Source organism: Corylus avellana, chromosome 10 (genome assembly GCF_965113065.1).
Source record: "Corylus avellana chromosome 10, dhCorAvel1.hap1.2, whole genome shotgun sequence".
Lineage (NCBI taxonomy): Eukaryota > Viridiplantae > Streptophyta > Magnoliopsida > Fagales > Betulaceae > Corylus > Corylus avellana.
In genome coordinates, this window is record NC_142499.1 from 15,356,153 (window position 1) to 15,417,100 (window position 60,948).

A 60,948-nucleotide genomic window follows, 5' to 3' on the forward strand; every position below is an offset into this window, starting at 1 on the left:
AAAGGGAAAGGAAAAGGTTAATACTGTTTTGAAGCCTAGACCCTCTATTCCCCTTGATTCCTTTCATTCCCATCCTGCTAATCTCCCCCAAATGCATTCTCAATTTGCCAAGTCAGAATCTTCTGCCTTTTGCCAATATAAACCTGGGCCTATGGCTCTGCTGACGGAACCTAGTTCCCATCCTGTCAATAACCCTTTTCCCTGGGTTACTCTTCCCTTTTCTCAATATCTGTTTTCTTCAGAAGATCTTTCTCAAACCCCTGAGCAATTGGCTCGTTCTTATTTTCCTTGTCATTTTCATATATATATATATATATATATATATATATATATATATATATATATATATATATATATATATTGTTTTAAATATTTGATTTTTATCTTCATTTTTTTTTTCTTTTGCATATATGGTAGGTATAGTACTAACAGATGGATTCATTGAATGATTTAATATGTGTGTTTACGACTTTTGAATAATGTATAAACTTTTTGGTTGTCTATTGTATGCATAAAATGCAAGAACATATTGTTTGATTTGGCGAGGCGGATTTAGATAACCTTAGTACTTTTTCATTAATTGTTTTCAAATCATTTAGTTCAGTTTATGTTTTTGTACGACAAAAATACGAAATTTGGAACTAGGTTAAGATAAAATTGGTTTAAATTAGAAAATTAATTTTTGCAAACACGACTCCCTGTGGATTTGACCTCGCACTTGCACACACACTTTACTGTACATGACTTGTGCGCTTGCGAGTACAATTAAATTCGTACATCACAAAGTTGTCCATGCTGGATTCTATTGGCCGAACATGAGTCGGGACTCAGTCATGACGGTCAAAAATTGCGACAAGTGCCAGCGCTTTGCCAACATTTCCAAACAACCCCCTGAGGAGTTAAGCTCAATTTCCTCACCCTAGCCCTTCTCGCAATGGGGGGTGAATATAGTGGGACTGTTACCTCGCGGAAAGGGGGGTGTTCGGTTCACAGTTGGGAACTGTGGATTACTTCACTAAATGGGTAGAAATGGAGGCCCTAGTGAACATCACAGCAAAAAGTATAGAACGGTTCCTATGGAAGCATGTTATTTGCCGTTATGGCATTCCACATGCATTCATCACGGACAATAGAAACCAATTTGACTGCAATTCATTTCGAGAATGGTGTGCCAAGCTCCACATAAGAAACTACTTCTCATCTCTGGGGCATCCCAAGGTAAACTGGCAAGTAGAAATCACCAACGAGATAGTCTTCAAAATTTTGAAGAAAAAGCTTGGTGATCGCAATGGAGATTGGGCCAAAGATCTTCAAGAAGTCCTATGGGCATACCGAACTACTTGAAGGATTCCAACCGAGGAAACTCTGTATAAGTTAGCCTTCGGAACCAAGGCAGTCACTCTAGTCGAGGTGGGATCGGGAAGTTACCGAGTAGAGACCTTTCGGCCTAAGACCAATGATGAAGGCCTCCAACTACATCTTGCTTTACTATAGGAGAAATGGGATCAGGCCAAAGTCACCATGTCAGAATACCAGGAAAGAGTGGCTCGGTATTTCAACAAGAGGGTCAAGCACCAAAGCTTCAAAGTAGGAGATCTGGTTTTGCGAAAAGTTATTATCGCTACCATAGATCCAGCTGAAGCGAAGCTAGCTCCCAATTGGGAAGGACCCTATAAGGTGATCGAGTGCCAAAGAATGGGAGCATATCATCTCGAAGATTCTGAGGGAAAAACACTCCCCAGGCCATGGAATGTCAAACACCTTAGAAGGTATTTTGTCTGAATCATTGTAATTTTGGTAAGAAGATGCATTTTTACTTTGTAATTTTCATTTCAATAAATAAAAGAATCTCCTGAAGTTACAGTAACTTTCAAAGCCTTATGTATTTACAGCCAAAGAGGCTATATAAACAAAAAATCCGCCTCGGGAAATACAGTTGAAGAGGCTTTCCCAAGGACGTTTGCGAGACACAGCCGAAGAGGCGCTCTCCAAACGCAGCCTGACTAAGAATTAAAAAGCCTCCACGCAGGATAATTCTAAGGCTGGACCCTTAGTGAAATGCAGCCGAGGCAATCTCTCGAGAATAACTCGGTGAGGCATACCCAAGGCACTTTCCTAAGGAAATGTTCGAAAAATACAACGCCAAAGCGCTTTTCATACTTAACCCGTTGCGGACATAAAAGCCTCCAAGTAGGAATGTTCAAGGGTTAAACCTGTCTCGAACATAAAAGCCTCCATGCAGGAATGTTTAGTGGTTAGACAAACTCGGAGAAAGCCTAGAACGAAAACTCCTTAGGGAGAAAGTTCCTAGGTACTCTTAGAGGTCAAGCACTTGGCCAAAAGCACTCTGCCATGCAATCACAAGTAATTTTTAAATTATTTTCTAAAGATTGCTAAAAAAAGGGTAAGCCTTGGGAGCTCTAGGGCTCTCCAAGTGTCTATACTTGCCCAAAGAAGTTAGGTTCTTGGTTTAGGCAATCAAAACCGACTATCTTTCTTATAAACATTAAACTTATGTTATTTTCTGAAATTGCAAGTGGAGAGCAGGTTGTACAAACAATCTTTTAGGGGTGTCAACCCGGTCCGGTTTCCCGGTTTTTGGCCTAAAACCGGAACCGGAACCGGGGTACCCCGGTTCTCAATTTTGAGAAACCGGAACCGGAACCGGGACCCCGGTTAACCGGGGTCCCGGTTACCGGCCGGTTCCGGTATTACCCGGTCCGGTAACCGGTTTTTTTAAAAAATTGATTTTTGGGCTTATTTTAGGTATTAGGCCTAAAATAAGCCAATTTTTTTTTCATAAGTTGGCCTATTTTTTAAAAAATCTATTAGTTTCTTTGTCTAAATTAAAGGGGCTTTGTTGTGATTATTCCAAATAATTAAAAAATAAACCTTAAAAAGTCCAAAAATCCTAAAAAATCATTATTTTTGCCTATTTGGGCCTTAGAAATAAAAATTTAATTTTTTAAAATACCCTAAACCTAAACCTAAGTGTAAAAAATATTAATATATATAATATATATATTAATATATAAATATAATAATATATAAATATTATTAAATAAAATGAAAACCCGGTTCCGGTATTCCCGGTAAAAACCGGGTACCAAAAACCGGTACCGGAACCGGGGTACCCGGTTTTTAGATTTTTCAAACCGGAACCGGAACCGGGACCCCGGTTTCCCGGTTTCCGGTTTCCCGGTTTCCCGGTTTTCCGGTTCCGGTTCCGGTTCCCCGGTAATTTTTGACACCCCTACAATCTTTCATTGCAAAGAAAGGAAGTAACAAACAGTTTAACAAAAGAAATTCTTTTCATTAAGAGTTTAAAAACAATTGCAAGAGGCAAATATACAAGTTTTTACAAATTATCCCCCTTGGGGTTAGCAGCATCAGTCTCTGGCTTAACAGGAGTGGTCTCGGCACCATCTTGGCCTTTGGAGGCTTTAGCACTACTCGAAGATCCAACTTCCGAGTCGCCGAATGGCTTGTAGTCAAACTCGCCAATCCCCATAGCATCGGGCATTTGCTTTTGTCCTAGTCCGACAAGCTATTCCATAGCCTCGTCATAACATGGAATGTCTTCAGAATTTATAGCGTTAAGGTCCACGGTACGAGCGGGGTCGTTGGTCCAAGTTCTAAATGTCTCAAAGCCGATGATGATCTTATCTAACCAAGCATTATCCCGAGTCTACGAGGTGAAAGATAGTTGATTGAGGTAATTCTCAGCTCGGTTCTCGGCATCCTGGAGTTGAGCTTTGCTTTCACTGAGTTTCCCTCTGAAGAACTTGAGCCTCTCTTCGGCTACTGTCCAACTCGTCAGTGCTTCTTCGGTTTTAGCTTCCTAACTTGCTACTTCAGCTTGAGCTTCTTTTAACTGCACCAAGACCTCAGCATGCTTCTCTCCCAGCTTGCTCAGATCCTCCTTGACGATAGAGCAATCTTCTTGAAGTCACTTGTTATCGCCTCGGAGAGTCTACAACTCGGAAGCTAGCTCTGAGATCTTGGAGTCGGCCTCAGCAATAGTCGTAGTAGCCTCGGTAACTTCAGCTTGCATCATTGATTGCTGCTAACCCGCGAGAAGGAGTTCTTTGTCTTGCTGAGCCACGATATCTTTAAGTCTGGCGTTCTCAGCCTCGGACTCAACAAGTCTTTCAAACTCTTAGCTTTTGAAACCAAGTCCTTGTAGAATTTCCTAAAGTGACAGTATAGAACTATCGACTTCATAATAATCTACAAGAAATTCAACATTAGTCAGAATCAAATTAAAATCATAAAAGTCAAATGAAAGGGAGGTACTTACGACGAGTTGGTTGAAGTTCATCCTCTCCGCCATGCCTTGGGTATAATGATCATGTTCACCGGCCAAACACTCTTGGGGAATCAATTCCACCAAGGCTTGGAACGGGTTCCCCAGCAGCTTGCCCCCAAAGTCCGAGAGAGGCTTGCCAATAGTCTAGTCTACTTCGGAAGGCCTCACCAACGAGCCACTTGAAGAAGCGGCATTGGCTTCGGGGCCCTCAGTTTGACGATTACCTTCAAGAGTTGGAGTCTGTACGATAGTTTGAGACCTCGCACCCTCCTCAGCAGCTGCAGACTTCACCCGGACATTATTGCATTCCATGCCCACAGAGCTCTCTAACTCCGACTCTTGGGCTATATCATCCAAGATATGCTGGATGTTTAGGCCTAAGTCCACATGAATGGCAGTTGTCGGAGCAACACCAGTTAGGTTAATAAGTGGAGCTACTGCTAGAGGCTTTGCAGCGACAGGCTTGCCATTGAGGAGGGCCTTGTACGCCTCAACCGGGCACACAATTGGCCCTGGACCTGCCTTCCTTTTGGCAGCCAGTAGTTGGGCAAAGCTGGGCTTTCCCTTGTCAGCATGAGCCTCGGGCCCAAGTTGTTCGGCCACCTTCCTCCTCTTTAATTGGGGAACCTCAGGCTCTTTAGGCCCGTCCATCAGCCTTAAAACTTTTTGTGCCTGAGGCTCGCCTACCTTTCCCATGCCTTTGTCTACAACAAGTTTTCGAGGGGTGGCATTACCTGTATTAGCCGCCGGCGGGATCGGAGTAACAGACACCGGACTCCTTATGGCTACGGGTGGCTGGCCTCTTCCTGGATCTGCCAACGCCACCCTTTAAGGGGTATTTTAGGAAACGAGCCAGTTTGGATGAAGAAACTAGCTTCTTATAGTACATAGCTGACTTGTGTGTTTGAGCCCCAAGCCAGGATTTTGTTTACCCTCTCTATCTCTTCTTCAGATAGAATGGGTTCTTTATTAGCGTTCGTTGAAGGAACGCTTGTCTCTTGAGGCACTCTCGGCCCTTCCACTCTTTCTGAGGATGCAAACTCCCATCCTCCAATCGCAAAGAAGGATTTCTTCTTCCATTGTTTATTATTGGTGAAAGTCTTCTCCAGCTGAATAAACCTCCCTCGGCGAGATTGGAAATTGAAAAGAGCATCGCTCCTAGGGTTTTTCGGGAGTCTGTACACCCACAAGAATTCTCGAACCGTGAGCAGGTGTTCAACCCCAAGAACTGTTGGCCAAAGGAAGACGCAAGCGGAAATCACCCTCTAGGCATTGGGCATGATCTGATGGGGAGCCAAATTTAGTTGGCTTAGTAACTCCCGAACGACCTTTAGGAAGGGTAGCTTGAGGCCTACTCGGAACATGGCCTCGTATAGGCAAACTTCATGATTGTTGGCGCTTACCACTGCACCTTTCTTCTCGTCATCAATCTTCTCGTCATCAAACCGAAGTTTCATCGACTTCGGGATATAGCAATCTAGCCTGACCCGCCTCTCATTGGCCTTTGACAACTCCGATTTCCACAAGGTTGGGTAAGTGTTACCCAAACCATCAGAATCCGACCCATTGGTGTTGGCCATGAGGTAGATGAACTCAGGGTATAGCGATCGAGGAATGCAGGGGTGGTCACTGTAAATCAATTGATGGACGACAGACAGACGAAACTGATCTACTGCTGGTTCGATAATTGGAAGCAAAAGATCCAAGTATCTGAGTACAGGATTGTTGGGATGAACGAATTGCTCACAAGAAGGAAGTCGATGATTCCGATCAATCGAGGTTCTGAAAAACACTACTCTCAAAAAGTAGTATTGAGAAAAGTGGTTAGGGGGGAAGCAAGCCAGAGTAGTGAAAATGAAGTGGCAGAGCTCTCAAGCAACGAAAATGGAATTTCGGAAGAAAGAACTTTGCAAGGAAAATGGGAAACATGGTAAAGTAAAGGAGAAACCCTCGTTATATACTATACAGAAGGAGATGGTTGGGTATACAAAAAGGGTGGCACACGAAACCCTAGATAAACCTTGGGAACACGCGCATTAACTATCCTCAAATGATGCACCTCACCAAACCAGGCAGAAATGGACGAGTGGCCACCGAGAGTACAACTGCATCAGTAACGACACGTGGCACTATACTCAACCGCACAAACCGAAGCGAACTGAGTCTCGAGAATATGAACCGCCTCGTAAATTTTTGGAGGGAAAATTCCTGCCAAAAAAATTTTAAAATTTCAAGTTTTCCACCTCCACAGTCAAGGAAATATTTGAAAGGGAGTCGGGCATTTATAATGCAGTCTATTAGATGTGGTTTATTATTAAATTGGTTTAAGCAAATGTTTTTAATCACATGCTAGTTCTGTAGTCTCAGATGAAATAGTTGAAACTTGTTTAATATATTTGCGTTGAGAGAGGCTGCCTTAGGATCTCCCATAGTAACAGTGCAACAGAAACTTGAATTTTTTTTTTGTTTTATTAGTACACGAAATATTAAAGGCGTAACTTAAATATACAGGAATACAGGAGAAACACAAAACACTTAGCTAGAAAGAGATAATAAGTTAAGAAAATCATCTATACTAAGCACATTAGAATCAAAAGCAATTATCTTCTTACTTATCATTTATTTCCTTTCATTAGATGGAAACTTTTTAACAATATCTAGAAATATCCACTGGACAGAAAATCTTCTTATGGGAACAGGCTCCATTATGTAAACACCAGAGATTTTCACTAGATTGAGAGCAATTAGGAGATGGTTTTACTATTAGCATCATCCTAGAAAATTGTAGCATGTTTGCATCGAAATTGAGAATTTGGAGTCGAATCGCATTGCATAAACAGGAAATGCACCAAGTTCAAGGGCTTCCACTCTTTTAGAGGCATTTCCCAACAAATACAGATATCAAGGCAATGGTCAAATTGTTTTCCATTTTCAAATTGAATATATCAAAGGGGTGATTCTATTCCTGATTCGATACTCGAGTTCTTGCAGGGAAAAAATATGACAAACACATCCAAGAAACCAACCAATGCTAAAAAAAAAAAAAAAGAGTAATACTAAATGAACAGATTTTTTTTTTCAAATTGAATTAAAGGAAATTCATCTAACTTAATTTAAAAAAATACCATATATATATATGTATATATATATATATATTTGCAGGTGAGAATGACATGCTTTTTAAATAACTTTGTCGGTTAAATGACATCCTCCCTTTTTGTATTTTTGTATTTTTTTTTTTTGCCCTTTCAAATTTGACTTACTAAATTTTGACCCAAATGTATTTTTCTCTCTCAATTGTTTCTTATTCGTCCTCCCCTTTTTCTTCTAGGATGCAAATGAGAAATCCCGGTGTCCCAAGCGACACAAGTGCCTTCTACAAGTTGCACGCTCTTCTCCTCAAGACCGGCCTTCACGATGACCCGCTCTATCTCCGACGCCTCCTGCTTTCTTGCGCCACCGCCGCCCCTCACAGCTTATCTCACGCACGCTCCCTCTTTGCCCACATTCCCTCTCCAGACATCTTCGCCTACAACACTCTCATCAGAGCCCATGCCCACTTCTCTCCTTCCCATGCCCTTTCGCTCTTCTCTCAGATGCGCTTGGCCGGCGTCTCCCCCGACGCCTTCACTTTCCCATTCCTTCTCAAGGCCAGCGCTCGTCTCCACCTGGGTCAGGGCCTTCACTCGCTCATCATTAAGCTTGCGTTAGATTCTGACATTTACGTTCAGAACTCGTTGATAAGCTTCTACGGCCGCTGTGGTTCTATTCAGCTTGCGTCTAAGCTGTTCCAAGAAATGCTCCAAAGGGACTTGGTCTCGTGGTCTTCCATGATTGCTTGCTATGCGAACAACGGTTTCGGGTTTCAAGCCTTGGACCTGTTTCGGCAAATGCAGCTCTCCGTCTCGGAGGATATAAAATTCGATGAGATTACTATGCTCAGCGTAGTATCCGCGGTTTCGAGCTTAGGGGCGTTGGAATTGGGTCAGTGGGTTTATACTTTCATCCGCAGAAGCGGTCTGGAGCTTTCTGTTTCACTAGGTACTGCGCTTGTCGATATGTATTCGAGATGTGGGTCCATCGACGAATCGATTCGAGTGTTTGATGAAATGCCTGTAAGAAACCTATTGACATGGACGGCGTTGATTGATGGGCTTGCAGTACATGGCCGTAGCAGAGAAGCTCTGAGGGTCTTCTACGAGATGGAGAAATCCGGCTTCTTCCCGGATCATATCACCATTACTGGGGTCTTAGTTGCTTGCAGCCATGGCGGTCTTGTTGAAGAGGGTTGGCAAGTTTTTGAAAGCATAAGAAAAAAGTACGACATGGAACCACTGCTTGAGCATTATGGTTGCATGGTTGATCTCCTCGGCCGGGCAGGCTTGCTCTACGAGGCCTATAACTTTCTCGAAAGAATGCCAATGAAGCCAAATTCAGTGATTTGGAGAACTCTGCTTGGAGCCTGTGTAAACAACAACCATCTAGAGCTGGCAGAGAAAGTGAAGCAGAGGATCAATGAGCTCGACCCTTATCATGATGGTGATTATGTGCTCTTATCAAACGCGTATGGCGTAGCTGGTAGATGGGTTGAGAAGGAAGGAGTGAGGAATTTGATGAGGGAAAAGAGAATCAGCAAAAATCCAGGCTACAGTATAATCAACATTGACCAAGTGATTCACCAGTTTGTTTCTGGAGACAGTTCTCATCCCCAATCCGAGGAGATTAAGACATTCTTAATTTCAACAATCAACAGTTTAAGGCTTCGAGGTTATACTCCCTATACAAGTAATGTATTGCATGATATTGAAGAAGAGGATAAGGAGCATAGTGTTGGTTATCACAGTGAGAAAATGGCCGTTGCTTTTGCACTCCTTAGATACAAGGATAGCAGGACGATAAGGGTCATGAAGAATCTTCGAATTTGTCATGACTGTCATAGTTTCATGAAACATGTTTCAGATAAATTTGATAGAGAAATCATCATCCGGGATCGAAACCGGTTCCATCATTTTGTTAACGGATCATGTTCTTGTAGGGATTATTGGTGAAGGATGATTATCTTTCGTATTTTTTTTATTAATTTGAGTCAAGGCTCGATCCAAGACCTTTGGCTTTTTTATATATATAACAGTTCTATGTATTCATCCGTTATAAACTGTTCAATAAGATCTTCATGTAGTTTGCTTTCACATTATTGCCCTTTTAAAATATTATATTTTTGTTAAAGGACACAAATTTCTTTCAATCTATTTCAATAAGTGACAAGTATCATTCAAAATCTTTGGGTTTCTAAAAAATTAATGTTTAGATTCATAAGTTAGTAAAATGACAATAAATGACTCTTAAAATTATTTAACAAAAAAAATATGTGAGAGGTGAAACTTGTCACCTATTGAAGTAGGTTGAAGGAAATTACTTCTAAACTGGTTTGGAGAAAATTTTTGTCCTTTGTTATAGTAGAATATGGGTAGCTCTGTTTGTTAAAATTTTTGTAATATGTTTTTTCTTCTCAAAACAAAACAAGAATATTAATGAGAAATGATTGGTATTAATAATTTGTCTATATATATATATATATATATATTCCATATTCTGTTATAAATTTAATAGATTAACTATTTGTATGGTCCACCATTGACTTATGTGAGGTCCACATAAGTCCACAAATCTAATTGTTGATTTGTAAGATGATATGGAAACGATATGGGCAAAATATTGATACCAATTATTTCTCAGTATTAATAAACAAACCAAAACATAAAAAACAGTTTTCATATTAGAACGTTTTTTTTAAAAAGAAAAGAAAAAACAAAAACAAAACCATCCAAAACACATTAACAGATAATTGTTTACATTTATTTATGTTATTCTTGTGTTTATAATTTTATCCTTTCAATATGAAAGATTCCCCTAAAAAAAATGTTATCCTTTGGTTAAGCCAATAATGTGAACATGTATTTGAAAGTTAGTTGCATGAGCATTATAGGAATGAAAGAATTGGGCATGAAGAATAACGTGATCGAAGATAAGGAAGCAGGAGACTTGTGATTTGGTTGTTTACATTTATTTTAGTTACTATCATTTGTTTAGATTATTCTTACTATTAGGATGAGTTGATCATTTTATTTTTTTGATTAAGCCAGTAATAAAAATACTTAAATAAACGTTAGTGATGATGAATAAAATGATCGAACCTACCCTAATTTAGATGTTATGGACTTGATATTCAGGTTTGTAACACTGATGCTTAAGTTAGCATAGGTTAATGGTCATTTTATTTTATTTTATTTTTTATTTTTTATTTTTAGGATCAAATCTAGAGTGTTTATTGAAATAATTGGTATGTGATCATAACTAAAATGATCACATGACCTCTCCTCATGCAAGGCGTCAATGATAGAGTAAGGCCATGGTTAGGTGTCACTTGCAAATGAGAAAATGAGATACAAGACGAATTGTAGTGCCGAATTACAGCTTATTGGCAGGTTAGGACCGTAATCTTATGTTGCGATGGATTTCATGTTACCAGGCAATTAAGACAAACTAAGAGCAATTATTCCTTGTGCCTTGCTCCCAACGCTCTTTAAGTAAATATTGCGCTGGCACGCTAGCTTTTATGGTCTGATTGAGGCCCATAGTTTGGGCTTCATCAAATTGACTCGAACTGTAGGTCCCTGAGCCTGCATTCTTGGCCTAGGTTAGCCAAGTGGATGTCTGGTATTTCAATATGTATTTTTATGAAATTATGATGAATAGTCATTAAATACCACACTACTATCTCACTATATAAACGTGACATTGTCACTGTAATGGTTGACAATAAGATAATGGTGGGGTATCATATTACTCTTAGGCTCCATTTGTTTTGGCATAAAATGTTTTCAACTAAAAACATGTTTTATTTTTATTTTTATTTTTTTCTGCATTTGACTCGTACAGAAAATTAACAAATTTTTTTCTTCTTATATTTTCATATAATCTAAATAGTTACAAGGAAGAGAGAGACGGAGAAGAAGAATTGCGGAGGAAGATTGTATAAAAATAGAAAGCCATTAAGGGTGGGATTGAGATATAATGCAATTGACAACCCATATTATAACGACCTAAGGAAAAGTACTAGCTATATTTGTACTATCACCCAAAATGACTAGTCAATTTGAAGCTTCTGTAAAATCAATTATAAAGCCCAATTTTACTTAGTAAATAAGCAATGTGTGAGAGTATTCACATTAAGTTCTTCAAAATTTATCTGAATTTAACTGATCTAAAACCTACTTAAGTTAATTTAGCTAACCACTTTTCAAAACTACAAAACATCAAACTCTCTAAATATTTCTCTACTTTAACTAACAGAATATTTTCATGCCTTGTTTACTCTCGTCTTCTCTATCTACGTTCAATCTTTTGAGGCCTTCCTTTCATAGGTTCATCTTTAGATTGATCTATACTGGTTTTTGTTATGGACTTTAAAGCTGCATGGCTTCCAACCTTAGAGCTGCAGGTTGTGCTCTTAAACCAACTCCAAAGAAACCATTCTTTTGCTTTCTTTTCTTATTTCTTTTTCTTGCTTTTCGTGCTTGATTTCTTTAACAACTGCCTTTTATCGGTTACATTCCTTCTAATGGGGAGGACTATGGGATTGAGAGAGCTTGCTCTCAGGGTATCAGCGATGTAGAAGATGTTGAAACCAGGTTGAGTAGTGGGATAGAAAAAAAAAAAATTAAATTAAAATAAATAACTTTTACGAATACAGCATGAAAACATAGAGTTAAATTTAACATTGAGTGAAGATTTTGTTAAATGGCATGTGTTTATGAGTTTTGTTAAAATTTTAAAGAAAAACCAAAAGTAAAGAGTTCAATGCGAATGCTTTGACTTAGCACATAGGAATTTCTTTATAAACTATGAACTTTATGTGAGCTTCTTAACCCCTTAACCTCTAATGTACTCGTCAGGACCGCATATCATTACTGTAAGAATTTGGGAGAAAATTATTATATAAACATAAAAGAAATACTAACCTCCGGCCATTGTTTTTTAAGCACTTGAATTGAATACTCGTTGAATGTTTGCTGAATTCACAATCTCAGAACCCTCAATTCACAATCTTAGAACCCTCACTTTGTTGGAGAGTGATAGATAAGGATTTTTGGCCTATATGTTTTTCACATTAAAGATGTGATCGATGGATATCATAGACTTGGGTTTTATATAGGCCAAGACCGCTATCCATTTATCTTACGTTGCTTCCTTGCATCAAGGGAGACAACACTTGGTGAAAATAAAACACTTTTTACTTTTAGTACTTAACTGTACTTTAATTACCCAATGTTTTTAGTTTAATAAAAACTATATATAATATACTATATACATATAATATATGTGACATGTGGGCCACCTTAAGTCTCCTGATAGAAGATTAATTCTAATATTCTCCCACTTAGCTCACATGACACATTTTAAAATCATTGGGGTAACTAAAATTGTATATGGCCAAATTGAAAACTACTAAAGCTTTAGTTTCGCTTTAAAGAGAGATACAATACATGAATCATGGCGGTTATGTTATTATATCAACATTTCCTTCCATGTATTACAATGTATGAATCTTTCAAAAATAAAATCTGTATATGGCATAATTCTTTATGAATAACTTCCAATAAGTTATTCTAGGTCTAACTGTATTGGAGCAAATACTTTATGTGCACAAAAATAAACATTGTTTTGACAATGAACAAGTACTCTAAATAACAAGAATTTAATCACGCAGAAAATGAGCTCACTAATCCCATGCTCTCTACATGTTTCGAAAATGTCTTTATTGAGAGCCCTTTCGTCATGGGATCTGCAATCATAGAAGCTGTACTTGTATGCTCTATAGAAACTTCTTGTTCCTTAATTCTCTCTTTGACAACAAGATACTTTATGTCAATATATTTGGTTCTGCTCCCACTTTTGTTATTCTTAGAAAAGAAAACTGCTGCCAAATTATCACAGTAAATTCGTAACAGCTTGGATATTGAATCCACAACTTGAAGCCCTGTGATAAAATTTCTTAACCATTTTGCCTGTGAAGTCGCTTCAAAGCATGCTATGAACTTTGCCTCCATAGTAGAGGATGCAATTATTGTCTGTTTGGTGCTCTTCCTTGATATAGCACCTCCTGCCAACATAAAGACATATCCTAAAGTGGACTTTCTAGAGTCTTTACAACCTGCAAAGTCTGAGTTAGAATATCCAACCACTTCTAGATAATCTACATTCTTATAAGTCAGCATATGATTCTTGGTTCCTTGTAAATATCTCATAACCTTTTTAGCAGCCTTCCAGTGTTCCATTCCCGGATTACTTTGATATCTTCCTAACATTCCTACTTCATATGCAATGTTTGGTCTTAAACAAACCTGTGCATACATTAAATTGCCAACAGCAGATGCATAAGGAATACTTTCCATTTCGTTCTTTTCCAAAACATTTTTCAGACATTGACTTAAATTGAATGTATCACCCTTCAATATGGGTGCTGCATTGGGTGTACATTCATGCATTCTGATTTTTTCCAAAACTCTTTTAATATAGGCTTAATGACACAGACCTAACATCTTTTGAGACCTGTCTCTATGGATCTCAATGCCTAAGACATAAGAAGCTTCACCTAAATCCTTCATTTCAAAGTTTTGGGAAAGAAATTGTTTTGTGTCATGCAGTAGACCTAAATCATTAGTTGCAAGTAAGATATTATCAACATATAGGACTAAGAAAACAAATTTACTCCCACTAAATTTTTGGTATATGCAATTATCCACAATGTTCTCCGCAAATCCAAATGATGTAATAACATTGTGAAATTTTAAATACCATTGACGGGATGCTTGTTTTAGTCCATATATAGATTTCTTTAACCTGCAGGCTAATTGATCACCTTTATCAGAATAAAACCCTTCAGGTTGTTTCATGTACACCTCTTCTTCAAGACTCCCATTACGGAAAGTCGTTTTCACATCCATCTAATGTAGCTCTAAATCAAAATGAGCTACTAATGCAATGATTATTGTAAAGGAATCCTTTTTAGAAACTGGAGAGAAACTATCATGGTAATCAATACCTTCTCTTTGTGTGAATCCCTTAGCTACAAGTCTAGCCTTATATCGATCGATGTTACCATTTGAGTCTTTCTTGGTTTTATAAACCCATTTACAACCAATAGCTTTAGCTCGTTTAGGTAACTCGACGATTTCCCAAACTTGATTTTTAGCCATAGATTCTATTTCTTCTATAATGGCATTATACCAAAATTTTGAGTTTTCATCACTCATGGCATGTAAAAATGAAATAGGGTCATCCTTAGGTCTGACATCAAAGTCAAATTCTAATAGGTATACATAATAATCCCCAGAAATGCTTGGCCTCATTTCTCTTGATGATCTTCTTAATTCTACAGTCTCATCCACATTATATAGATATTGACTTGTAGACTCCACATTGTTATGTTCCTCTTGAGGTGGTGGTAGTTCTTGAATTGATTGTTCTTCAAGGATATCTGGTTGATTTTCCTGAAAAACAATCAACTTGTTTTGATTCACGGATGTTGTATCTGAATTTCGTGTTTCCTCCCACCCTATCTTTCGAGGAACATTACTCCCACTAATGTCAACAGTTTCAATAAATTTTGCATTTCTAGCTTCAACAATTCTAGGCGTATGTGAGGGACAATAAAATCTATAACCCTTAGAATTTTCTGCATAGCCAATGAAATATTCACTGACTGTTCTCAGATCCAATTTCTTTAATTGTGGATTGTAGACCCCAAGCTCAACTAGACAACCCCATATATGAAAATGTCTTAAACTAGGTTTCCATCCTTTCCATAACTCAAATGGTGTTTTGGGAACAATCTTAGATGGAACTCTATCGCCTAGCGGTTATTGGGTTTACTAACCGTAACCGCTAACTGCTAACCGCCTTTTTATAAGCGAAAAATATAATTTAACCCCCCAAACTACCAGCCATTTTCATTTTATCCCCCTAATATTTAAAAAGTGATAAAGTAGCCCCCAAACTACCAAACAGTTGGAATTTGGCCACTCCGCTAGTCACTACCGTCAAATAAGATGAAAAATTCAAAACTACGTTGTTTTGGTACGGTTAAGTTACTAAAATGCCCTTTTGGGAGTTTGGGAGGCTACTTTATTACTTTTTGAACATTAGAGGGCTAAAATGAAAATGGCTGGTAATTTGGGGGGCTAAATTATATTTTTCCCTTCAATTTTTATCACATGATTTACATCAATCACTTCTTATTAATAGCCAAACAAAAAAATCACTAACAAAACTCTTTATCAAATAAACCCAATTTTTAGAAGTAAAGATTCGCGAGTTTCTTTTTCTTTTTTAATCAAATAAGAAAAGGGTTACATGATTAAAATACTGAAAAAGGGGTGGACTCCCCTACATTAGGCCCAAAATGAAAAATATAGTGCAGCAAACGATACAAGGAAACAGTAGGAAATGGGTCATAAAATGACCCGGTCCTCTCAATAAGGGCTGCATAAGGCGATTTAAATACCGAGACGGAATAAACGGACAGGGGGTTCAACCTTACCCAAACACACGCAAGGTAAAGACAACCACCAAACGTAAATTGCAGAAGAAAAAACACTATAAAGACATCCGAATCCAACAGGGAAATAACACACCAAATTTCAATACAAGAAATCAAGCAATAAAAGCAGCAAAAGAACCCAAGAAATAGCAGCATTGGCGGAGAGCAGAGGAGGGCGGATCGGAAGGGCTGACCATCAGAGGAGCAGATCGAACTTTTTAAAAAATCAGATTTGCAAACCTTGATAGATCCGGCAACTGACATAGAGCAGGAGACGGGGAGCGAGATGAAGCAGAAAAACGGAATGGAGGAGAAGCCACAACGCAGAAGATGAAGTTTCAAGTGCGATAAGTCGCACAAGGCGACGGATAAGACCTCGTGAGAGGCATCAACAAAAGGGAAAAACTTCATAAAAGAGAAGGAGGAGTTCGATCTGCTCCTCCGATGGTCAGCCCGTCTGATCTGCCCTCCTCCTCCCTCCGCCAATGCTGCTGTTTCTTGGGTTATTTTGCTGCTTTTATTGCTTGATTTCTTGTATTGAAATTTGGTGTGTTATTTCCTTGTTGGATTCGAATGTCTTTACAGTGCTTTTTCTTCTACAACCTCCGTTTGGTGGTCGTCTTTACCTTGCGGGTGTTTGGATAGGGTTGAACCCCCTGTCCATTTATTCCGTCTCGGTGTTTAAATCGCCTTGTGCGGCCCTTATTGAGAGGACCGGGTCATTTTATGACCCATTTCCTACTGTTTCCTTGTATTGTTTGCTGCACTATATTTTTCATTTTGGGTCTAATGTAGGGTAGTCCACCCTTTTTTCGGTGTTTTAATCATGTAACACTTTCCTTATTTGATTAAAAAAATATAAATAAAATAAATAAGAAAACTTGCGAATCTCTACTCCGAAAAAATGGGTTTATTTGATAAAGAGTTTTGTTAGTGATTTTTTTGTTTGGATAGTAATAAGAAGTGATTAATGTAAATCATGTGATAAAAATTGAAGGGGAAAATATAATTTAGCCCCCCAAACTACCAGCCATTTTCATTTTAGCCCCTTAATGTTCAAAAAGTGATAAATTAGCCCTCCAAACTCCTAAAAGGACATTTTAGTAACCTAACCTTGCCAAAACGACGTAGTTTTGAATTTTTCATCCTATTTGACGGTAATGACTAACGGAGTGGCCAAATTGTAACTTTTGGTAGTTTATGGGCTACTTTATCACTTTTTGAACATTAGATGGCTAAAATGAAAATGGCTGGTAGTTTGGGGGGCTAAATTTTATTTGGGAAAACTTCACTTACCCCCCACAAACATTCGTGCTTTTTGCAGACACCTCCCATTGTTCAAAATCTCTCACCTTGGTGTATCTAATTTTGATTTTCTTCCACTTTCCCCCTTCCGTTAGAATTTTCTGTGAAATCCTAACGGAACCATTCACACGTGCCGCACATGTGGGAAAAATTTAAGGAAAATGCCGTTTTACCCCTAAACCCATTAAGCAACCAACCCAAAAAAGAGAACGAGAAGGTTTCGCTAATGGAAGAAAATTCTGTACTGGCTTCATGTCCAGATTTACCACAGATAACCATTTCGTGAATTCTGAAAGGCATCCTTCAGTGTCCTCATTTTTTTCAGCTTCGGAGCTATTCTAAAGTGGCGAGGAAGAATTTGATGGCTGGGTGGGATCAAGCATTTGAAGAAACAGTCGAAGAAATCGATTCTTTGACTGCAAAGGATTTCTGGGCTGAATCCTGCAATATGTTGAAGAGTATGGAGGACCTTCAGGGTTTGGGGTACAATGTGTTTCGGTTGAGAAAAAGATTGATGGAGTTAACAGAGGGGAAAAACTGTGCTTTTTTCTGTGTTAGCTATGAAACCCATATAAATGGGTTTTCGAGAGTCTCTCTGTTTACAAGAGGCTTGGGCACTAGTACTTTTTTGAAGGCTATATAATATATTGTAACTGGGCTTTGAGGGTCTTTGTCCTTCTGCAGAGACTTGGAGCTCTGTTTTATTGAAGTTGAGTTAAAACATAATTTTCATAACCCATTAGATTGTCCTAAACTAATTCTTGTCAAATTTCGCCCTTCAACCCACCCTGATTTCTGCTTTATTCCCTTGCCTCTAAGGTGGCCACCAACCTTAGAAATCATCAAACTTCAATTCTTGATATTTTTTTGAACTATATTTTGATCTAGTCACTTTTGTGGTGTGCAGGTGAAGTGAGGGAGAGAGGAAGACGAGTGTTTCAGCAAAAAAGAGAAGGGTATAACGGGTGTTTCATAAATAAAAAAACACATGAGCGGCACGTGAGGAGAGGTCTGTTAGAATTTTACAGAAAATCCTAACGGAATGGGGAAAGTGAAAGGAAATCAAAATTCGATACACCAAAATGAGAGATTTTAAATAATGAGGGGTGTCTGCAAAAAGCTCAAAAGTTTGTGGGGGGTAAGTGAAGTTTCCCCATTATATTGTTTCCTTTTTATAATTATAATTATAATAATATTTATACATATAACACAATCAATTGATCATTAAATCACATTTTTTTTAGATAATTAAATCACAATTTGAGTATTAATATATTATCACTATAATTTATATGATTATATCACATGATTAATTGATCATTAAATCATTTGATTATATAATAACAAATTATACATATATAATATAATATATATTCTGCTAGGGTTTCATCTTTAGCAGAGAGCGCTGTTGGGAGGGGGAGAACCCCTATTCTCACCCTCCCCCTCTTCCTCTTCTGCTCCCCCTGGCCCTATTTTCTTCGAGAGCTAGCATATTTACATAATGTCCCTAGCTTTTTGGGCGTTTTCTTCCTCCCCTTTCCTCTCCGCCCTTTTTTGATTTAGGTTTTTTTAGATCGGGCCGGCCAACGCTCAATCTCCCCTCCATGCCGGTCCCACGTCATCACGAGCCCCATCTCCGGTTCTCCCTGGCTCCGTCCAGGTCCATTGCCTCTTGCCGCGGCTGTTTCCTCGCGTTCCGGCTATTTTTCCCCCGGCAACCTCCCCTCCGACATGGTACCTGTGTTGGGTTTATTGTTTTATGCTTTTATTTTGATTGTAATCTCTCTTTTTCTTGTTTTTCAATCTGTGTTGTTTTTATTTCTTTTTGTATTTGTTGTTGCTGTGGTTTTTGTTTGTGTTTGGTACTTTGTGGGTGTTGCTCTTGGGGATTCATTTGAACCTTCCCCTTTGAGTGTGCCGCCGATCTCCTCCGCGCTGTCTTTGCCGCCCACCGTCCACTGCTAAGCCTTTTCCCGCTTCCCCACCGTGACAAGCTTCCAACACACCCTTCCGTTTTCAGTTTTCCGGCGTGTGCGCGATCGGCTTTTCTTCCGACTGCTGTCATCCGCGAAGCGTGTGCTATTTCCTATTTTGTTTATTTCCCTGTATTGTTGGCTTCCTTTGGTTGTATTTCCATTTTTTCCCCTGTTCATTTTTATTTTCCTATTGTTTGTTTGTAATAAGTCTCTGTCCTTTCTCTCTCTCTCTCTCGATCTGCCACCTTCGGGTTATTAGCTTTGATCCAGACCTTTGGGTTGTGGATATGAACGTTATCTTGACTTTCGGGTTGAGGAGGATGAGTTTTGGCATGAAAGTTCTCTACTCTCAGGGCTGAGGAATAAAAGCTACCTATGCATTTGTATGAGTCTATATGGTGCAGATCTATTATCTAAACTGATGTCTAGTCATGGGTTAGCGGATTGTTAGATTCTGGATTGTAATGTGCCATCTTTGACGTTTGTAACCTTGTAGTTTCGGCTATGGTTGCTTCAGAGATTCGTTTTGTGTTGTTTGAGCTTTATGCTTGTGTTATCAATGAATGAAACAATATGTTTTCCTTTCAAAAAAAAAAAAAATCCTTATAAGTCATAAGTATGCAAGTTCGTACTAATACAATAATTAATTATTTAGAGACTTAGTTTCAATGTATGTTATCAATTTATAAGTCCATATATGTTATAAATTATAATTATACATTATACATATATACAATTATGCATATTGAATAATATAAATGTATAAGATCAATACTTAGTTATATGATTCATTTGGTGCGCCCGGTTGCTACCCGTTATTATTGGTCCAAACCCTTGGGTTGTGGATGTGAATTGTAACCTGACTTTCGGGTCGAGGAGGATGAGTATCGACTGAGAGGTTCTGCTCTCAAGGCTGAGGAATAAGCGTTACCTATATATTAGATGGTGTCTGTTTGATACAGATCTGATTTTTAAACCTGATAATTAGTCATAGGTTAGCGGATGCTTTTGTTATGGTTGATTTGGTCTGTTGTTGATGACTGTATCTTTAGCTTCGGCTATGATTTACTTCAGAGATTTTTGCTCTGTTTGTAAGAGCTTTATGCTCGCGATTTTTATCAATGAATGAGTTTGGTATGTTCCCTTTCAAAAAAATTATATGATTCAATGACAATTCAAATACTTATTAAAGTTAATTATATTATTAATGTACAATGATAATGTGATTTGTATAATATCAAATTAAATAATTGACATTGGATTAAACAATGTGTTACTTATAACCACAATTGAAGTATTAATGTATCGTCATTCTAATTTTAGTACTTTATATATTATCACTATAATTGATATGATTATATCACATGATGAATTGATGTCCACTCAGGATGTTAGTCTAAACTCGACTGAACCTGCTTTGATACCAATTGATAGAACACAAGGATCGTGTTCTACCCCAAAACAAACGCATGAGCAATTTAGATAACCAAATTAAAAAGTTATGCTCAATATTAAATCAATGACATATACAGAAACATCCACACAACCATAACATAAAGATTTGCTTACAAAGTGGAAAACTCTTTGAATACATCAAAGGTAAAAACTTTTCCGGGGTAACCAAACCCAGGAAATCACTATATGAAGATTTAGAGTTACAGACTAGACGATACTCACTCCTTGGAGGACCTCTAGACCAAAACAAACGCATGAGCAATTTAGATAACCAAATTAAAAAGTTATGCTCAAAATTAAATCAATCACATATATAGAAACATCCATACAACTACAACATAAGAATTTGTTTACGAAGTGGAAAACTCTTTGAATACATCAAACGTAAAAACTACTCTGGGGTAGCCAAACCCAGAAAATTACTATATGAAGATTCAAAGTTACAGACTAGACGATACTCACTCCTTGGAGGACCTCTAGACTTAGTAAGAACAAGAAGCTTCTCAACTTGTCTCCATCCTGATAATCTTCATGGAGTGCATTTCTTCATCTACCCTTCGGTAGACTTCCTTCTTCAAATAACCAAACCCATAATCTTGTGTAGGGGAACGAGCAACACGCCAAAATACAAAAAAAAAAAACTCATGAGACACAATGCTCGTGGAGAAAATATGGAGACTTTAGTGAACAAAGTACATAAGATATTTTCCCAAGTCTGCTATGAACAATGACAGGAAAACCATTTATAGTGAAGACATTTCCTTCTTCACGTCTTAATAGAATAGCACTCTCGTTATGACGGGAAGGCCAAATCTGTGAATCTAAGAAATCTACATCCTAACGAGAAAGCAGTCCCGTTTCATCTTCGTCACATGTCCCGTCTTAATGCACCTTCTGACGAGAAAATAGTCGGTCCAACATTGGTCTCGTTACATTCCCCGTCCTAACGAGAAAACAGTAGCTTCAGCTTAGCTCCCGTTACATGTCCTGTCTTGACGAGATTCCTGGCGAGGAAATAGTTTCAACTTTGCTCCTGTTTCATGTCCCGTCCTGACTCAACTCCTGACGAGAAAACAGTAACTCCCCATTACATGACCCGTTCTGAAGGCACTTCTGACGAGGAAAGGCAGAGACCTATAACAAACATCTAATCTTCACCTCGATTCTTGGGGAATAATGAGAAATTACAAACAAATGTTTTAATCATTACATAAGGCCAAAATAAACCCTAACACATATGATTAATACATTATGCAGAGATTAATGGAACCTATACAGAGATTAAACAAACAAAGGAACCCATGCATTTCTTATATGCACGTTCCTTAAAGTTGTTCAAAATGAGAAAATACATTACACAAGGATTATATATTTACTCTTGGTAAACTAGTTGATGTCTTTATTATATGATTATATATTTACTCTGCAATGTCTTATACAATTATGCTAGCACTACAAAAAAATATGCCATTTATTGACGTGGCAAACAGTAACTGATGTTTGCCACGTTAATAAATTTTGACGTGTTGGATTTTAACACGTCAAAAATTTTTGACGTGTTAATGGAACTCGTCAATACTTTTTGACGTGCTAGTATGACACATCAAAACATTTTGACGTGTCATTTTTAACACGTCAAAACTTTTTACAATTAATTATAATTATAATTAGGTATTAATTGGTATCAAAAATATGTATTAAAAAAAATAATGTAGTAAATTAATTTTAATTGGTATGAAAAATTAATTTTATCATATTAATATAAATTAATTGGTATATACGTACGTATACGTATATATCACATGCATGCCAATTAATATATATATGCTTGCATAATCATACTATTAATGTATACCAATTAATATCATATATATATATATATATGTGTGTGTGTGTGTGTACATGCATAATCATACTATTGTATACCAATTAATATAATTATCACATGTATGCATATGAATCAACCATTTCATTAATATTAATTTGAATATGATATTATCAAGCATAAATCAGTCTAGTAATATTAATATGATAGTCATATTAATTTTTTAAAAATATATAGGACATACAGAATACATTTATTTTATAAGACCCGCAAACCTCACATGAACTCGGCCAACACAAAATATGTGGTCGGTGAGTGGATTATTGAGCCCTCATAAAAAAAATGGATTTAATTATCTGTACATCTAGAATATTAATTTATTTATTCTCTAATTAGTTTTAAATATATTGTATGGATAATGTGTTATATAAGAAAAAAAAATGATATAATAGAATAAATAAATCATATAAATTAAAATTTAAAAGCTTAAAAATTTAACTTGCTATTTTTGATGTGTTAGATATGACACACCAAGAAGTTCTTGAAGTGTCCACATTTGACATGTCAAGAAGTTCTTGACGTGCCACATGTGACACGTCAAGAAGTTTCTTGACGTGTCACATGTGGCATGTCAAAACTTCTTGACGTGTCACATGTGGAAACGTCAAGAAAATCAAAAACTTCTTGACGTGTCACATGTGGACACGTCAAGAAAAGAACTCCTTGACGTGTCCTGTGTTGACACTTCAAGAATTTCGCCTCAGGAAGGCACGCCTCCAGCCTGGCCGTCAGCTCCTTCTTCTTCTTTTTTTCTTCTTTCTTTTTTCCTTCTTCCCTCTCTTTCTTTCTCCCCTGCGCGCCACAGCCTCCTCCCCTCCGCCATCTTTTTTGAACCGCCGGCAGTATCTCCGGTCTGTCTCCATCACACTCAGTGTCATCTCTCAGCCGCGTTCTCTCTCTGACAGTCACACACGGTCTCCGGGCGTTCTCCGTGTTTCTAGCTCTCAGTTTTTCTCTCTCTCACCGGCCATCTTCACCGCCGCTCCTCCACCGGCCGTCACGAGCTGCCCCTCTAACGTTTCTCTGACCTCTCCAGATCAAGTATATATATATATATACACACACACAGAGTGTGTTATTGCATAAGGTATATATATATTGATTTATTTATTTATATATTATATAAATAAATCATTTATATAAATATATAATTTGCAGTGTATTTTATTATATATTATTGATATAGTGAAATTAGCTAATTAGTTTACATGTTTGAGATATATGTTTTGTATGGTGGGAATATTGTTTAATGTATTTGCATATATGCATGCATGCAAAAGTATGTATGTGAAATTTTTGAAAGTAGTTTTTTTTTTTTTTTTTTTTTTTTGTAGGTTTTTGCATTTAGATTAATTTAGACCAAAATTTTTTGTAGGTTAAGTTGTTTTTTGTAATTGTGTTTTTGCATTTAGGTTTAGACCTACATTTTGTATAGGTTTTGCAAATGCACGTTATTAGAACCCAAAAACAAAAAAAAAAACAAAAAACAAAAAACTTGCTTAAACCACAAAAAAAAAAAAAAAAAAAAACAACAACAACAACATCAACAAATAACAAATGCATTGGATATGGTCATTAATTTGACGTGTGTGTTTTGAAAATTTAATATAAGTATGTAAATGTTTAAAAAAGAAATACAAAGAAAAAAACAAAAGAAAACAAATAACATAGATAACTAGATTTATTTTATCTACGGTCCCCATATATAACAAATGCGTAAATGTTATAATAAATGAAAAAATAGAAACAAAAAAAACAAATAACCTATCTAGCTAGATCTATTTTATCTAGGGTCCCCATATATAAAAAATTCATTTAGGTCTTACAAATTTAGAGTATGTAAAGGGGGCAAAAAAAAAAAAAAAAAAAAACAATTACAACAAATAACCTAGCTAGATAGTTAGATCTATTTTATCTAGGGTCCCCATATATAACAAATACATTTAAATTTGGACCTTAATTTTGTTTAGGTTTTGCAAATTTAGAGTATGTAGATGTTATAATTAAAACTAAACGTATGTGTTTATTTGTTAAAAATAATCAAAAAAATTGAAACGATGTAATTAAATAAATACACTAAAAAAAAAAAAATAACAACTAACTAACTAACCTAGATTTATTTTATTCAATTAGGGTTCCAATAACTAAAGCTATGGACAAGAGTTGGATGACAAAGTCTAGAGGTACGAGGGAATATAGAGACGGGTGTAGATTATTCGTGAACTTCGCAGCTTAGAACTGTACAATCCCTATTGAAAAAATTCACAGCCCTTGTAAGGCGTGTCATAATAAGCAGAGCCACCCTCCGAGTTTCGTATTTGACCACTTGACAGGGGGTAAAGGAATAATGACTGCATACAAAAACTAGTATTATCACGGTGAGAAGTCTGTCTGGTCTCCTGTTGCAGTCTCTAATTCGACTACCACGATCACAGATGCGGGTATAAGCACAGCACAAGGTGAAAACATACCGACAATGTTGCGTGATCTATTCGGCATGCACGGTGTCATGGAAGACAATTGTGAGCCTAAAGTGGTGGTGCAAGGGAATGAAGAAACTGTGAATGAAGAAGCCGACGAAGGTGACGTACTAAAGTACTACAAGTTGCTTAAGAAGGCAGAGAAGCCACTTCATGATGGGACCAAACATAGCAAGCTTAGTGCTATTGTACATCTGTACAACTTGAAGTGTGTTGGCAGACTTAGTAACGCAATATTCTCATCTTTCCTTGAGTTCATCAATCAGTTGCTGCCTCCGAGTGATGAAGCTTTGCCGGTTAATACATATGAGGCGAAAAAGTTTCTAAGGGACATGGGCCTCGGGTATGAGAAGATCCTGATGTGTCGTAATGATTGTATGTTATTCTGGAAGAAAAATAAGGATTTAGATACATGTACTATTTATGGAGTATCTAAGTGGACGGATGAAATTCATTTGGATGAGGATGGTCAACCCATATCATCGACTAAGAAACGCCCGGTCAAGGTGTTGCGGTGGTTTCCACCCATACTACGACTACAGAGACTGTTTATGTCAGAGCATACTACCCCTTATAAGAGGTGGCATGCAGAAGGCCAAACTAAGGACGGTGTATTGAGGCATCCGGCCGATGGTAAAGCATGGAGGGCATTTGACAATTTACATCTAGACTTCTCAGCTGACAGCAGGAACGTCAGGCTTAGACTAACCTCGGATGGATTTAATCCATTTGAGAACATGAGCACATCCCACAGCACTTGGCCTGTAATGTTTGTACCATACAACTTTCCTCGGACGTGCATAAAACAAACGTCATTTATACTATCTCTGATAATCCCAGGCCCAAAGTCACCTGGAATGGATATAGATGTCTACCTTCGACCCTTAATTGAGGAGTTAGAGGAACTCTGGACTGTAGGTGTACGCACATTTGATGTCTCCAAGAAAACGAACTTTGTGTTGTGAGCGCAGTTGATGTGGACAATTAATGACTTCCCGGCATATGCTGATTTGTCCAGGTGGCCTAACAAGGGTGAGAAGGCATGTCTCTGCTGTATGTACTCGACAAGGTCCAGAAGGTTAAAACACGGCAAGAAATCTTGTAATATGGGGCATAGGCGATACTTGCCCATGGATCATCCGTTGAGGAGGAACAAAAAAACATTTGATGGCAAGCAAGAATTAGAATGTGCCCCCGATGTGCCAAGTGGAGATGAAATCCTTAGACAATTAGAAGATATAGCATTTGGGGATGAGAATGCCTGTAAGGCAAGGACGGATAATAAGAAAAAAGACAAAAAACGGAAGAAGAGTGGGCCTACAGAAAGAGGAGGAGAGACTGCTAACGTATTGTGGAAAAAGAAAAGTGTTTTTTTAGGTTGCCGTATTGGAAAGATAATCTATTACGGCACAACCTTGATGTCATGCACATTGAGAAAAATGTGATGGACAACATACTTGGCACAATATTGGACATTCCTGGGAAAACGAAGGACAACCTCCAAGCCCGCACAGACTTGCAAGAAATTGGGTTGAAACATACACTTCATCCGTACACGGGCGATGATGGTCAAACATATATGCCCACAGCTTGCCACACGATGTCTAAGGATGAGAAAACACATTTTTTGAAAGTGCTTCGAAATGTAAGGGTGCCGAACGGATATGCCTCAAACATTTCCCGATGTGTATGACTCAGTGATTGTACGATATCCGGTTTGAGGAGCCATGACAATCACGTCATTATGCAACAACTTCTCCCTATTGCATTGCGTGGATCACTACCAGGTAACGTGGTTAGACCACTTGTTGGGATGTCTGTATTCTTCAGGGGCCTATGTTCAACGTCATTGATACAAGAGGATATGAACCGACTAGAGGGTGACATTTGTATCACTTTGTGCCAGATGGAACAGGTCTTCCCCCCAAGTGTTTTTACCATAATGGTTCACTTGGTCATGCATCTTGTCCGTGAATGCCGACTCGGAGGACCGGTACAATATAGGTGGATGTATCTGGCAGAGAGGTAAAATAACTTTATGATTATTCATCAATTTATTTTTCCTCCGTTATAAAACCGTCACTAACTGTAATGACTGAATTATGTTCGTATGTAGGATCCTTGGGGGGTTCAAATCTAATGTTCGCAATAAAGCGGCTCTTGAGGGCTGCATTGCGCAGGGCTATATAGCAACTGAGTTGGTGGCGTTTTACTCGAGGTATTTAGACAACGCACCAACATTTCACAATAGGGCTCAAAGAAACTCAGATGGTTTAAAGGGGGCAGAAACACGAGTCATCCTCGACCGTGTCACATTGACACAAATTCACCGATACATTATGTTTAACTCGGACGAGTTCCTTTAACTACGGATGTAAGTCGTGTTAGTAATCTATGCAACTTCAATATCACTTTGCACCCTTAGTTGTGAATTATAATATAATTTAAATTTCGTATTGTAGGGTACACATAAATACACTTAGGCGATCATGCGATATGAGGCGAACGACGGAGGATCAGTTGGAAACCCAACATCATTCGCTGTTCTGCGATTGGTACCGCGACTACGTAAGACTATCGAGATTTTCTATAACTTGTTTATTCCCTATTGTTGATGCAATTTTTGGTCCAAGGTGTTGTTAGGCTGCAATATTTCCTCATGATCAAGCTTTGAGTTGGATTCCTATACATCTATGGTGTCCTGCAAAATAAGAACACGGTTAGAGGTATTCGGTTAGGGCCGAAGACTCTCCGATGCCTAAATTAGCATCTTGTGTGTGAATAGAAATATATAATGACAATATGCCTCTAATATTAGATAATTTGTATGTAAAGTGAGATATATGAAAGTGAATGAGAGAGGATATGAAGAAAGAGAGTCTCCTCCAGAGAGGGAGACATGAGAGAGAGTCCTGAAAAAATGGAGATCTTTCTCCTTTTATAAGTCAATGGGAACACATGTCACCATACTAATAAGCAATGGCAAAATAGTAAATAAATATAAATAGGTGGGCATATTTTCTCCCTAACGACCTATCATTGTTCACACTAAAAGGAAAATCTAAAGTTGGGCTATTCTGCTAAAAAGCAAAAAAAAAAAAAAAAAAAAGACCTCATAATAGTCAAACTCGCTTGCTTTTGATTAATCTTCTCTAAGGTAATATCTAATTGGGATGCCTATATTGCTATATTTTATGCACTTAAAAAAAACTTCTTTAGGCTTTCTGTACGTCTTGGTTTACTCAATCCTTCAAATTCAGATTTTGGCAAGAAATACGCCTACAATATTACTAGCCCATTGTAAATGAGTTTTTTTGTGACAAAAACAAAGAGAGAAGAAAACCAGTAAACTTTTCGGTTTCCTAAACATCACCTAGTATACACATATGAAGAGAAAAATATTTGCACATGAACGAGAAAAAGAAAAAGAAATAATATGAACAAATTGAAGCGGCAACAAACAAGATTCAGAGCTCTGAGAGAATGGCAGGAATGTAGTGAGATAACTGTGCAGTGAGAGGCTGAAATCCATTCACAATTGCTGTGTGTGGAAATCCTGATCCTCCTCGGTCTCCAATCAGTCTAAAGTGTACCCGAATGGCGCGCTAGCAATGAGTTGTTGCAGTTCCTGCTTGCGAACGCAGTCTTGTAGCAGGTTCACCAGACAGACAGGAAGGCTGTGCACACACTTAGGACTCCACTGTTCGTTCACCTGCACATATATATGCGGTTGGCCATGAGACATGAGAAAATGATAAGCAATGCCATAAGTAAGTTTGATTACAGGGCATCTCGAGAAAAACGGGGGGGAAAAAGAAAGGACAACTCAGGGAAATATTAGTGACTGAGATCTGAAGTCATCAATATACATTGCAAAAACTGATAATATGGAAGGCAGAAGATATAAGAAACAAAATCGGCACAACTCACTTGAACAGCAACGTACACTGCCTTGAAGAATTCTCTCTGTAGACTCTGGAGACGTGGAAGTTGATCCCCATCAGAACTGCGAAGAGGCTCTTCAAGCTCATTTCTTATTTAGTGCAGCTGTCCGGGTTTCAATCATTCCAATTGCATTCTCTACTAGGGAGAATTCAAGAGATTCAGATTTAATTACTATATATGATCCTATTCAGGAGCGCAGGGAAGGAGCCCTCAGTCTGAAGCACAGTCCGTCTCTTCCAATCCGCCTTGGGTCTTGCCATATTATTCTTCGTAAAGGGGTATCAAACAAAAAGCGGTCAAAGACACGTGCCGGTAGAAAGAGAAAAGATCCTCTCCCTTCTGCTTCCCAAGTCCTCATCTTCCATTACTGGATCAACAGCAGTTATCTGAAGGTAGCAGACTCCTGCAGGCTGTAACTCATCTGCCTTCACTTGTCTAGAATTTGGAATAATGTGTAAAGTGTGATTGCCATCCATTCTAGACTCATATAAATGACTAAGTTTCTCCATTATGTCACCTAGCCGTACATCACGGGGCTCTCGGTATACATCCTCCTACGCGATAGTATGTAGCAACAGTGAAAGGAATTGGGCTTGATTCATAGATATTAGTGAGTAATGTGTGACATTTAGCCAGCTGTCCATACGCCCTCCCGCTTTTATAAACAGGAATTACAAGTTCCAGAATGCTGGCACAGAAATGATAGAGCTCAGCTAGCTCGAGAGAAGAGCTTAATAGCAAGTGTTAATATCAAATCATCAACATATAATGCAACAATAAGCAAATCAACATTACCTTGATGCTTTACATACAAGGTTGGCTCACTTTTGCTCCTTTTGAAACCACTCTCATTGAAGTAATTGTCAATATGGCTATACGATGCTGTAGGAGCTTGTTTTAGCCCATACAAAGCTTTTCTTAGCTTATACACTTTCTCTTCTTCATCTTGGATGACAAATCCTTGAGGTTGTTCGACATACACCTCTTCTTTCAACTTCTCCAAGCTCAAGTCCAGTGAGATTGAGGAATTTGGATGATATTTATGCAAGGTGCAATTTTTGTGTTGTTGAACCTGAAAACTTTGAAGAAGCAATGAAAGAAGAGAGTTGAAGAAAAACTATGGAAGATGAAATTGAAGTTATTGAAAAAAAAATAGAACATGGAAGTTGGTTGATTGGCCTCAAGACAAATAAATCATTGGTGTGAAATAGATTTACAAAGTGAAGTACAATGTAGATGGGTCGCAAAGAAACAAAGCAAGGCTAATTGTAAAAGGATACTCACAGCAGCCCGAAGTTGATTTTCATGAAACTTTTGCCCCAGTAACTCGCTTGGATACAGTGAGAGCTCTAATTTCTTTAGCAGCACAAAAGGGTTGGTTATTGTACCAACTTGATGTCAAATCAGCCTTTTTGAATAGAGAGTTGAAAGAAGAAGTGTATATTGAACAACCTCAAGGATTTGTCATCCAAGGTGAAGAAGAGAAAGTGTATAAGCTAAGAAAATCTTTGTATGGGCTAAAACAAGCTCCTAGAGCATGGTATAGCCATATTAACAATTACTTCAATGAGAGTGGTTTCAAAAGGAGCAAGAGTAAACCAACCTTGTATGTAAAGCATCAAGGTAATGTTGATTTGCTTATTGTTGCATTATATGTTGATGATTGGATATTAACTGGAAGCAACGCTAAAATGATTGAAGAATTCAAGAAAGATATGGTGAACAAGTATGAGATGAGTGATATGTGGTTGTTACATTACTTTCTTGGTATTGAAGTTTATCAAGACAAAGAAGAAGTGTTCATTTCACAAAGAATGTATGCTGAAAAAATTCTAAGAAATTCTGAATGGTTGGTTGCAAACCAGTGGCTACACCCCTTGCAATAAATGAAAAATTGAAAAAGGAAGATGGCGGAAAAAAGGTGGATGCTACTCTGTATATAAGTTTAGTTGGAAACTTGCTATATCTCACTGCTACAAGGCCTGATATTATGTTTGCAGCAAGTTTGCTATCAAGGTTCATGTATTCTCCAAGCTATTTTCATTTTGCAGCAGCAAAAAGGGTGCTGAGATACATTCAAGGCACCACAAGTTATGGAATAAGGTATTGCAGAAATTCCATGGTGAAGTTGCTTGGCTTTTGTGATAGTGATTGGGGTGGCTATGTTGATGATATGAAAAACACCTCAGGTTATGTTTTTTCACTTGGGTCAGGTGTGTTTTTTTGGTCCTCAAAGAAGCAACAATCAGTTGCTCAATCTTCAGCAAAAGCTGAATATGTTTCAGCAGCATGAGCCACATCTTAAGCAATTTGGTTGAGAAGAATACTTGGAAGATATTGGTGAGAAGCAAGAAGAGGCTGTACACTTGCATTGTGACAACAAATCAGCCATAGCAATGGCAAAGAATCTAGTTTACCATAGCAGGACCAGACACATTGCAATCAAGCATCATTTCATTAGAGAAGCAATTGAAGAAGGCGAAGTGGAGCTGAAGTTTTGCAGGTCAGAGGAGTAGGTAGCAGACATTTTCACCAAAGCACTGCCAAAGGAGAAATTCCAGCAATTCAGAGAAGCACTAGGAGTTCAAGAATAGCACATTAAGAGGGAGAATGTTACAAATTAATATGTCATTCTAGTTAAATATTTACTTTGGTTGTGTTTATTAAACTCTAGTTTATAGTGGGTGAAAATGTGTGTATTGTGAAGCCATGTGTGTGGTTCTAGAACTTATTTTGTAGAAGGTTTCTCTTGTCTTTTATATGGTGTAGCTGCAGAAAAATCAGTATGTAAGAATGTAAGAAGAAGAAGACAAATAGAAGAAAAAGAAAAAAGACCCGAGAGTCATTCTGCAGAAAAAATCTTCCTCTTGCTCTAAAACTTCTACCTCCTCCAGTTGAGTCCCCTTCACCTTGTTTATGAGTTAATGCTCTCTTTTTATAATTTTTTGAATTAACAGTGAGCTTAGATTGAAATGCACTCTCTATTGACTTTTCGGAGTGTTGTTCCAACTTTTGCTCATGAGATTTCAATGAACCCAACAACTCTTGGATACATAAACTAGAGATGTCTTTTGTTTCTTCAATTACAGCCACTATAGGATCAAATTTTTCATGCAAGCTTATCAATATTTTTTCCACAATTTTATGATCAATCATATCTTCACCATAAGCTTTCATTTGATTTACTAACTCCAAAAATCTAGTGGAATAATCTTTCACACTTTCATTTTCTTTATTCTTTCACACTTTCATTTTCTTTCATTCTCATATTTTCAAAATCTCTTCTAAGAGTTTGGAGTTTGATGGCTCTTACCTTTTTATCTCCTTGAAATTCTTCTTGGAGAATATCCCAAGCCTCCTTAACTCTTGTTGCTCCCATAATTCTTAGAAAAATAGTTTCTGAAACTCCTCTTTAAATCATCCCAAGAGCTCCAGCATCTTTGCTTTTGTTCTCCTTCAATTCCTTTTTTTAAGCTTCGGTCAAGGTTGATGTAGATTCAGGTATTTCATATCCTGATTCTACCATCTCCCATAAATCTATGGAGACAAACAAGGTCTTCATCTTTATAGACCAAAAATCATAATTTTCACCAGAGAAAATTGGTACCTGGACATTGCTCCAATTCATGCTTGTGCTGGCCATAGATTCTCCTTCAACTTATCCTCTTCTTTCTCTTCAAATTTCTTCCCAAAAGACTTCTTTGAACTAAGCTCTGATACCAAATTTTGTTGGCTGGATTTTCCAACAAGACACACTCCAAGGGTAGTAAATTAAACAAAGGAAGCACAGAGAAATAAGAGAGGAGAACTGGTGCAGAAATTCTACAGAATATGGGTAAAAACAGAGGAAAAAACAGGGGAGAGGAAGAGCTTTTTTCTGCAAAATGACTCTCGGGTCTTTTTTCTTTTTCTTCTATTTTTCTTCTTCTTCTTACATTCTTACATACTAATTTTTCTGCAGCTACACCATATAAAAGACAAGAGAAGCCTTCTACAAAATAAGTTCTAGAACCACAAACCTGGCTTCACAATATACACACATTTTCACCTACTATAAACTAGAGTTTAATAAACACAACCAAAGTAAATATTTAACTAGAATGGCAAATTAATTTTTAACAGCAAGTTGCAGGTACTTCACTGCATAGTCAACGTAACTGTGAGTTTTGAAGCACCATATCCCTCTACCTCGATCGGCTGCAGATGCCTCAGATGTGATCTCACTGCTCACCATTGGGCAAATGTTCCGAAGAGCAGTCACATGATCCTTGCTCCAAACACCATCATTTCTAGCGACAAGGGTCTACAGTAATTTTAATTAGGTATATCAGCAAAGAGCAGATAATCTTCAAATTATCCAGTCAACACTCCAGTTCTGCACTCCACAAGGAGAAACAAAAAAGAGCCAAAAGAAAACCGCACAAAACCACATCAGATTGCGAATGCCTCAAAGAGAACAGTAGCATAAATTTCAAAGACCCATACAAAGCGGATGGTACTCACCATGGGTTCTAACCCAAGAAATTGCACAGAATGACCATTATTTGAAAATAAACTACCAAATAACCACCACAGGGTTATTTGCCAGTAGCTTAGAATTTTGCATAATTAATTAAAAATTTGTCTGTAGCAAGTTTCATGTTTCAACCCACCTAAAACCAATAAGGTTATAACCAATGATATCCTAACCAAATTGGCCTAAACCGCCCAGGTGGCAGCCTATGCATGCATATTAAGTCCTCCACCATTTTAAGTATGACAACTTAGGTACGTCATTTAGTAGAGTTTGTTCAACTAAACTGTTCAAAGCAAACAGCAGAGGCATGGGATATATTCCCTTCCATCTGGTTGCAAAGTACTGAATATGATATAACTTCCCTCCATATATCAATCTACAAGAATGTGATGGAACAGTGGAAGCTCTTGAATTCACAATAATTAATTGCATTTCAATTTTAAATATTTTGCTACAAAAGGTTGGATACCAAGCACCAATAGCAGTGTGTTTGTTACCTGCGCTACAACACCAGCAACAGCCACGGCAAACTGGGCAGCTTCAGCCCAAGACTGCATTTCCTGATCATGAGCATCACATAAATGCAGCGACTACATTAATTATGTGAAGATCTGGGACAGGCGCAAATGCCATTGCAAGTTTGTACAAACTTTCTGCAGCTGCATATCTATCCATAGTCATTACAGAGGCCTGTGAAAAATAATGCACAAGATATTACCTTGTCAGAACAACACAACTTATTCATGCATTGCCGACAAGAGTAAGACAAGTGATGAACACATTTAGAGTTGGATGAATTTATTCAATCCCCTTTGGCAAAGAATATTATGCAATCTTGTATGTACAAATCAGTGGCAATGCAAAGAGTAAATCCCATCCCTATGCCAAAAGGAACTCGGCCATTCCTACATTCCCAGTACAGACGCACTTTGAAGTGGAATAGAGGAGAGTTGAATATGGAGGGGAGCACCAGGGCACCCCACCAGTTTTCAGAAAGGCTAAATAAAATTTTGTTTAAGTAAATGTATATTTTAAAGTTGCTAGTACTTTCTACGAAGTTCATGCATGTCTCTTTGAGTGACCGACTTTTGATATATGTGAATAGGTAACTATCAACTTTGACGCAAATAGACATCACTCTTCCATACACATATAATCTATTGATAAAATGACCACACTACATAGAAGTTATTTATGGAAAGCAGCTCTGTAATAGTTGGCTCCCACCATGATGAACTAGAACTCTAGAAGCAATGCCATATCTCCACATATCAAGTGTCAGCTACAAGAAAAGCTACATATAAAACGGAAATGAAAGAAAGATACACATCTTGGGAGGTGAGCTGGTATCAACCCTTTGCCCAGTCTTGTGTACCATCATCATCCCACTGGAGCCAAGTGTAGTGTGTTAACTGAATAAGTAATCTCACTACTCTCAAACTCAAACTGATGCAAATATTGCTGAAAATTTACTAACAGTGCATGCTCGAAGCTGGAATCAAGGGCCAGAAGAAGACCACTTGTTCTCTGTTAATTTTTCTGGAATTGTCAACAGAGCACTCTCAGGAAGTCCACACTCCCTCAATAGGTTGGGGCTTTTAGATTCATCTGCCATTTCCTCCAAAGATTTTCTAAGAAGCCGTGCTTTGCCACTCTCTCTCTTCTAGCGTTCCATCAGGCTTCATCAGACATCAGCTCTGATAATGTGATAATCAACATGACCCTTAACCTTGCTGTTTGCATGAAGTAATAGAAGGAACTCTGCAAAAAATAAAGAAGATAATTTGAGTTACGAACAAGAAGAGGAATCTATGAACTTCACAGAGAGCATACCTTCATAAGTATCTGGAGCCCAATTACAGCCCTTCTCCTGATGCTTTCATTTCGGAAAACTGCAAGTTGAAGTAAATGGAAAGTTACTTGCTTTAAGAAACGATCATTCTCCCTTGCCATAATTAGAGTTGTTAAAATAAGTAGAGAATATAGGGATAAACTGAGTAGTGTATTTCTGTGAATCTTTAAACTGTATACAAGAGGGCCTATTTATAATTGAATAAGGCTAGATAAAATAGGAAAATACAATCAAAAGTAAATTACATAATCAAATAATATATACAGGGAAATATCAATTAGCCAATATTCTGAATGTCAAAATATATTCATAATATAATCTGAATATATTCTAACATCCACCTCAAACTGAAGGTGGTAATGTGGATGCCAACTTGAGTTTGGAAACAAGATTACGGAATCGTCCAGGTGGATGTGCTTTGGTGAGCACATCGGCCAACTAATCAGCAGAAGCAATAGGAAAAAGACGAAGAGTTCCTTGCAAAAGATGATGGCTCACAAAATGGCAATCGATCTCAATGTGTTTAGTGCGTTCATGAAATACATCGTTATGCGCAATCTGAATCGAACTGATTGTCACAAAAGATAGGAGAGCCAGAAGTCTGAGAAACACCCATATCATGTAGTAGCCAACAAAGCCAGAGGAGGTCAAAGGTGGTGTCAACAAGGGCACGATACTCAGCTTCAATGCTAGAATGGGTAACAACAGATTGTTTCTTGCTACGCCAAGAGATGAGGGAGTCACCAAGTAGAAAACAATAACCCGTGGTGGAACGACGATCAATGGGATCACCTGCCCAATCAGCATCTGAATATACATGCAAGTCTAATGAGGAGTGGGAAGAGAAATGCAGCCCATGAAATAAAGTGTCCTTCACATAGCAAAGGATGCGAAGAACAACAGCATAATGAACGGAGCATGGTGTAGTCATAAAGTGACTGACAAGAGGAACCGCATAGGCAAGATCCGGTCGTGTCACAGTAAGATAGATGAGACTTCCAACTAACTGTCGATAGAGAGTGGCATCGGAAAGTAACTCACCATCAGTGGCCCGAAGTTTGATATTTGTCTCTAGAGGGCTATCAACAATTTTGCAATCAGTAAGGCCCGCTCGTGAGAGGAGATCAGAAGCATATTTTGCTTGAGAAAGATAGTAATCATCTAAGTCAGTGGATACTTCCAATCCAAGAAAGTAGCTGAGAAAACCCAAATACTTCATCTCAAATTGTTGACTTAAAAACCGTTGAAGGTTACGAATACCAACAGTATCATCACCAATAATAATCATATGATCAACATATAATAAGAGAAGAATGAGACCAGAATCTGTTCGCCGGATAAAAAGTGCAAAGTCACGAGGCTAGAAACAAACCCAATTTGTGCAATAATGGAACTGAATTTGGCAAACCAAGCCCGTGGAGCCTGTTTCAAACCATACAATGCCCAGCGAAGTCGGCAAACATCGTGTGGCAGATGATCATATCCAAGAGGAGGCTGCATATGAACTTCTTTGTTGAGATCACCGTTGAGAAAGGTATTCATCACATCCATTTGAAAAGGATCCCAATGACGCACTGAAGCTACGGCAAGGAGGGATCAAATAGAAGTAAGGTGAGCCACTGGCGCAAAAGTCGCCTCATAATTCATGCCATACTCCTGATTGAACCCCTTAGCCACAAGACGTACCTTGTATTGCTCAACAAACCCATCAGATTTTGTCTTAATCTTGTATACCCACTTGCACCTTATCGCAGTTTTGCCTGGAGGTAAATCAACTAAGTCCTAGATGTGGGTTTTGGAAAGGACATTAAGTTTTTCGGACATAGCATTCTGCCAAAGAGGGTTAGTATGAGCCTTATGGAGGGAGTGAGGTTCATGTAAAATAGCAAGAGCAGAATAACAGTGATAATCATGAAGATGGGAAGGAAGAGCTGTTGCCCGAGTAGAATGACAAGGGATAAAGGGAGATGGCTCAAGAGTAGATGGATCAACAGGCGGAGTAGAGTCATTGAGGTCGATCGTCGGAATGTCGTCTGGAGAGCTTGTCATCCCTGCATCAAGATTAGTAGTGTCGGGGAGCAAATCAAACGAGACATTAGTGAAGACAAGAGAAGAACTAAAGGGACTAGGAGGAAAAAACTCCATATCACTAAAGAACCTATGTTCCCAAAAAGTGACGTGCCGCGAGATGCAGAGCCATTTGGAAATAGGATCATAACAATGATATCTTTTATGTTCAATGCCATACCCAAGAAAAAAACATAGGCGAGAACGATGCTCTAATTTTGTGCATTCATGGGGTGGAAGAAGCACGAAACAGACACAACCAAAGATGCAGAGAGATTGGTAATCGGGAGGAGAATCATACAGCAGTTCATAGGGGGACCTATTTAAGGTAGTGGGAGATAGGACTCTATTAATGATGTAAACAATGGTAAGAGCGGCTTCTCCCCAAAAGTGTTAAGGGATAGAAGCAGAAAGAAGCAAAGCTCTAACTGTAACATCGCTGCTCCAAGTGGTATGATATTGTCCGCTTTGGGCCAAGCCCACACGGTTTTATTATTGGGTTTACCCCCAAAAGGCCTCATACCATTTAGAGAGAGTAAATTTCATATAAACACATCATCTTTTTCATGCCCAGGTAATGTGGGACGTCACAATCACCCCCTCTTAGGACCCAACGTCCTCGTTGGCGACCCTTATGGGCTTGTGCAAGCTCCCCCCATCTCAGGCTGGGCTATGGCTCTGATACCATATGTAACATCCCTGCTCCAAGTGGTATGATATTGTCCGCTGGGCCAAGCCTGCACAGTTTTATTATTGGGTTTACCCCCAAAAGGCCTCATACCATTTAGAGAGAGTAAATTCCATATAAACATATCATCTTTTCCATGCCCAGGCAATGTGGGACGTCACACTAACAGTGTCTAAGATGTGCATGTGTTTATGTTCAGCATGACCATTTTGCTGAGAAGTATTTGGGCATGAATGATGGGGAAGAGTGCCATTTTGTTTGAGAGTAGTAAGGAAGGTAGATTCACAATATTCCATGACATTATCATAACGAAAAATTTTTATGTTTCAGGAAAATTGGGTTTAAACCATCCATTGAAATTCAGAATAAATTTTTGGAAGATCATACCGATTTTGTAAAAGGTAAAGCCATGTGTATCGAGAATAATCATCTACAAAAATCACAAAATAGCGGGATCCTCCCATGGTGGGAATAGGCGCACGGCCCCATACATCAGAATGCACCAAATCAAAAGGAGCAAAAGAAATAGAGTCACTATTATTAAAAGGTAAAGTACTTTGTTTTCCAAGTTGACATGCAACACAATCAAATGACTCAGACTCAACAGACCCTAACTGACCACTTGTAGCTAAAGAACGAATACGAGAAATAGATGCATGTCCTAAACGAGAATGCCATAAACTGAGGGTGGTAGATGGAGACCGAGAGGGAGTGGCAACATACACAACATGAGGAAGATGGAGTGATGAAAGCTCGAACAAACGTCCAATCTTACGGGCAGTCCCAATTAGCTGTCCCGTCTATGGATCCTGCACATCACAACCTCAGTTAGAAAAGTGTAGTTCTAAGCCAAGCTCACAAAGTTGACCAATAGATAAAAGATTTAACGAGAGATTAGGTACAAAATATGTATCAGACATAGATAGTTGATGAGTAGAAACAAACTCGATGTGACTAACATCAAGATGGGAACCATTAGCAGTGTAAATGGTGGTAGGCCTAGGTGACACAGATTTTGCAAAAAATATGGATAAACTTGGTGTCATGTGATTACAGCAAGCAGAATCAATATACCATGAGGAATTACCTGGTGTGGTGGACATGGCGGAATTAAGATTGGACTTAGATAAAACTTGATGAATAACAGCCTCGATTTCTACAAAAGAAAGAGTACTGGGTTAGGGTGCAACATCGGTGTAAAACATATCTGATATATCAGTATGAGTGACCGCACCAGCCTTATGACAAGGAGCTCGGTGATTCCCACGAGAAAGCCTTTTTCTGCATTCACTATACCTATGGCCAAATTTCTGACAGTAGTGACACTAGATATTTCGATTGGACTAGGAAGACCCGGCAAGAATAGAATTAGAGGCATGCGTATTGCGTGATGCAGTGGCCATGACCATCTCAGAGGTGTGCAACTTCATGGTGGAGAATCGGGTCTCTTCTGAAACGAGTTCACTAAGAGCACTTTCCAAGGATGGTAGCGGTGAGCAATGAAGAAGAGAAGCTCGAGTATGCTTAAACTCAACTCGAATTGCCGTAAGAAACTTAGCCAAGCGCATGCTATTGCGAAAAGCGATGGACTCGGAGGCATCAACCTTATCCCTCCATTTTGGCTCACATAATGCTAATTGATTCCAAAGATAAGTCATTTATGAATAAAAATCAATAATACTCTGACCTGGTTCCTGGCGCATGCGATGAAGCTTGGTCACAATCTAAAACAGCTGAGCAAGATTGGTTGCGTTGTAACGTTGAGCAAACATGTCCAAAACATCTTTGGCATTGTCAAGACTACTAAAGGTCATGCTGATGGAGACAACATAAGTGTTGGAGAACCAAGAGATAATCCTAATGGATACTTTTCCATGTTCGGAGGCGGGTAGAGAAAGCTGCAGTGGTTTCCTCTTTTCCAGCAACAGGTTTAGGTTCTTCCCCAGAAACATACTCCTAAAGACAGTGTCCTTTGAGCCACCTACTCATATTTTGAGACCAAGCCGGGTAATTTGAGCCATCGAGAATGACGGGGATAGGTTGGGTAATATCTTTGGTGTTTGGAAGAGTGGTAGTAGGAGGTACGGCCATTTTTTTTTTTTTTTTTTTTGAAAAATAATCTAGTGTGGCTGAGTGTAGGATCGGTTCTGTGGGCTTGGCAAGAAGATGAAATCTGGTGCGGCCAAGTGTATGATAGAAGCTGTGAGCCTGGTTTTAAGGAAGGGGTAGGATCTAGTGAGGCCGAGTCTATGGTAAGGAATATAGGCTTGTTTAAAGGGGTTGAGATACGGTGTAGCAGGGTGCACTATAGGGCTGTGAGCTCAAATACAGGAATAATTCAGTGTGGCCGAGTATATTGTAAAGAGGTGAGCTCAAAACAACTTATAAAGAGAGAGGCGGTGCGTGGTGATCCCTTACTACGGGTGCTCCAACTGATTCGATAGATTGGCAACCTCTGATCACGAATCTAAGCTTTTTTTTTTTCCTGAAAATGCCTGAAGAAGGTGGCGCGTGGTGGCTGAAAACGCTGCGGGAGGCAGTGAAAATTTTCACATAAATTTGTGGCGGCGCGTGCAGCCTATCTGAGACGCGTGCTTGACACAATCCAATTGATCGGCAGCCTCTGATCTGGAATCCGAAGTTCCTTTTCTAAAAACGACTGACTTAGGTGGTTCGTGGTGCCGGCAACGGAGCGTGAACAAGGACACAGAAACTTCTGAAGGTGCGTGAGAGCACGTTGAAGCTCAGGACGACAATCTGAGAACACCACAGGATAGATCAGACCTTTTTAAGCCTGTTGTTATCATAGTTATACCAAAACAAGATCGAAAAAGCCTTTGAATCGTGTGGAGAATGTACTGACTTCCTAATTCTCTAGACAAGGCAAAAACTTAGCTTTTATACCATGTTAAAATAAGTAGAAAATATAGGGATAAACTGAGTATTGTATTTCTGTGTATCTTTAAACTATATACAAGATGACCTATTTATAGTTGAATAAGGCCAGATAAGATAGGAAAATACAATCAAGAGTAAATTACATAATCAAATAATATAAACAGGAAAATATCAATCAGCTAATATTCTAAATATCAAAATATATTCAGAATATAATCTGAATATATTCTAACAAAGTTATTCCATGAAGATCAAATACACCGTTGAAGACAGTGAACAAGCTAGAGGTTGATTTCAAGAGACGAAGCTCATAAATATAGCTGTGATGCAATAATCAAGTTTTCCATAGTCAGTAGAGATGCAATCAAGTTTTCCACAAATGTTCAATAGTATCTCTTTTCATGGAAAATTTCTCTGTTATTCCCAAAACCTAAAGACTGACAGCAGCACTCAAGTTTTCTTCCCAAAATTCCTGAAGAGAATGCAAAATTATCAATTGTCTAAAATATTAATTGTCTAAAATAACTACAATATATATATATATATGTACACATAACATTAGTAACTGAAGAGAATCCATTGGGAAGTAAGAGCTAGGATAATTGGGAAGGGAAACTTTATGGAATCTACCTACAGATTTGTTGATATAAAATGTTTCTGCAGGAGGTGATTTTGTGGTGTTTTGTTGTTTAGTTTTGTTTCTATAAGGCCTACTCTGGTTTGGGAGTTGAGGTTGGTTGTTTTTATGCAGGTTTTGTTATGCAGTCTGTCATTGATTAGTTTAGTTGGATAGGCCTCTGTGAGGCTTTGGTGCTACTTGGTATTTTGGTTTTGAGCTTTAATGAAGTTTGCTTATTCATAAAAAAATTAAAAAAAAAAAAAAAAAAAACTCTACCAATTTTTGTGTGCGAAGATTCCCTAAGTGCTTGTGCAGAAGCTCCAATCCTAGAAGACTGCCTGAGCCAAAGCTTCTCTGATACAGCGTGACTTTGTAGGCTGCAGCGAAAAACACCAATAAAGCAGCGGATAACTAATTCTAGACCTAGATTCTATCAATGATCTAAGAATTCTTCTAAAAACAATAGATACTCTCTAAAGTTTAAAGGAAAAGAGGAATAAACTCAACTCTAAGTACTCTCATTAATCAAAATCTATAATAATCAACAACTGTTTTCTTTGAAGGCTATAAGTATATATTTATAGCCCCAAAACCATAAACATAATAAAATATGACATAAATATCCCCAAAACCCTAAACCTAATAAAATAACGAAATATTGACTCCCAAAACCCTAATCCTACTAAAACAAGGAAATAAAGACGGCTTAACCTAATTAAAATGCGGAATACAGAATAAGCAGCTCCGTGTTCGATCAATCGCAGGTACAAGTACGATCGATCACACAACCAGGGGCCTAGTGCGTAAGTGTCTGGAAGTGCGCTCGATCACAGGCACAAGTGCGATCGATCGCACTTCCAGGGGACTTGCGATCTGCATCATTCTCTCAAGGAATATATATGGCTTGATTGGGGAGCTTAATTGGGAGTTCACTCTCTGCCACAAATAACGGTTGTTAGGTGTTCCCAGTGGTTGCATTAAAGAGGTTCAAGTTGCATAAGGATACGGAAAATATGTGGTATATCATAATTAAATATCAGCAATTTGAACAAAGTAAAAAAACAATGAGACACCAAATGGTATTTTATTGTTGAATAAATAATCACCTAGGATGTCTTACACATATATACATGTATACAGCAATATAACAAAATAGAAACAAAACATTGATTGCTAATTACATGGGATTGACTCTAATTCCTTCTTTATCTTGATTATTCTCTTTCCTTCTTATGTGAGCTTGAGCAGCACGTTAGTGTATGAAATCTTGAAGATTTGATATGTATGGATCTTCCTTCATTGGCTTGTTCACGTCTTTCCTTTCTTATTGAGATGTGATACTATTGACAACAACTGGCATGATCTTCTTTTTATTGCACAAACACATTTTATGATGATTTGTTCTCAACTTAGCCTTAGACAACACATTCCAAATCAGGTGTAGCTTGAGTAACTGACGAAGGTGTATCACAGGTTGGAGTATGTATTCTAACAGCCCCTCACAACCGAATGGGGGGAACCACCATAAGCTTCGATTTGAAGAACAAAAATTGAGCAGAAGAGAGCCCCTTTGTAAAAACATCAGCAATTTGATCTCTAGAGGAAATAAACGTAACTGTAATATCACAGTTCACAACTTTCTCACATACAAAATGGTAATCAACTTCAATATGTTTTGTACGGGCATGAAAAACAAGATTTGAGGCCAAAGCGATAGCACTAACATTATCACACCAAAGGATAGGCATGGAGGGAAGAGGAATACCAAGATCTCTAAACAACATATGAGTCTAAAACAAATCAGCAGTTGTAAGAGCTAAAGCCCGGTGTTCGGCTTCGGTACTTGAACGAGAGAGAATATCTTGTTTCTTAGCACTCCGTGAGACAAGACAATTACCAGGATGGCAGACCCAGAGGTGGATTTCCTATCATCGGGGCTGCCAGCCCAAACTGCATCACAATAGGCAGACAAGGCCCTTGGTGTAGAATAATCCATGATCAACAGAATTCTTCAAGTAATGTAAAACACGTTTGGCAGCCGTCCAGTGAGTGGTAGTAGGAGAATGCAAATGCTGACAGAGTTGATTGACTGCAAATGCAAGTTCAGGTCGGGTCAAGGTGCAATACTAAAGTGATCCCACAACATGCCTATAAATGGATGGATCAGGAAGAGGAGACCCATCAAATTGGGATAGTTTGCTGCTGGAGGAACAAGGAGAGGTGGACGGCTTAGCTCCTATCATCTGAACACGATGTAATAGATTCGAGATGTATTTTGCTTGGCAGAGATGAAGGCCTGCATCAGTCCGTGTAGCTTGAATACCAAGAAAGAAGCTAAGTGGACCAAGATCCTTGAGTATAAATTCCTGCTATAACTTGGAGATGAGTGACTGAATTACTGCAACATAAGAACTAGTGAGTATAATATCATCTACATAGATAAGCATGAACAACCGAATGCTCCCATGAGTAAAGACAAATAATGAGGGATCAACCAATGAAGCTATAAATCCAAGTTCAAGCAAAAATGAAGATAACCAATGAAACCATGCCCGTGGAGCTTGCTTGAGACCATACAAGGATTTGTGTAGCTTACAAACAAAGTCAGGATGTATCTTCTCTACAAACCCTTGAGGTTGTTCCATGTACATTTCTTCCCTAAGATACCCATGTAAAAATGCATTAGAGATGTCCAATTGTTGAATAGACCAATTAAATTGAATAGCCAAACAGAGAATGATACGAATAGAAGAGGGTTTTATCACAGGACTAAACGTTTCATTATAATCAATACCACATTGTTGTTCAAAGCCACGGGCTACCAAACGAGCCTTAAACCGCTCAATAGAAATATTAGGCTTTTTTTTAATCTTGTAGACCCACTTGTTGCGAATAATATTATGATGCAAAGGTCTTGGACACAAGGTCCAGGAGCTATTGGAAACCAAGGCCTGATATTCTTGAAGCATAACTTCCTACCAGCATGAATCAGCAGCAGTAAAGCTGTTAGGCTCCTTCTCAGTAAGAATAGTATGAAAGGAATGAAATGGGTGTTTAGTAGAGTGATAGAGTTTGAAGTTGCTAAAGGGTTTAGGTTTAAGGGAGCCAGTTTGGGAGCGAGTAGTCATTGGATGATGAGGTAAAGGTACAAACTGCTGAGGAAGAGGCAGAGACGGAGAAACAACAAGGGAGGTATCATGGTGGTCAAGAGGGTGTGAGTTGAAAATGGGGGAGACAGATTCAGTGTGGTCTAATGGAAAGGTGAGGGGTATAGGGGAGGTAGGTGGGCTAGCTGGGATATGAAATGAGGGAGGGGAAAATGAAGTAGATGGTGAATGGCAAGTTGGGGGGCGGATCCAAGTGTGCAGGTACATAAGGAGAAGCAGGACGTGGGTTGATAGTTGAATGAGGTATGTTAGTGGGTGCAAGTGATGACTAAAATGAGGATGGCAAAGAGAAACTTACCGGGGTGAGCAAAGGAATATCATTCTGTGCAGTGAGCTTGGAGGGCAGCAGCATGGCATCAGGTTCCTTGGCTGGAAAATTACTCTCATCAAACACCACATCTCTAGAAAGGTAAACTTTGTTGGTGGTGGGATTAAGACACTTATACCCTGCATGATGATAACCAAGAAACAAGCATCGCTTTGACCTATATTCAAGCTTGTGTAGAGCATGAGGACGCAAGAGAGGAAAACATTTACACCCAAAAACTCGAAACCGTTGGTAGTCAGGTTCTTTCTTATATAATTTAGAAAAAGGGGATTTGAAGTCTAGAGTGGGAGTGGGCAGCCAGTTGATTATATATACAGTAGTTATAAAAGCATCAACCCAATACTTGTTAGAGAGATGAGCATGCGCAAGGAGAGTTAGGCCGGTTTCTAAAATATGTCTCAATTTTCTCTCGGCAAGCCCATTTTGTTGAGATGTGTGGAGTCATGATTTTCGGTGAATGATCCCATATTGGTTAAAGAATGATTGAAATCAAAGTGAGTTATATTCTCCACCACCATCAGACTGAAATTGTTTAATGGTGGTAGAAAATTGGTTTTCAACCATGAGTTTAAATTTGACGAATTGATCAATATATAAAGGATAAATCCAAGAGAAGCACGAAAAATCATCAATAAACACCACATAATACTTCTAACCGCTCACAGAGGAGATGGGTGAAGTCTACACATCTGTGTGGATTAATTGAAGGGGATGAGTTGAGACACCGTTGGATGGATGGAAGGGTTGTCTTTTGCATTTGCTCAACTGACATGAAATGCAAACATCACTTTTATTCATATGATGAGAAGACAAGGGTAAGGAAAAGTTCTTAACAACACGTGAAACAATATCAAAAGAAGAATGTCCTAATCAAAAATGCCATCCCATTGAGGAAGTCTTTATTCCGAGAAATGCAATGAAGGAGTGATGATCTCTAAGAGAGGATTTGTGAACCTGAAAGGGGTAGAGGCCATTCTCACTTCTGCCCTCTAGTAGCACCGCATGAGTCCGATAGTTCTTCACATAAAAATGATGAGCAGTTAGAATAAAATAACAATCATTGTCCATGCAGAAACGTTGAATAGATAACAGATTGGCAGTGGCTTATGGACAATGAAGAACTTTATTAAGATGAAAAATAGAATTAGAAGGAGATTGAAGGGTTGTAAGACCAATATTTGTTATTGTGAGCCCAGCACCATTACCAACAACCATTGTGTCATCACTCTGGAAAGGTTGTTGTAAGCTCAAGTTCTCTAGGTCATTGGAGATGTGGGGATTGGCACCACTATCAGCAAACCAAGGTTGTTCTTTAGTGGCGGCATTAATTTGAGCCACCATAGCAGCCAACTGAGATGGTGGATGCTTGCCTTGATAAGCATAATCCATGCGGTGAAAACAATCCAGTGCCTAATTGTAGCGCCCCAGAATTTTCAAAGTTATTTAAATAGATTATTTTGATGATGATATTATTTTTAATATCAATTTTAGCCAATGATTTTTGGGAAATTTATGGTGTTATGGAGAATGATAATTAGATAATGGTAATTGGTGAAATAATAGGATAGTAAATGGTAAGAAGAATTGTATTGGTAGGTAGAATAGTAAGGGAATGTAGAATAGTCAATGGTAGGTATAATAGTATTGGTAGAATGAGAGTAGAATTGTAAATGGATAAATGTAGGTATAATAGTATTGGTAGATGGAATAGTAAAATGAGGGTAGAATTGTAGATAGATAAATGTAGGTATAATAGTGTTGGTAGATGGAATAGTAAAATGGAAGGTAGAATAGTATTTGTTTTTTTTTTTTTCCTATAAATAGAGCTCTTCCCCTTCACAAATTTCACCACTCATCTCCCTTCTCTTCCACATATTCTTCCTTCTTCCGTTTTTTACTCAGTCTTTCTTCTTTCTGAAAGTGTTTACACGAAACAGAGAGAGAAAGGGCGAGACAAAGCGTTGCAAGAAAGAAAGAACACGAGAGAAAACGGACTTGAGAAATTAGTTTCAAAAGATATACTAGTAATGTTAGTCAGATTGGAGCAACTAGATCTTTCAGACCACTTTTTAGCTTCAGTCTAGAAGTAAGTAAATTCATTACCCCTTCTAAAATTACTTCATGTCATGTTATTTATACATTCTTGTATCAAATTGTAAATGATTATTTTATTTACTTGTCATGGAGATATGTTGCATGCATGAAGGATTTCTAAAAGAATTATTTAGAAAGTTTCTATTTCTTTAAACGCTTTCTAAGTACAAGTAGTTTATATTTGGAAAAGTTTTCATTTTGAGAAAAGAAAGTTGAGAAATGATGATGATTATAAGAAAGAAGAATGATGATAAACCCTCCTACATGTTGCCCTAAGATGCATCAAAAGAAGTACAAAGAAAAGTACAAGAAATGAGTTAAATATTTATAAAATAAGGGCACATGTATGGAGGAGAGTATTTTTGGCCCCAAGATAAGTAAGGATGAGAGGAGTTTGGTACCGATACTCGGATGGAGGCGAAACCACTAAAGGAGGCTATGCCAGAAGGTGATATTCCATCAACATGACCGTTGAATGCACCAAGAAAAGAGTTAATTGACGGTCGGGCATGGCTGAGGCCACAGTTCAGTGCCATGGTCACAAGGATCCGCAACCCTCATACACAGGGGTAATAGTGTACATGGGCCATAATATGAGAAAATAATAATATGATTTCAACGATGATATACTATGATGATTTACAATGATGATTTATAATGATGCATTATGATAATGATTTATAAAGATGATTTATGACAATGATTTATTATTAGATGTAATAGTACGTATATGCTACAGGAGATGCAACCGTACATACATGTATTATTATGGCTGAATGTATATTTCTTTGTGAAAACGATTTTCAAAACTGAGAACAAGGAGTAAAATTACTTATGGTTGTGGATTTTACTTGCTGGGCCCCCTTTGGACTCATTCAGTTTTATTTCTTGTTTTCAGGTAGAAAGGAAGCTAGAATAGGAGGCCGAAATGGGGGCAGGAATAATTATTAACTTTCAAAGTCTTTTCATATCAGTTATTGTAATAATATGATATTCTGCAACTAAAGTTTAATGTTTCCTAATTTCGTTTGGAATAAAATCTGTTGAAGAATGTTTTATACACTGATCGTTGCCTTTAAAATCAAGTACTCTGATAGACCTTATAGATCTTTGCAAAAACTTTTGTTGTAAAAGAAGAAAAGTGGCAAACTCAGCCTTAACGGGCTGGGGATGTTACACTAATGACTGGTTTTTCCACAGATTTGACAAGGAGGCACTACAAAAAATCAATTTTTTGTTGACACAAGTTTCCTAACGTGTTAGACCATCTAACACGTCAGGAAATCCTCCTGACGGGGCATTTTTGACGTGTTTCATGCGTGAAAAATATGGGTGTCAGGAATTGAAAATTCCTGACGTGCCAATTTTAACACTTCAGAATTTTCTAACGTGTTAAAATTGGCACGTCATAAATTTTCCTAACGTGTCAAAATTTGACACGTCAGTAATTATTTTTAATTGAAAAAAAAAATCCAGAAAAAAATTTAAAAAATTAAAATTATTTATTTGTAAAAATTTTAAATTTCCTGACGTGTCAATTTTGACACGTCAGGAAATTTAAAATTATTAAAAAAATAATAATTTTTCTTTTTTTAATTTTTTCTGGATTTTTTTTAATTAAAAATATTTTCTTTTTTAATTCTGGAACAGTACATCTTCTCCCCCAACTCTCCCTGATCTCTTCCTTCCTCCATTTTCACTCTCTCTCTCTCTCTTCTTTCCTCCATTTCCACTCTCTTTTCTCTCTTCTTTCCTTCATTTTCAAAAACCCAAACCCAAAAAATCAATAAAAAGTCAAAAACCCAAATCAAAAAATAAACCTTATCCTTCTTCTCTTCAAATCAAAAATAAAAAATCTCTCAAATCAAATCAAAATAAACCAAATCAGAGCTTCTTCAAATCAAAAATCTCTCTTCTTCGATCCTCTTCTCTTCTCTGTTTTTTTTTTTTTTTTTTTTTGCTGCTTCGATCTCTTGTCCTTTTTTTTTTCTTTTCTTTTCTGCTGCTTCTCTGGATCTTCTGATCTTCTCCCATTTTTTTATTTTTCTTCTTCTTCCTCGATCTTCTTTTTCTCCTTTTCTTCTTCCCTCTAGAGGAGCTGGTGGCCGGCTGGATGTGCAGAGAGAAGAGGCTAGGGAGATTGAGAGAGGAGAGAGAGAGCTGAGTTTGGAAATAAAATAAAAGGGATTAAAGAAGATGAATATATAATAGAATTATAAAGGGAAAAGAAGAGGGAAAGAAGATAGGGAAAAAGAGGGAAAAAGTTGAAAATCCCGCTTGTTTTTTGATATCAGGTTTCTGGCGTGCTAAAATTAGCACGTCAGGAATCTGACATAAAAAATAATAAATAATAAATAAATAATAAATAAAAAATAAAAGAGGTGAATATATATAATACAAATAAACCTAATATAAAAAATATTTATTTATTTCTGAAACATATAATATATATATTTAAAAGAAATTCCTGACGTGCCAAATATGGCACGTCGGGATTTCTTTTATTTTATTTTTTTATTTTTGTCTTCATTATTCTTCTTCTCTCCCTTTCTTAATTAATTCATTCTTCTTCTCTCCCTTTTTTTTTTTCTCTCTCTGCACATAGGCTTCTATTCTTCTAATTTTTTTTTTTCCTTTTCTTTTTCCTCCCCCAAGTTTCAACACACCGTAGTGTGCACGTACAGTACCTTGCAATTTTTTTTTCCTTCTCTCTCTGCACGCTAGCTTCTAGCTATCTTCTTCATTTTAATTTTTTTTTTTTTTTAATTCCTGATGTGCTGAAACTAGTACGTCAGAAATTTCTGACGTGCCATTTTTAGCACGTCAGAAACCTGATATATTAAAAAAAAAAAATTGAATTTAAATTTCCTGACGTGTCAAATATTGACACGTCAAGAAATACTGACGTGTTGAATGTAACACGTCAATAAATATTGACGTGTCAAATTCAACACGTCAAAAAAAAATTTGTTGACATGCCAGTTTTGGCACGTCAACATTTACTGACGTGGCAAAAAAATGGTACTGTTTGCCACGTCAAAAAATGGCCTTTTTTTTGTAGTGAGGCCTACTGCTACGAGTAAACTGGTTGTCATATGCTCCTGGACGAAAGGCCAAAAGACTTTGTCCTCTATTGTTGTATGGTGGCCTAATAGAGTGGCCAGACGAAGGGAAGTACCCATACTGCCGAGGGTGAAAATTGCTTGATCTTGTAGCAAATGAATAGCCATGTTGACGAGGAGAGAAATTGGATTGAGAACTCTGTTGGAAAAATTTCAAAGGCTATTGTGATGGGGTTTTGTTCCTCTGCTGCCAGTTGCGGTCACCTGCAGGTTTGTTAGTAAACAAGGCAAAAGTAGCTGGGTCTGCAAAATGAGTTTGCTGCTGCTGCAAAAGTGTCTCATGAATGAGTAAAAGATCACGAAAGGCATCAAATTTCAGAGTTTTGTCATGTGTAGCCATTGCATATGAAGTAATAAAATTAGTGAAGGAAGGATTCAAACCACCAATGATAAATGAGATGAGATCCTCATCAGCAAGAGGACTACCAACTATAGCCAATTGATCAGAAATCCCTTTGGCATTCTGAATAAAGTCTGCACAGGTTTTATTTTCCTGGCAAATGGTTTGAAGTTGGTGTTTCAATTGAGTGATGCGATACTTGGATTGGGACGCAAATCTGTTTGCCAAAGAGTCCCAAACTTCTCGAGATGTGTTGAGTCCAAAGACAATAGACACAACATTTTTAGACAAAGTTACAAAGATCATACTAAGAAGACATTGATCCTTCTTTGTCCAATCCACAAATGTTGGATTAAGTACTTCTTTACCTTCAATATTAGGTAAGAATTGAGGAGGGCAAGGCTCTAAACCGTGAACTATGCCCATAAAGTCATGACCACGAAGGATTGGTCGGAATTGAGACAACCATGTTGGATAGTTAAGGTTGTCAAGCTTAATCTGAACTGTGGAAGTGGGATTTGGAAAAGAGAAAGCAGTGCTGCTAGAGGCGGCCATTGGAGGATCGAAATTCAGCGTTGGCTATAAGGCTCTGATACCATAAAAAAAACAATGAGACACCAAATGGTATTTTATTGTTGAATAAATAATCATGTAGGATGTCTTAGACATATATACATGTATACAGCAGTATAACAAAATAGAAACAAAACACTGATTGCTAATTACATGGGATTAACTCTAATTCCTTCTTTATCTTGATTATTCTCTTTCCTTCTTATGTGAGCTTGAGCAGCAGGTTAGTGTATCAAATCTTGGAGATTTGATATGTACGGATCTTCCTTCATTGGCTTGTTCACGTCTTTCGTTTCTTATTGAGATGTGATACTATTGACAACAACTAGCATGATCTTCTTTTTATTGCACAAACACAATCTGTGATGATTTGTTCTCAACTTAGCCTTGGACAACACATTCCAAATCAGGTGTAGCTTGAGTAACTGACGGAGGTGTATCACAGGTTGGAGTATGTATTCTAGCACAAAGATGCATGCGTCTGATGGATGAAGGTAACATTCAATGCACATAAAGCCAACATTACAATCAAGGAGTGAATAACACAAAGCAAATAGTAGACAAAACACTAAAAATATAGATTTTCAGAACTTAAAGCAACAAAAATATCAACTAACTCTTGACTTCTTGTCTTGCTGCCTCAGACAGATAGTTGTTAACTGCAGGAGAAAGTCTTTCAGAGTACTTGGGGCCAGGGAAGCAGGTCCATCCCCAACAGGGCTACGAGAACTGGAGCCCATAAGCATGCCATCAGCGGGTTTTCTATGCTAGCTGTAAAAGAAGATAATAAAAAATTAGTTTTACGGCTGATGTAATAAGAGCATGAGCTATAATGATAAAACATAAAAAAATAAAAAAATAAAAAAATAAAAAAAATACATACAAAAGGAAAATTTAGTAAGGCATTAAACAAAAACATATATCAACTAACGGAAAGAAATCCTTAGAAATATTCTGTTCTGGTATCATGGAAGAGACAACAAGTAGGTAATTTCAGAAAGCTGATCACAGGGAGGAGACATTTAGCAATAAGGAATGCAAAATACCTAGTCTTGAAAGGAGATGCTATGTGGGCTTACCTGACCACATGAACTAATGAACTAATGAAACCAGTGGCGCCACGTTAGTTAGGCACACTCAGTTAGGCACACTGAGTGGCGCCACGTTACCCCTTGGGGGTGCCACGGCGCCCCAAGGATTTATGTTTTATTTTTTATTTTTAACCCATAGCACCCTCCAAAAAAAAAAAAAAAAAAAAAATTATTTTTACAATTTTACCTACCTATTACCCAACACACAACAATCCTTCTCCTGCACCAAAAAAAAAAAAAAAAAAAAATCTCAGCAATGAAAATTGACTCTTCTAGTTTCTATAGCAACGTACCGAACAAACATTTTTAGCAATGAAAATTGTTAAAACACAACTTCGCAACAAAATAGAGGATGATTTTCTTACAAATAGTTTAGTTCTCTATATTGAAAAGGAAATTGCTAAGAGCTTCAATTTAGATTCAATACTTGATGATTTTGTACTTTTAAGAGACCGTAAAGTACAGTTGTAAATACTTTTTTTTTTTTTGGTATTCCTGTCTTTTTGATATAGTGTCAACATCTTACATTTCTAATATATCAATTTGAGCACATATTTATGAACTTTTATAGAATTATCAAATTGTGTGAATTATCAAATTTTTAGGGTGGAAAAAATTTTTAAGACGTCAAAAAAATTTTAGCGACACTCCAATATAAAATGGCTGGCTCCGTCACTGGGCACACTCAAAGTGGAACCCCATCAGGTCATACCTACAGCTTGATTTAGGGCTCGGAAGGCTTGGTGACAGTACCACTCACTCCCACTTAGAAGGCTTTTAGATGATTTATGAGTATCATTATATTTCTTCTTTAATGCAACTTGAATATCATTTCTGATAAGAAAAGTTCAATCAATAAGCAAATCGTGAGTTATTTAATAGGATATTTCTTCTACAGAAAATTTAAGAAAGGGAAGAATTCTTACGTGTTGGGAAAGGGGATTCCAACAATTATCTGAGATAGTTAAGAACCGTTGTCAACACTCAACAATCATAAAAGATAACACTAGACAAGTTTCTTAATGAAATTAATGCTTTTAGTTAAATAAAGAAGCAGTTATTTACAAAGACACTTAACAACATACTTTGTTTAGTCTTTTCAGATATCCTGTGGGATGAAGTGGCAATAGACAACTACCCAAAAATAAGAAAATTCAGCCCGTAAGGCTTCAAAGGGGGGCAAAAAGGATACAACCACCCGGGCATTATCGTCTGAGAAGTCAATTCCTTCTGAAACCTGCAAGAATATATAAATCAATGATTGTGCATATACAGACTAAATAAAAGGTCATATTGATTTATTATTTGTGAGACTTCACTTTGGCTGTTATAATGATAGAATGGCATGGTCCCTTACGTCTTTGAAATAGAAAAGGTTAATCACTATGTTTTATGAACAACAGCAGCAATATCCCCGGAAACCAATCTCCTTCAATGCAACCCTACCTCTCTACATCTAAATTTCATGTAGTACCTACTAAATTTCAGCATATTTTGGCATATTTTTATGACACGTAGCATATTTTGGGAATGACATGTGTCGATAATGTGGAATTCCGTTAATTTAAACTGACAGAAACTAACGATGTATTGATTTTGCATTTTCCCATATGTCAAGTATCACATTTTGCTGTTTTAAAAACATAGGGAAGAAAGAATAAAAATATGTAAACCGAGGTATTAATAAAGTAGTTAACCCTTAAAACTATTATGACCATCAAACGTTTTTACTTCAAATTATGTAATAGTTGTTGGAATATTTTATATTTTCTAAATTAGGTTTATTAATAATTTCCTTAATAAGTTATTTGATTTTTAGGTTAGAATATTTTTATTCTCCGTTATTATATTTTCTTGTAAGGTTTAGTATCTTCCTTAATTAGTTTAGGTCTACTTTAAGGTTTCTTGATCACTACTCATTATTTCTCTATAAATAGAGAGTTATGTAATATTGTTTGATATATTGAAGATACAAGATATAGCCCATACGTCTCTCTCCGCTTCCGCTCTCTTTTCTTTCTCTTTCTTATTTTATTATTTTATATTTTATATATATTTCAACAATAGTCATCCTGCGAAAAAAAAAAAACACCGATCTCTCATACCAATTTTTTGTGACATAATAATTTCTGCATCCCAAAAGAAATTGAAAAGAATATAGTAAAAGCAAGTCAATCACACACAACACCGGGATTTAAAAAAATTTACTATCAAAAGATGAAGTACAAAGAATAGTAAAGAAGAAAACTACTCAAAACCTAAAACTTCAATACACCTAAAATCCACACTCGACAAACGAGAATCACTCTACAAAGAGGTCAGTCTATCAGAAGGACCCCAAGTCCAAGTTGAAGAAGTAGTGAAGATCGACTCATTCTAAATAAATTAAAAATAAATAAAATAAAATTCAAAGGCAGCAGGGTATTGTTCCATCAACCGACCAACAAAACCTAAAGTTGTTGATCATATTGTACTATAAAATGTTTGCTAAAACCTTTTACATCATAAAATGTGTGAAAAAGAATCTAGTAATCGGAAGCTGTCTATGGTTTTGGGCTATAGAGCTGGATCTCACGATGATTGAGTGGTTGAACTGGTCTTGCATTCCTCTCAGCATACTGCAATTAATTAGTAAATCATGAAACTAATTAATTAGAAAAGGTTCAAGAATAAACAGATTTCTTTTCATTTGATTTTTGCCATAAATTATAAAAGAGCAAAGTTTTGTTACTTACATCATGGACCGCCTCTCTAAGTAACTTCACTTGCTCTCTTGAAACCGTCCTTATCTGCAAACAATTTTTAAATCGAATAATATTATTTAATATACTGTTATATGACTGTTATGAAAAAGTATCTATATTTCACGAAAGGGAGTATAACTACCTTTTTATTGATAGTCCAAATAACGCCTTCGGTGCACGGAGGAATAGTGAGTGAGCCAATGTATCTGTAGTATTTCTTGCCACCCATTTTGATTTCTGCAGGATTAATCACCCCCATCTTTCTTTGATCCTTTTTATCAATCATGGAATTTACGCTTCTCATCAACTAAAATCCCAAATTAATAACATGTTAGACAACAAATTTTGAGAGAGCTAGGAAAGCATCTATTGATAAGAATTCATCAGAAATGTGTAGGCATTTTTGGGCTTCATACAATGAAAATGAACAAAATAAATAAGCTTAATTGTAAAACCTAAACTGTAATTTTAAAAGTCAAATTATAATTTTACAAACTCTTAATTAAACTTTTAAAATTCACACATTTTTAAAAATGACATTTTAAAATCGCAAATTCAAACCGAGCGGAAACAGAAAAATATATTCTAATGACAGCGTGCCCAAAAAAAAAATAGTAAAATAAGACCGTGTTGACAATGTTTTGCTTTTGTTTAGGAGCATGAGAAGAGCCGTACGTCCTAACAACCTTATTTTATTTGGTAACACCCTGGAATTTGTTTGTTTTTTTAAAAAAAATAAAAAATAAAAAATTGTTTAAACCTTGAAAGGCTTTGCACGTGGCATCGTAAAATTAAAAAAAAAAAAAAAAAAAAAAAAAAAAAGAAACTATTAAATCAAAATTATTGGAGGGTGGTGGGGTTTGCACCTTTGAGAGGAAAGCATCGGGTGGGCCAATCTTGTAGAAGAGTCCAACGACAGCAATTTTTTTTACACCTGGGTTCAAGGTTTCGTGTACCATATGAAGCTCCAAGTCATACCTAACAATCAAACAAATCATTTTTATATCCACGTTGTTCAACAATATCTATTATTATTATTATTATTATTATTATTATATAGAGAGAGATCGACAGACCTCCTGCCATTGATGGAATGCTCAGAAGGGGAGTGCCAGTGGCCTTGCTTGAGAAAGTAATCAGTGCCGTTGATCTGTATTGATCCTGCACGATCACCTATCCAATGTACCTGCACCCATTGACATATAAATGTATAATGTATTAGAAACAAAATCTCTACAGGCTGGTACGTGGCTGGCTATGAGATTCTAATATGAATGCATACCTGTCTTTTGGAGGAGGCAATGAATCAATTATAAAAGAAATGTGTGCATGGAAAGAGAGAAATATATAAAAAGAAGAAGAAGAAAAGAAAACCCTTCAAGAAAGAGAGATGGAGAAAGAATCTAATAAAAAAAAATGTAGGCACAGGCCAGGGGAATATGTGGGTTCATACTGGGGTGGTAATTCATATTTGGGTGTTGGGTTTGGTTGTGTCAAAGTATAGATATAAGACTATATAGATCAAACTCAAACCTAACTAATTTAATTAAACGGGTTCAACCTTTAAATCTTAACTTTCTAATTTTGTATTAAGTTCGTGTCGGATTTATAGATTATATCAAAAATTAACAATCATTATGTTGTGTGTCAAGTTCAGGTCGTCTTAACACACTTCCAGATTAAAAACTAGTAATTTTAAAAACACATCAATGAAAGTATATGTATCATTATTTTTGGTTTTTAATTAGCAATAAAGACAAAATGAGTAACCCATTGAAGATGTTCTAATGGGGGTTTTCTTTTTTCTGGAATTTGGACAGAAGTGCTGATGAGAAATCATTGGGAACAAAAACATAGAAAGGAGAAAAAAATATAAGCAGGAAAATAAAAATCATTATTAAAAACAGAAATCAATAAAGTTCAAACCATAGCTGGATGTGTGAAGGTAATGGCAAAGTCATGAAATCATTAAAAAAAAAAAAGTTTTGCAGTTTTGCTTCCTTACAGAAATGTCATGGCCCCTGTTGTTGACAGTGGCATTGCATGACCTGTAATTCCTCTTGAGCTTCCCTAACTTGGAAATCAATTTGACTCTCTCACTTGACATATCTATGGGAGACTGCATGCTTCCATTCTTGCAAGACGCCCATTCTTCATGGATTTCTCCCCAATGACGTGGCCCCTTCTCGCTCCCTTCTGCATAATCAAACTCGCTCTCATTTTCTGCACCACATGATTCACATATTAATAAAACGAAAATCGAAAAAAAAAAACAAAAACAAAAAACAAGGTACAGGCATGTATATATATATACCAACTTCTTGAGCTGCGGTTGATGTTAGACATGAGAAAAGAACTAGGAAGATTAAAAAGCTTGATATAAAGGCAGCTGGATTCTTCATGATGTTCTTCATATTTTGAAGCCAAAGAGTTTCAAGAAACGCAGTGGCCGGTGGGAGACAGTGAATGTGTCTGTTGAGGATGTTTGAAAAAAGGGGATCTCTGGCTAGATATATATAGACAAAAATATAGGAGAGCTGGGTTTTTGGAGATGGTAAAATTAACATAAATGGAAAATTTCCGCCATGTTTCCGGAGTACGGGGGTCACGTTCCCGCGTATGAACGTGAGAATCTAAAACTTAAAAAACACCCGAGAAATAGACGGGATATATAGTCAAAAAGACGAGGGAGGTTGTTAGTTGTTCATACTTATGAAGGTCAACTCGGAAAATAAACTTATAGATCGATGATATAATGGATGACGAAATAATTACATACATATTTATGCAAATAACAGCAAATTTATTATACATTTAGGAAAAAATAATCATCTTTCAACTCTTTCGACTATTTATATAATAAACTGATGAATCTACCATTAAATTTATGCGAGATGATAAAAAAGATGATTATGTAAAATGTCACTAATACTAAATAAGAATTTGAAAATTGGGGTACTAATGAGTTCAACACTAAACTCACACACATGTATATATAGATAAACCATCTTCTAATTGCCGCGTAAAAAAACAAAACTTTCTACTTCCATTACATCCGTGTCGAGAGTATAAAAGGTAATAAAATGGGTAGAAAGTGTAGAATTACTCATAAAATACGCTCATTTTATACTCATTGATGTGTAATGTTTAAAAGGCTTTTATTTTTTTTTTTTTAAGTGGCTGATATAAGGAAGTCACTTGAAAAATGTGTAAAAAAAAAAAAACTTTTTACAATATGATGTGGCATTACATGATTGAAAATGAGATAAATTTAACTTTTAAAAAACTTAATTATATGATTTTTTTTATAAAATTTATTTGTAAGCCTAAAATTTTTTAATTTTTCTCTTAAATCTTTCAAAAGTAACAAATTAGTCTTTATAGCATTGCCGTGTAACAAATAAGTTATTCCGTACAAATCTTTTCAAGAATCAAAATAAAAATTATAAATATATCTTTAAAAAATTATAAATTGGGGGTAGCTGCCTAGCTGGCTGGTAAAAGAGTAGATGGGGGTGTGGTGTTGTCCATAGCCAAGACAATTTAATTTGCTCATGTGGCCGTACACGCGGTGTGTAAACAACTCATACGCGTCGTTTTACAGGTTAACAAATTTGACTCTCATTCTCACTTTTGCAAACGAAATTGATGATTTACCTTTTGTCCGTTTAAATTCTACCAAACACTCAAAGCTTGGTTGACAAGGAAATGTTGAAAATCCCACACTTTTCTTTCTTATGAGAAGCTCTTTGAATTTTACATCTTGTCCGTCATGAATACCTAACCTATTTATTATTAGTATTCTTTTAGAAAAATTTCATATATGAAAATAACAATTTTTTTCTCAATCATATTTCAAACAAATTCTTATAAAGTTGGATATATACTTGACGTGGGTTTCGACTATAAGAATCACTTATAAAACAAGTCTCGTTAGTTGTTAGTATTAGTTGTTTTAAATTATATATATATATATATATATATATATATATATATATATATAGGAAAATGTTAAAAGCACAACACTAACTCAACTTAGGACCAATTTCTCTCCTACGTGTCATTTAACAACAAAAGAAGATTTTGGGATTCCGAAAATTTGAGAAAGAAGGCAATTTGTTTGGTTTAAAATTCAAATTTTTATACACGTAGGAGAGAAATTGACCATGAGTTAAATTTGTGTTGTGTCCGTATCAAACCTCATATATATAAATTCTGAGCTAAGGATGAAAGAAAAGCTGTCCACCCAACCAACCATCGACTTTCGGGTTGTCCGGCACATTGGGAAAAGAAGAGCGTAACATGATGATGATAATGCCATAAGTGATGAGACGTCCCATTATAGAGAACAGGTGTCAGTATTATTTGTCCTCATCCAAAGGTGTGCTGTAAAACAAAGCGGTGTCGCCGTGTCGGGTCTATATAATAAAGTAATAAACTACATTTACCCTTTAATTTACAATTCAATTTATAATGTTTTACTTGCAATATATATATAAACTTTTTTTTTTAATCTTTTTAATTTGGTCAATGTATCCTACGGCTCTACCAATGTACCATTGATAGAGCCGTAATTGCCTCCCTTTTGCTCTGACAAAGACAAAAAAAAAATACCTATAAAAAACAAAACAAAAAAAGCATTAAAGAATTTAGAGAAAACAAAACCTAACCCAAGGTTCATCTGAGTTTGGTGGCCCGTGTGTGGCCGTGGGTTTTTTTTTTTTTTTTTTTTTTTTTTTGGCCTTTTTGGATTTTTATGAATATTTTTGCCTTAAAAAAATAAAAAAATTAAAAAAAAAAAGAAAAAAAAAAGAAAAAAGTTAAAAGGGGCACTACAATATGGGCTATATTGTTGTATTTATTTTCTTTTTGGTGGACCGTATTGTCATTTTCATTATTGGGCCTATAATGGGCTAGACACTCACTGTAAATATAAATGGAGTTGGCCCATTAGGTTTCATTAAGGTTGATGTACTGGTTTTCTCCATACACAAAGATAGAGATGTGGCTATCAGAGAGGTAGGACTGTAATCAAACCGAGTTGAGCCAAGCCAACCTCTAGAATTGTAAGATTGGCTAATTTATGAGAATTCATATTAATGCTGAGCTACGGAATATGTATTTAAGCTTGGCTCGTTGGAAGCTTGGGTGAACTTTATATGAGATAGGCTTGCGAGCCTTAATCGAGTTTTGTTGAGTGAGTCGGATACACACCACTTAATGATCGAGAGGGTTTTTACAGTCATGAGCAATTTTTTTGCATTCACAAGTCAAAGTTCGGATAGAGTTTAAATGAACAGATTGTGAAACAGACTCATTTATTTACAATCTTACAGTCACAGAACAAGAAAGAAAACTCATCGGAGGTATGTTTATCTTTGATACCAATTACTACAATTAAACTAGATAAATATGCCTTTCTTCATGGCAAGCGAAGAAGACTACATATTTTATCAATTTTTATCTCATTATCTTAACATGACAAGATCTAATAGTCATTTATTTTTAAACAAGAACTACTACACCCTATAAGATTATAATGTAAGCATAGTTAGATAAAAATTGAATAAAAGTGTTATATATAAAAATTATGTAATAAGATTAGAGGAACATTACAATAAAGGCTATAGATTGAAGGATAACAAAGTAAAACCCCCCATCCTCAGAACATTTTTTTTTTTTTTCTAATTCAAAAGGTGGGAAGGGGCGATCAGTGTAGTTTCCCCCCTTGGGTGTTACCATCGGGGTTTTCACCCTCTGTGGAATGTCCGGTTTGAGCCATAGCTACTGCCTAGGAAGGCGAGCCCGTCACCACAACCCCACAAAGGTGTGAGCCAGTAGAGCCCCTTCAAAGTAGCATCTGGTTCACGCATCTATTACCAGATGCTAAGG

The 60,948-nt window shown here is 37.1% G+C and overlaps 2 protein-coding genes and 4 pseudogenes across 2 annotated transcripts; 2 read left to right on the plus strand and 4 right to left on the minus strand.

The window, feature by feature from the left end:
• Positions 1 to 3,372: 3,372 nt before the first annotated feature.
• Positions 3,373 to 5,732, minus strand: LOC132161898 (uncharacterized). The gene is made up of 2 exons (XM_059572117.2): positions 4,301 to 5,732; positions 3,373 to 4,230 (listed from the first exon to the last, which is right to left on the minus strand). Exon 1 carries the CDS (start codon positions 5,003 to 5,005, stop codon positions 4,454 to 4,456), a length of 552 nt encoding a protein of 183 aa, XP_059428100.2. The 5' UTR covers positions 5,006 to 5,732; the 3' UTR covers positions 3,373 to 4,230; positions 4,301 to 4,453.
• A 220-nt stretch (positions 5,733 to 5,952) lies between these two features.
• Positions 5,953 to 9,399, plus strand: LOC132162358 (pentatricopeptide repeat-containing protein At4g21065 pseudogene; annotated as a pseudogene).
• Positions 9,400 to 13,071: 3,672 nt separating this feature from the next.
• LOC148583395 (secreted RxLR effector protein 161 pseudogene) lies at positions 13,072 to 13,764 on the minus strand (annotated as a pseudogene).
• Positions 13,765 to 26,756: 12,992 nt separating this feature from the next.
• Positions 26,757 to 27,655, plus strand: LOC148583396 (uncharacterized; annotated as a pseudogene).
• A 772-nt stretch (positions 27,656 to 28,427) lies between these two features.
• On the minus strand, positions 28,428 to 53,914 carry LOC132162360 (guanine nucleotide exchange factor SPIKE 1-like; annotated as a pseudogene).
• A 591-nt stretch (positions 53,915 to 54,505) lies between these two features.
• Positions 54,506 to 57,633, minus strand: LOC132161646 (carbonic anhydrase Nec1). The gene is made up of 7 exons (XM_059571810.2): positions 57,371 to 57,633; positions 57,062 to 57,279; positions 56,133 to 56,242; positions 55,923 to 56,034; positions 55,199 to 55,363; positions 55,048 to 55,101; positions 54,506 to 54,930 (listed from the first exon to the last, which is right to left on the minus strand). Exons 1-7 carry the CDS (start codon positions 57,621 to 57,623, stop codon positions 54,856 to 54,858), a joined length of 987 nt encoding a protein of 328 aa, XP_059427793.2. The 5' UTR covers positions 57,624 to 57,633; the 3' UTR covers positions 54,506 to 54,855.
• Positions 57,634 to 60,948: the final 3,315 nt, after the last annotated feature.

Coding starts and splice junctions, on each gene's coding strand:
- LOC132161898 (XM_059572117.2), bottom strand. CDS start 5,005: ATGGGAAAGGTAGGCGAGCCTCAGGCACAAAAAGTTTTAAGGCTGATG.
- LOC132161646 (XM_059571810.2), bottom strand. CDS start 57,623: ATGTTAATTTTACCATCTCCAAAAACCCAGCTCTCCTATATTTTTGTC. Junction 55,102..55,198: donor TTTGGACTATCAATAAAAAG/GTAGTTATACTC, acceptor AATTGTTTGCAG/ATAAGGACGGTTTCAAGAGA. Junction 54,931..55,047: donor TTAGAGAGGCGGTCCATGAT/GTAAGTAACAAA, acceptor AATTAATTGCAG/TATGCTGAGAGGAATGCAAG.